The following is a 72089-nucleotide window of genomic DNA, read 5'->3' as shown; positions in this document are numbered from 1 at the left end:
AGAACTTAGCAACATGGTTAGTCATTAATTCTATTATTGGCATGTCATATGACTATTGGGACGGCTGAAAGTGAAACAGGTGGTGTCTTATGCAGCATTCTAATACTCCTAATAAGTGAAGAGGTGATCATGTAACTCACTGCAAATGTGGCCCCAGGCCCTGCGTTAAATACAGAGCTGCTGCGGGAAGATGCACTTCTCAGCAGAGAGTCCATCAAATCCATGCTCTTTACCTTCAATAGAAACATACAAAGAAAGATCCACTTACCGTAGCATTTAAGAGACAAAATCACGTTCAATATCACTGGCATATGTCGTGACATTTGTTGTTATATTATTTTATGTACATGCATATAGAAGTTAAGTTAATGAAATAAGTAGCGCAAAAATATGGTGAGATAGTGTTCATGGGTTTAATGTCCATTCATAAATGTGATGGGAGAGGGGAAGTAGATGTTTCTGAATCATTGAGTGTGTGCCTTCGGGTTCCTGTACCTCTTCCCTGATGGGAGGAATGAGAAGAGGGCATCTACTGGGTGATGGGGGTTCTTAATAATGGATGCTGAAACTCTAGAAGATGTCCTGAATGCTGAGAAGGCTAGTGGCCATGATGGAGCTAACAGAGTTTACAACTTTCTGTAGCTTATTTCTGCAGTGAACCACCATCCCTATACCAGATGGTAATGTAGGCTGTTAGAATGCTCTCCATTGTACAGCTGTAGAAATTTGTGAGTGTCAAATCTCTTCATACCAATCTCTTCAAATTACTAATGCAAGATAGCCGCTCGTGTGCCTTCCTTCTAACTGCATCAATATGTTGGCCCCAGGATAGATCTTCCGAGTTGTTGGCACCCAGGAACTTGAAATTGCTCACTCTTTCCACTTCTGATCCCTCTATATGAAATGCTGTATGTTCCCCTTTCTTACCCTTTTTGAAGTCCACAATCATTTCATTGGTCTTGAGTATAAGGTTGTTGCTAAGAACACCACTCAACCAGCTGATATATCTCACTCCTGTACGCCCTCTTGTCACCATCTAAAATTCGTCCCAACAATTATTTTCATTTGAGACACTTATTTTAGAAGGTTGCCACAAATGGGAGCATATTCCTTTGCTGCACATCCCCTCAACAAGATATCCAGATGATGAAAGAGGCAGTTATGCTTTTATTACCATTTGGAGGAGGTTAACATCTATCTTGTAAAGCAAAATAAAATTCTCCCCTTGGAAACCAAGCAGCATCCCCAGAAAGGCTACAGTTCATCCAAATTTTGCATCACACTTTTCACGCACAGGTGAATGGAGCAATTCAACTGGATCCTAAAATTTGGTGCGCTCTGCACATCTCCACAAACCCCAACTCACACCATTTTTTGCCCTACACTAGCAGTCAGAATTTGACACAGCTACCTTAAATGTTCATTGAATGCTTGATAACCAAGGCAAAAGAAAGTACATTTTATTTTGGATTACAAATATTATAAAAGGAAATCAAAAGAAATTAAAAGTGTGATGGAAAGAAATATTTTCTGCAGTATCTAAACAATATGTGTACAATTTCAGTTCATTTTAAGATTTTGATCTCCGAGATTTTTCGAACAGCCTATTTTTTTATTGCTGGAGTGAAAGGAAAGTCAACAATGAAACAAAATTTTCTGAAGCATCCTTGCTTGACCACATCAAATATTATTGAATGGGATATTTTTGACTGTACCTCTGAATTTTTACAATAGCAGCTCTTATTGTTAATATTTATTGCAGAACTCAGGGGCAAACATCTCAATGATCTGATTCTTGATCAAGGCCCTAAACAGGTGAGACAACACCCCTAAACAGTCTGTCCAGGTGAGTTGGCACTTCACCTGTGAGCCTTTTGGGGTCATTTACTGTGTTCGGTACTCCTGGTGTGGCCTCCTGTGTATCGGTGAGACCCTATGTAGATTGGGAGACCGCTCCGCCGAGCACCTACGCTTTGTCCGCCAGAAAAAGCAGGATCTCCTAGCGGCCACCCATTTTAATTCCACTTCCCATTCCGCTATGTCCATCCATGGCTTCCTCCACTGTCGTGATGAGGCCACACTTAAGTTGGAGGAACACCACCTTATATTCCATTTGGGTAGCCTCCGACTTGATGGCATGAACATCGATTTCTCAAACTGCTGGTAATGCCCCCTACCCCACCTCCTTTACCATTTCCCATCCCCCTTTCCCTCTCTCACCTTATCTCCTTGCCCAACCATCGCCTCCCTCTGGTGCTCCCCCCCCCCTTTTCCTTTCTTCCATGGTCTCTTTCACCAATCAACTTTCCAGCCCTTTCCTTCATCCCTCCCCCTCCAGGCTTCACCTGTCACCTTGGGTCTCTCTCCCCTCCCACCACCCTTTAAATCTACTCCTCAGCGTTTTTTCTCCATTCCTGCTGAGGGGTCTCAGCCCCAAACATCGACTGTACTCTTTTCCTAGATGCTGGCTGGCCAGCTGAGTTCATCCAGCATTTTGTGTGTGCTGCTCGGATTTCCAGCATCTGCAAATTGTCTCTTGTTTGTGATCCTTGATCAATATTTGGTTTCTAGCAACAATTCATTGCGTGATCTTTCTTTGGGTTGTCAGTATGCTTCCTGCAACAGGAAAACGGTTAGCTTAAATGAATAAAGGGTTGATCCATAAATCTGTACAAATAGACACTATTCCTATCAGCTGCTGGCTAAGGATTATGCGTGTTAGCTTATGGCTTACCTTCAGTTTCCAAAATATACTTAAGTCACTTTCGAAATGTGTATACATTGGTATACATACAATATTCACCCTCACTGGGAATATTTTATTGTGTAGAGTTCTGATGCAAAGGGAAAATTTTCCATTAATCTGTGAGCTGGTACTTGATTGTATGCTGTATATTTGAAATTTACACCAAAATAATGAAGTGAGAAGTCAGCATATACTGTGTTTTACACAACAGAGCAGTTAAGACACGGAATGCCAATTCAAAACAATGGTGGAAACAGGTCATATTTAGTTTTTAAAAGAGTAGTGAATGAATTGTTAAAAAGAAAAGGTTCAGCATTTTGACTACAATTCAAAAATTGGTAAATGATATAAAGTTTCAAAGCATGGAAAACACTAAGGAAGATAATGATTGATTTTCAGTTTCCCAGCACTTTGTGAAATGGGAAAAATATGGAAATTAAAATTTGTAAGTTTTGTGATAGAATTTTATGAAGAGAAATTCTGAACAGCATTTGTGTATAATCTTTTAAAAACAGCAGGAAATGCTGAAACATCGTAGGGAATGCTGGGTCTTGAAGACTGAGGAATAAAGGGAAATATAGTGGATCCGGTTAATTGGGGCATCAATTAATCAGGCAGCCACTTATTTGGGACAACTCAATTAACAAAAACTAATTGAGAAAACAACCAGAATTCCCTTTGTTTATTTGGGGCACTATGCACCTAATTGAGGCAGGATACTCTTGCTGAACAGTTTCTAACTAGTGTCGGTCACATGCACTTTGAGTGATCGTTAGATATTACAATATGCTTAGAGTGAACGGTTTTTAAATAGCATTAGTTGCATATGTTTGTGTTCCAAAAGCAGTGATTTTTGTCACTGATGGTGAGAAATAAGCAGTAAGACAATTCAGAATTGTTTTGCTCACTGTGGTTTCAACCATGGATTCTTGGAGATGCCAGAAAGAGTCAGAGGTGAAAACAAAAGAAGTTCAGAACTTCAACAATTTATGAACTATGAAGAATTTGAGGGTATCGACAACCATCTTGAGTGCTGCAATGAAAACGAAGACCTACAGGATGCGATCCTCAAAATCATCGTATGAAGGCAGTCCATTACCTGCATGAGGTGTCTGTGCTGATGTTACTCAGTTACAGTCAATCAAAAGAACACGGCAGCGTAAATTCTTCCGTCAATAATTATTAGGAACTAACATGCAGTTTTATAGTGCTATAGTAATATTGTTAATGTTCTAATTTGTTCTGTATTTCATTTAAATACATAACTTGTTACTCAGTTAAACGGCAGTTTGTTTTTTTTATATATGTCATTTTAACTGAAACCCCCATATGCTTGGTGTCTCTGGAAAACTGGCTGGTTAGCCCTTGGATTCTGCAGCAATAAACCCACCTTTCTCTGGCTTCGTATATCTAGGGTGTATACAACTTTGGTCGCACCAAATCCATGAAGCTGGGATGCCTCACCCACCCAAACCCTGGTTTGTGTGAATGCTGTGTGATTTACTGCCCCTGGCAAGAAATAACAGATCGTACACTGCATACCACTAAAAACAAGTATATTTAAGAATGTTAAGTTAAGCCAACAGTTATTAAATGAATGAAAGAAAAATAAACAAAGAGGTCCCATTACTCTTAAACAGTCAAATGTGCACTTCAGTTGGAGGTCATCTTAAACTTGTCTGCCACTCACGCGCTGGACCCTCAGCCTGTGTGAAAGCAACACCACCTTCCGAACATCGCTTGAAATCCATCTCGAACGAATCGTTCTCCACTGAGAGTATTGGTTCTTCCTTCTTGAAGCCACTCATTTGCACAAAGCACCTTGTGTAGCAGGGGCAGCATCCTCAACCATCTTTTCCCCCTCTTCTTCCAGCTCCTGCCGACAGAGACCTGGCCGCTCGTGTCCTCTAGAACCTCCCAAATCTACCATCCTGATTGGCTGACACCACATCCCTAAGTGGAATAACAAAGCTTCTTATTCTCAGCTCAGACCCAAACAAGAGGAGAGCAGTACAGAGTACTCTTACAGAACTACGAAAATTAAATACTTACAGCATAGCAGTAAAAATCTGAACCAGGGTGTTACACAACGATTTAGGCAGCCAGTTAATTGGGCAAAGATGTACTGGTCCCTTTGTGTCCCAATTAACCAGAATCCACTGTATATGGAAATGATATTGAAAGTAAAACACTGGCTTCATCACAATGGAGTACTGTGCCCAATTGCAACTTCACTAAACATGGCAAGAAAATGTATTAGAACAATCCCTGGAATGAGATACTTCAGCTATGGATGCACGGACTGTCTGGAGTTGTTCCCCTTAAAATGGAGAACGTTGTCAGATAACTTAAAGTAAATATTTACAGCATGAAGAGTCCAAACAGAGACACAAAGGTACAAATGCTGAAGAATTGAATCACACTGGGTTGAAGACAAACTATTTCCATCGGTGAAAGAATTGTGGGCTAAAACGTTCCTTACATTGCACAAGTATATGGCAATCAGGGAAGTAGAACCTAATTACTCAACCACTTACATCAAAAAAGAAGCTATTCAGGTTCTGTTCACTGATTTGTTTGTGTTTTGTATAATCTTTGTTAAGATCTACTTTTCAAATAAAATTGAAGGATTAAAATGACAATTAAATTTTAATTTCTGGCTCCCAAACATAAGACTCATTCTATCAAATGTTAGTGCCTATTTTACCAGTAGGTAGATAGATAGATACTTTATTGATCCCAGAGGAAACTAGTGTCACAGTGGCATTACAAGTGTGCAGATATAAATATTAGAAGAAAAGTAGAAAGAATAAGTTATGATACAGTCTAACAGGAGGGGGGCCATAATCACTTCCCCGGCTATGAGTTGACTCATTATAGAGCCTAATGGCCGAAGGTAAGAATGACCTCATATAACACACTTTGGAGCAGTGCAGTTGTCTTAGTGTATGACTAAAAGTGCTCCTCTGGTCAACCAAGGTGGCATGCAGAGGGTGAGAAACATTGTCCAGAACAACACTGAGCGTCATAGGAAGGCATTTCTGCCTGTGGCCATCAAACTTTACAACTTCTCCCTTAGAGAGTCAGACACCCTGAGCCAATAGGCTGGTCCTGGACTTATTTCCTGGAATAATCTACATATTACTATTTAACTATTTATGGTTTTATTATTACTATTTAATTATTTATGGTGCAACTGTAACGAAAACCAATTTCCCCCGGGATCAATAAAGTATGACTATGAATATGAATTGCCAGGATTTTCCGTTGGGTCCTTTGTTCCACCACAGCCTCCAGTGTGTCCAGTTTGACTCCTATAACAGAACCAGCCTTTCTAATCAGTTTATTGAGCCTGCTGGCATCACCCATGTTGATGCCATGTTGAGGTTCAAGAAATCAATGCTCATGCCATCAGGAATATAAGGCATTGCTCCACCAAACTGAGTATGGCCTCATTGCGACAGCAGAAGAAGTCATGGACTGGTATGTTGGGATGGGAATGGGAAGTGGAATTGAGATGGGTGGGTACAGGGGGATACTGCTTTTTCTGGTGAACAGAGCATAGATGCCTCGGCGAAGTGGTCTCCCAATCTGCGCCGGGTCTCACCAACATACAGGAGACCACAGCAGGAGCACCAGATGCAGCACATGACCCCAACAGGTGAAGTGCTGCCTCACCTGGAAGGACTGTTTGGGGCCCTGAACGGTAAAGAGGGAGAAGGTGTAGGGGCAGGTGTGGCACTTGCTCTGCTTGCAAGGATAAGTATCAGGGGGGGAAATAGTGTGGGAGGGGTGAATGGACAAGTGAGTCGCGAAGGGAGCGATCCCTGCAAAAGCAGAAAGTGGGGAGAGGGGAAGATGCCCTTGTTGTGGGATCCCACTGGAGATGGCGGAAGTTATACTTTATACTTTATACTTTGTTGTCGCCAAACAATGGGTACTAGAATGTACAATCATCACAGCGATATCTGACTCTGCGCTTCACACTCCCTGGATTACAAATATTAAATATTAAAAATAGTTTAAATTAGTAAATATTAAAAATTTAAATTATAAATCATAAATAGAAAATAGAAGAATGGGAAGTAAGGTAGTGCAAAAAAGACAAGAGGCAGGTCCGGATATTTGGAGGGTACGGCCCAGATCCGGGTCAGGATCCGTTCAGCAGTCTTATCACAGTTGGAAAGAAGCTGTTCCCATATCTGGCCGTTTGAGTCTTCAAGCTCCTGAACCTTCTCCCGGAGGGAAGAAGGATGAAAAGTTATGCAGAAAATCCGTAAATGAGCTGGATCTTGCCTTCTATCCATTTTACACCTGTGACCACACTAACTGCTGCGAGCTCTGTGGGTCTTGTTATACTGGGCACCTCACTGGGAAAGCGGACAGGGCTGCAAGTAGAGTCTGAGCAGACAGCCCCTGAGGAGCTTCTCCCACAATGCCCTGATGTCTTCTGACCATTCACTGCTTTGAAAAGCTTTCAAGTGTGATTTTAAAATGGTTTCAAATATTTTTTTAAATTGCAACAATTATTAAAAGCACTTAAATACAAGAAAATCAGTCAATTAACATAAAGGTACATTTTATTGAAATTAAAATAGAAAATGTCAGAAGTACTCAGCAGGTCTGGTAGCCTCTGGAAGGAGAGTAGTAGAAGAACTATTTCAGGTGACTTGTTTAAGATGGAAAAAGAGGTGGGATGCAGCTGTACAAGAACATAATTGTGCACAGGTAGTGTGTTTAATGATTACTGGGGACTCACTCTTCCCCTGTTGGCCCACACTGCACGGGTCTCTAGGAGCAGTCGTTTGGACATGTCCCTTTTGGATGAGACAATAATCCAAGATCCACTCATCTATCAAACATAGATGAAAAACACCCACAAAATTTTAAAGAATAGAAGGAACATTCTCTTGCTATCCTATACACTATATGTCCCACAACTAACATGAAAAAGAGGTCCCGATGAAGAGATTCGGCCCAAAACGTTGGCTCTTTATTCCTCTCTAGAGATGATGTCTCTCACTTCCAAGAGGACCACAAACTTGTCATTGTTTGGAGGCCTGCGTGCTTCAATGACCCGGAGAGCTACGTAGGCTGGAGTCAGGGCTTTGTGCTTTGGCTCTTGGTAGGGTCACCCATGCCAAACAGGTCAAAGGGTAGAGGTCAGACTGAGAGTACTCCACCGGTCCTCCGGATTCGGGGGTTCAGCTCAGGGTTAACAACTCTGACTGTAAAACAAAATTATTACAGAAACAGCAAGGCAGTATCCTTTTACATCTGAGTGCAACAATATTGCCGAATTGCATGACGAACAGTAATGAAAGCAAGAAGCTACTGAGATGATGAAGGAAGCCCTGAACCCCGCCAGAGATGAAGAACCTTCATTGTTGCCCCAAACATCAGTGATATAATGGGAAGTAAGTGAGAGATAATGCCTGACCTGCTGAATTCCTCCAGCATTTTGTGTCTGTTGCTCAAAAAGAGGTTATTTGCTAATTATTACATTAAAATTTTCAGGGCTGTTCTTCCTATGCCACAACGATGACGATGCTTAAATAATGCATTTAATTGGCTTTAAGCACTTTGGAATGACCTAAGGTCCAGAGAGGCACAACATAAATCCAATTCTCCCTTCCTTTCATTATCTTGCACAGTCGATTGACAATTAACCCAACCATGAAGTGGAAACATTAATCCAATAGAAGCAAGTGGATGTGAATTAAACTCATGACTGTCTGAGTGTGATTCAAAGATATTTTTGCTGAGCCTCCAAAGTATTATTGGACGACCAGTGGTTAACTAGCATTCACTTAACGGATGAGTAATTAAATAAGAACACATCCATGTACTTGCGCTGTAAGATAACACAAGACAAGGAAATATTGTGCAGGTATGCCAAGCAGCCCAAATATAGAAATGGAAATCAAAACTTGGACTTCAAGCCAGCCCCACCATTCAATATCTTCATGAGTTGTCTGATGATCACCTCAACTCTGCATTCTCATCTACTGCAGTAACTTTTCATCCCTCAGCCTCAAAGGGACTGATAAATTGGTAAGATGGCAATGATGAAGACATTGGAAACAAATGCTAGAAGTATGGCAATACGTTTCAGGACGAAAAGTGAGAAACACTATGAAATAAATGGGGGCAAAACATTTTAACTCCAGTTCCTATTCCCGTTCCAACGTGTCAATCCGTGGCCTCCTCTTGTGCCAAGGCGAGGCCACCCTCATGGTGGAGGAGCAACACTTTATATTCCATCTGGGTACCCGCCAGCATGATGGTATGAATATCGATTTGTCCAGCTGGTGAACAAAACTACCATCTCCCTTCTTTTCCCCACTCTGACTTTTTACTTCCTCTTATGTGCCTATTACTTCTCCCCTAGATCCACGCCTCCTCTATTGTTCACTCTCCTCTCCTATCAGACTTTTTCTTCTCCAGCCCTTGACCTTTCCCACCCACCTAGCTTGACCTATCACCTTCTAGCAAGCCTTTCGCTCCTCTCCATCTTTTAATTCAGGCATTTCTCTCCCCTTCCCTCTCAGTCCTGAAGAAGGATCTCAGCTTGAAACCTAAACTGTTTACTCTTTTCCATAGATGCTGCCTGACCTGCTGAGTTCCTCTAGCATTTTGTATGTGTTTCTTATTTTTAGATAATGGTCACTAGTTCAAGATTCTTTTCCACAACAATAAAACATTTTCCTCACATTCATCCTGCCTATATCCCTATGATCTTATGTTTTAGTCAAATGATATGTCACTCTTCCAATCGCAGGTGGGTACAAGCCTAATTATCCATCCTTTCGGCATTAGACAACCTGCCCGCTCAAGGAATTAGTCATGTCAAACTTTCTCTGAAAGGCTCACATACCTCCTTAAAGAATATGAATACCGTATATAGTACTCCAGCAGTGATTGCACCGAAGCCCAATACAGCTGAAACAATTAGCTATGTTAACTTCCATTAGCAGTAATAATTTGCATTATTCTAGACCTCCAACTCTATTATTTGTTTGGATTATTGGAAATGAAGAGCCCAGAGGAAATTCACTACAAGGCTGTGCTTCTCTTCAATTGCATTTTCTATCTCAGAGTATAGATTCCTACTGATCAGAGGATTGGAATTATAATTAGAAATAGCATAAGAAAAGGTCATTTGGCCTATTTCCCTTGTGCATGTCCTTTGTTAGTGCCAGACAAAGGATCTACCATTCTGCACTGCACACATGATCCAATCACTTTCTCTTTGCTTTCACTTATTAATCATTTTTAATGCTACTATAGAATTTGCTCCCACAACACATTTCAGATTACGCATCTCAGATCATAAAAGCTCACTATGTAAAGAAACGCTTCCCCATATCCCTTAAATCTATGTTCTCTGGTCACTGACTCTCTGGCGCCACTAGCAATCTTTCTCATTTTTCTTCTGAACATTTATGATTTTGTACATCTCCGTCAAGTCTATTTTTAATTGTATCTCTTCCAAGGATTATTCCATTCTCTCTGATTTTGCCATGCAATTTCAATTCCACTCCCTAGTCACATTGCACATAAATTTGAATTAGGGCCACCACTTGCTTCTTAAAAGGCAATATAGATCTCCAACTATGGTCTAATCAATGTCCATATTATTATTATTTGTAGCTTTTATATTCTGTTACTAAAGCCAGTCGTGCCAGCTCCTCTTCAAATTAACCTCCCACCTTCAAAATCTTGATTATCCCAATTACTTCTATTTCTGTACAATCTATAAAATGACACTATTTATTTCATACAAAATGCTGGAGGAACTCAGCAGGTCAGGCAGCATCTATTAAAATAAATAATTAGGTGACGTTTCGGGCCGAGACCCTGCATCAGGAGAGATAAGGGGTCTCGGCCTGAAATGTCAAAGTTCAAAAGTTCAGAGTAAATTTTATTATCAAAGTACATATATGTCACTCTATATAACTCTGAAATTCATTATCCTGCAGGCATACTCAGCAAATCTATAACATAGTATCTATAACAGGCTCAATGAAAGATCAACAAGAGTGCAGAAGACAACAAACTGTTCAAATGCAAATACAAACAGATAGCAATAAATAATGAGAACATGAGATAATGAGATAAAGTGTCTTTAAAGTGAGAACATTGGTTGTGGGAAAACATCTCAATGGGTGGACAAGTGACTGCAGTTATCCTTTTGTTCAAGAGCCTAATGGTTGTCGCGTAGTAACTGTTCTTGAAACTGCTGCTGTGAGTCCTGAGGTCTGGTACCTTCTATCTGACGGCAGCAGCAAGAAACGAGCATGGCCTGGGTGGTGGTAATCTCTGATGATGGATGCTGCTTTCCTATGACAGCATTTCATGTAGATGTGGTCTGGGGTTGAGAGAGCATTACCCGTGATGTACCTTTGGCAGGATTTTCTGTTCAAAGGCATCGGTATTTCCATACCAAACTGTGATGCAGCCAGTCAATACACCCTCTACACATCTATAGAATGCTGACTATTTATTCATCTTCATAGATGTTGTCTGACCTGCTGAGTTCTTCCAGCGTTTTGCGTGTTTTACTCTGGATTTCCAGCCCTCTACAGACTCTCTTGTGCTTATCATTTATTTCATATTGCCTCTCATGTTTCTTCCTGAAATCTATCACTTCACACTCTAGTGTTTGCTTTCAATGTCCTCATCATTGTCCATTTTACCAGTTTTGCAGTTCCTTCTGAGGCTGATTATCATCTGTCATATTATTGAAAACACTTCCGGGTTTTGTGTTGTCATCAAACGTTGAAATAATGTGATATTTAAATAGCTTCATCACCCATGCAGTTTTTTAAAACTGATTTTTTTAAATTTCAAAATATACTTTATTCAAAAATAAATATATACAATAAACCATTCAATAACTTTTCATCCTTTACATACGTTTCCATTATAGTCAGTACATATCCGTATTTATAGCTACCCACGTGGCACTCCAGTAGTTCAGCTTACCATATCATTGTTGAGGGGTATACTCCCCGCCCACTGACCCCTCTCACTCCCACGGGTGGAGAAACCTATACTGTGGTCCTTCCCCACCGGGCCCTTGCGGTGGCTGCACCGAGTTTCAATGCGTCCCTCAGCACGTACTCCTGCAGCCGAGAATGTGCCAGTCGGCAGCATTCTCCCACGGACATCTCCATGTGCTGGTAGATCATCAAGTTTCGGGCCGACCAAAGAGCGTCTTTCACCGAGTTGATGATCTGCCAGCAGCACTGGATGTTGGTCTCCGTGTGCGTCCCCGGGAACAGCCCGTAGATCAGAGAGTCCTCTGTTACGCAGCTGCTGGGGATAAAACGTGACACTAGCCCGTCCATCCTCCTCCACACTCTCTTTGCGAACTGGCAGTGTGCAAAGAGGTGGGTCACAGACTCCTCCTCACTGCAGTCCTCCCGTGGGCAGTGGGGTGCGGAGACGACGTTCCGGGCGTACAGGAGGGCTCTGACTGGGAGGGCCCCTCTCACCGCCAGCCAGGCGAGGTCTTGGTGCCTGTTGGTGAGATCTGGCAATGAGGCATTTTGCCAGATGAACTGGACAGTCTGCTCAGGGAACCACCCCACTGTGTCCATCATGTCCTTCAACAATGAAGGAAACTTCTCTGTAAACCTATTTGATCAGAAAAAGTCTCATTTACCACTGATTTCACTTTCAGTCACATACACACCTAATTTGGTATCAGTGCAATCTCTAATTTCATTAACAGTCTTGGGTCTTCTCAATTATGTTTTTAAAAGTCTGCCAAAACATTACCAATTGCAGAGTTCTCATTAATCTATACCCTTATCTGATCAAATCTCTTGATCAAGTAAACTAAACACTATTTGCTTTTCACAAATACATGATGAATTTCATTATCCTATATTTTACTCATTACTAAATAATTATGTTCTTTTTTTAATCTCTAAAGTATTCTCCACTTGCCATTGCAGTTACTGACAGCCCCACCCCACATCCCCTAATTTTAAAGAAAAGTTTACACCATTTACAAACTGCCTTCATAACCATTGAGGTTTAGAAAATATGAAAATTGTGCCTCACCCTTGCAATTACCACCTTTAATTCCATAATGTTTCCCATTCACATCTGGTGATATAACTAAATTGAGAATTACAAACACTTAATTAACTATTTGTAACCGACACAAATAAGATAATTGCCGCCTTTTGTTTCCAACATTACCAAGATTCCTCTTCAGCTGAACAAAGTTACCCCTATGCATAGAGTTCTTTTCCGTACCTATTCCAACCCGAAGGTTCTTGTAATCTCCACTCATCATCTTCATTGTTCAGGAACAGTTCTTACCCCTCAATCATCGGGCTTTGGAACCAAAAGCAATAACTTCACTCAATTTCACTTACTCCATCACTGAAATGTTCCCACAACCTATGGACTCAGGGACTCTTCATCTCATGTTCTCAATATTTATTGTTTATTTATGTATTATGATTATTATTATTATTTTTTGTATTTGCACAGTTGTTGTCTTTTATACACTGGCTGAGTGCCCAAGTTGGTGTGGCCATTTACTTAATTCTGTTATGGTTATTATTCTGTTATGAATTTATTGAGAATGCCTGCAAGAAAATGAATCTTGGCATTATATATGTACTTTAATAAATTTAATTTGAGCTTCAAACAAAAAATGTCCCACTAAAAAAAATGAAATCTTTATTCCTCAGACTTGAAACAATGCTTCTTTCTTCAACATAGGGATGGCAAATTGTTGATCAAGAAAATTCATTAGTACTCGTTCCAGGTTAAAGACCTGCCTTTCTTCAGCTTTATGTATATGCTGAATTAGAATCATTAATAACGATTATTATCAATCCTCTATAGTTTTTGCACTTTGTTGTCAAATGTGTGCTGTACACATTCTTTCATCCATAATCTCCCTCCCAATATTTGGTGACCTGTAGTTCAGTAGTCACTCATCTTGATTCTAACTAAAGGATCCCAAACCTGGAGTCACAGAGAGGCTCCAGATGCTGGAATCTGGAGCAACAAATAATCTACTGGAGAAACTCAACTGTTGAACAGCCTCTGTGGGAGGGGTTGAGAGGGGGTAAGGAATTGGTGATGGTTTGGGTAAAAGACCCTGCATCAGGACTAGGGGGACAAAAGGGAGATAGCCATTACAATGAGAGGGGCAGTAGGGAGACAGGAGCCTCAGGTGATTGGTTGACTTAGGTCCCATATTTGACCTCTCAAGTAGAATAATGGTTTCTTTAATTAACACTGTCTGATCCCTTACCTTTTGATCCTTCCTATTGTTTGTGGTTACATTGTAACCAAGATGTTCGGTTCCCAATGTCATCCAGGACTCTGTTATTAATAATACTCTGTTGATACATCTGAGGGCTGACAACCTTACTTATCGCATCTTGTGTAGTTCTGCACACGCAGTCCTATCACTTAATTTTGCAACTGTCAATGCCTGAGCTACACCTTAACTTTCCCAGTTCTCTGCGTACCAAATTGATTAGATCATGCTCAATCTGGGTTGCTACCTGTGCTGGATGTACTTTGTGAAGCCTTGTGGTGTCCTTGCTGTCATAACCATTCCATTAAGTGGGACATTGGTAATGTTTGAGCAGTGGCAAGAGATTCCACCCTACACGTGGCTTTCTGAAAGCTTGCTGCTGTCAAAAAGACCTTAGATTTACTTTAAAATGCCATTGATCATGACAATCTAAAGTCATAAAAATCATTTAAATGTAAAGAAAAAGTAAATTTACTTACTAACATCTTTCAGTCCTCTAAACATAATTAAATAATTCATTAAGTCTCATCAACCTAAACTTACCTTTTTAATCAAAGTAAGTGACATCAATAAAAAGATTAAGGTTGTGATACATACAGTAGCCTGCCCAGGCATAAAGCTGTGAGGTCAGAAGCAAGCTGCATCCAGCCTGGAGTATAACGCTCTGCACTATGTCAGCAGTGGACTGGGATGTCAAATCCAGTTTGTTCTTGACCTTTGTGTTGCAAAGTGCCGGTGCAGAAAGGAGGAACACGATAAACCGAGCCAACAGTTCTCCACAGAACTGCTGGCTGAAAGTCAGTATATTGCAGCCCATTGCTTCATTCTAATGCCCACTGCTCTCCTCATGGTCCAAATTCACAAAATATCATGACAACATTAGGCCTTACCATTGATTAGATGAAGCTCACATACCAGAAACAATTCGAAAACATTCTTTTTATGATAGAAAAGGGCATGGTTAGATGAAAGATCATTAAGTCCTGGCTGACATGCAAATCACTCAGCATCTCAATCAATAGACAACTATAATAAAGTCACTACATAATATAAGAAAACTCATATTTTACAATAAAGTCTAACCACTAAGTTGTAAAAAAATGTGCTATTAAAATGCTGGAAACATGTAATTTTTTCCACTTATGGCAAGATAAGCTGCTGAATTAACACACACAAGTACTTCCAAACGGCGCCTCCAAGGCCTTGGCAAGGATGTTGCTGGAAGGTAGTCCTGCAACTGCCCAAAGTCGCAGACAGGGGAAGATGAGGAGTTTACACTGCATAAGTAGCCAATGTAAATTATTTTTACAAGCTCCCTCACTGTGGAGAATAAACATAGATGGTTATGACTTGATTCCAACAGTGATACTGCACAGGTCTCAAATTTGCAGCGACATGGTTACAAAAATAATCTTCCAAAAATTATCCATGAATAAATATTTCTCATCTTACCTTATCTCTGCTTGAGCCTCTAATTTGCAAATCATTCTTGTAACTGCATTAGAATATATGAGTCATCCTTCTAGATTAGATTAGTTTTATTTGTCACATGTACATCAAAATATAGAGCATAATGCTTGATTTGCTTTAATGATCAACACAGTCTGAAGATTTGCTGGCAACAACGCAACATGCCCACATTTTACTAACCCATACGTCTTTGGAATGTGGGAGGAAACCGGAGAGCTTCGAGGAAACACTCGTGATCACAGGGAGAACATGCAAATTCTTACAGACAGCAACAGGATTTGAACCCCCGATCACCGGTGCTGTAAAATGATATGCTAACTGCCACGCTGCCATGTCACCCACAGAGCAAATACTTTATTACAACAGATAGTTTAATTGCTTTTATTCTTTGATTCCGGCCTTCTGCAAGACTAACCTACTTCCCTTCCATCTATCTTCTTCTGTTGCAGTTGTTGGGAGAGCTTGCACATGCTTTTATCCTGAACTATTCTGCTAAGTTTCTTTGGCACTTTCATTTCCACTCTTAAAACCCACTTCAACATCGATCTTTCAACTTTATTAACTCATCAAGCATTCATTCTTAATAGTTTTGCTTTAAAAAATACATAGGTTGGTATCCCACATTAAAGAAGTATATAAATAAACAATTATTATGTTGGACCAGGCACGGTTAGATATATTTTATGTTTTTAATGTCTTCACAAGCACAAGAAGTACAAAGCAATTTCCCTGTAAATTACTTCCTCTAGAATCACAGAATAAACTGCTCATTATGAAATGTATGCTCGGAAATTATTGTTGCAATGCCACCTTAATTTATTATTAGCATGTTGATGAAGCTGTTTAATATCACAAAATCTAACTTCTCCTGCAAGAAGCAAGAATTGGCCTGTTTGTAGGAAGAAAATGAAAGCCCGATCATCTTTCATGTAGTTTTCTCTCCCTGTTACACTGTAAAGATTTGCAAATATTTTTGTATAATTTGTAATTATGGTAGTTTGTGTGATCATGTGAATGAGGGGATAGGGAACAAAACTAATTAATTCACCCATAGATGTATATTTTTAATATAATCCAATTGCGCTTCTCCATTAAATCATTGCAGTTACTGGCCCAAATGTGAAATTCCTACCTGCTATTTATAAAGTTAAACTGGTATACTCAAGTTATGTATATACATATGACTTTGTAAATGATTTATGGTGCTTTGAATAGCGAGCGGACAAAAATAGCGCAATATAAGCAATGTATCTAAATTTCAGAAAAAAGTCTTCATAAACTAATGAAATTGAGAGTGTCATATCAGGGTTGGGTAACAGATATTGGTTTCAAGACTGAAAGCAGAGTAGGTGAAGGCTAACTCTTAACAGAACAGAAGGCAGGAAATGGATTATCAACATTCAGTGGGAGGACCACTGGCACTCACAAATACTAACGGTTTAAAATAAAAAGAAAAATCAGCAGGGATGTTAAAATTAGGAAACAGGATATGCTAACGGAAAACACTCTGCAGCTCTGTAACTAAGTACAAGTAACATAAATAAATTTATGGGTTAGGTTGTAATTTGAATTATAACCTAGGCCTGAGTCGACATAGTAGTAATAGTTATAATTTGAAATGAGTGGTAGCACAGGCAAGGATGAGGTACTATCTTTTTACTAGGAAAAATAAGAGGGCCAAATGATACTTAGAAAAGTAGTATTTAAATAAAGAGGAACAACAAAATCCTAAAGTTCAAATATAAAAATTATTAATAATAATGACATTGCCTGAAAAGACCATAAACTAGAAGAATTATGGTTCAAAAATGAGTATATTTATACTAATCGTGTATCTAGCCTATTTTAAACCACACCTGAAAGTCAATGTACAATTTTGCTTGCCATATTATGGATAAAATACGGAGTATGCAAAAACAATGGATGATATGAAAAATGTGGTTTAAAGCAATCAGGAATGGTCAGGTTTCTTCTTGAAAAGGAAGGTCAAATGGGGGACCCAGTAGTTTTCTTCAAAGTCATGATTTTTTTTTCAAAGGTAAACTTTCATGCGGGCAATAGCAAATCAAAAGGTTATTCACATAATGAAGTCACCAATAGTTTCTGCAGCTGCTTAGAAATAAAATAATTAATTGAGGACTGTGAATGAGAAGATTACACTCATCAATGGTTGAAAAGGCATACAGAGAAAAGAAGAAAAAAATGTGATCTCTATAATGTCATACGAGGGAAGATTGGAGAGGTTTAGAGCGGAGCATAAACTTGGCATGGCTTATGTTGGTTAGTTTTTTTGGTGTGCTGTGCATTTTAAGATGTATGATGGATCAAACATAAAAAAAAGAGAAGTTTTTCTTCATGTGTGAGGTATCTCCAGGCTCACCTTAAATAATAAACCTTGCCTTCAGCGTCCTTTGCCATGGGGTTAGTATGAGTGAAATGTAGTGATCTTTGTCGGGCTGCAGACCTATCACTGTTAGGGTGAGAAGAATGTTATGTTTTTCCCTGATTTTCAGTAACAGCTGTTTTGTTTATATAAAGGTTAAGTGCTGAAGTGGAAAAGTGAGGTATGCTATGAAATAGTGATAGACACATTAGAATACTGCAGCTGTGTAATGCAATGCACTGGGCCTGTAGAGGCTAAATAATCCCCTGCAGCAAATAATGTAGCCAAAAATCTCCATGGACTCTTCCCACAAGCACCATTTAATCAAAACCTGAAATAGCTTTGTGTACTATGGTTGGCTGAGATGCATGAAGTGTGTACACACCTTTAATATATAATATAATATGTGTGTTCAAAATTTTAAATTAAAATATTTGCAATAACTAAATTTATTTTAAAAAGGATGAAGTGGATCTTCTATCGACACTCCAAATATCTAAACATTATCAGCAGACTGACCCTATTCCTAAATGTTAGGTTCACTGCAAGGGAGTAAGTAATCTCTGAATCAATTCTGGAGCTGCTGGTCTTAGACCAGCAACACCTCAGTGTAAGATCATATGCAACGAATGTTTTCTCATCCGTCCAATGCATCCTTGCTTACTAATTATCTGCAAAAGATTATTAGATTAGATTAGATTATGAAGACACGCAGTCCTCTTTTATTGTCATTTAGTAATGCATGCATAAAAATAATTCAGAAAGGGCTTTAGTTTTTAAATAAGCAGGGCCTCGAAATTAATCTTTGTGAATATTAATGTGCAAACACTTCACTTGTTTACATCAAATTATTTATTTCTTAGATTACAGAGCAATATTCTATTTAGAGTTAGCACGTTAAATGTTTTTTTAAAAATCATTAATTATTTCCACATCATAAATTCAAGTGCTATGTAATGGACATTAGACCTAATCTTATGTGAATGGTTGCAGTATATTGAGCTGATTATACCTATATTTATCTCTTTGGAGCAGCACAGTAGTGTAGCGGTTAGCATAACGCTATTACAGTATCAATGATCCAGGTACAACTCCCGATGCTGTCAGTAAGGAGATTGTTCATTCTTCCCGTGAACGTGTGGGTTTCCTCTGGGTGCTCCGATTTCCTTCCACATTCCAAGGATGTATGGGCTAATTGTCACATGGGTGTAATTGGGCAGTACAGGCTCGTAGGGCAAGGAGGCCCTTTTACTGTGCTGGATCTCTAAATAAAAAGTTAAAATTAAATATTTCCCCATAAACCAAATGGATTTTCCTCATTGTTAGGTTAAAAAATATTTTGGTTTAATTAAAAGTAGTACCAAATAACTGCGATGTTAAAAACTTAATCAAATTTTATGATCATATGAATGATGAGATGGAAATGGTGGGGCTTATCTTAAATTTGCTATCCTAAACTGGAACTATTAAGCAGTATGCCGACTTTTCAATTCCACTGAGCTTGATAGAAATGAGGGGGAATCCATAGAGATAGCTGATTTATAGGAGCAGTTTTACCTTAGGTTCAAGTTGAAAATCTGCACAGAAGTCAAATTTTAAGTCTTTTTTAATAATTGGATAGCTAAAATATTTATATTATCATTATATTAAATACTGTTTTATCTAATAAACCTGCTGTGTGAAATAGAAGAATATGAACTACTTGTATAAGAATGGATTTAATGCTCACCCAGATAGCACTTGAAATTATGCTATTCAAATACGTAATGTTGAACAAACCACTTAACATCTTCACCTTAAACAGATTAGCATTTTATTAAAATAGCAAACAACTGCACGTCATACAGCATTGGTATATTAAATTTCTCACAGTGTAATTTAAGGCCATGGCTGTTTAAACATCTAAAGCATTCACTAACTTCCCTCTCTCTCTGGATGGTGCACGTTCCCCATTTTCAATGTTACCATACTTTTGTAAATATTCGAATTTCCGGTAAGTTATTACAAAATGCTTTCAGGGAAGTTTTATTTGCAGTACTTGTGCATTTTTCCCCAAACTTTATGAAAAAAAGAAATAATTCCCCAATTTCTTCATATATCATGTGTAAAAGGCTCTTAACTCCACTCATATTATCTGCTTTAGGCTTTCTTTGGGTGTGTGGGAAAGTGCTGTTTTATTGTTCTGATATTTAAACACCCAAAACAAACAGATTCCTGTATACATATAAGCATAAGATAATAAAATGTAATTAGAGCTTTTGTTGAATTGTTTTATCCAATTTTGTTTTTAAATGCCAAAGTAATTTGTTCTATGACAGTATTGAATGATATCAATTTCAGTGTAGCTAAAATGCTGCATTCTTTATTATACATCAGAAGCAGTGATCCATCTTCTTGACCACATGCCCACAAAAGTTATTGTTGCATTCATGTAATAAGCTACAGTTTTATTACTCCACACCATATTATCTCTAGTCAACTGATATTGCAAAATACAACTTCAGGAGACCTGGATGTAGCTTATTCTAGAGCAGGGTGATGATCATGTAGATACCAGGGATGAGAATAAAGTGGTGGGGTCAGCACTACACTCAATGAGGAGCTGAAGAGCACTGTTGCTCTTACTGACACACTTCCCTACTCCTTTCCACCCTTGGTTAAGAGTTTCTTGTCATGATCTGCTCTTTCACCTGTAAACCTAGTCAAGGAGGAGACGATAGCTGCTCCAATCCAGAGATGCCATTTGGGGTATGACACGTATGATTGGCCCTGACTTCTTAAAGGGACATGAGTCAGAGGCAGACAGTAGCCCTAGTCTGGCTGGCTCTTTGTATGTTTTCCATCCGTGCTGGGTCGAGTGTCAAGCTAGCAACTCGGTCTTACAAAACAGACAAATGCTAATGAAATTGTAAGGCTGTCGCCCAGTGTGCCAGTGAGGCACGGGGGGGGGGGGGGAATATAACTATATCATTGATGTAAATTTAGGCAAGGCAGAATTGGCTTAATCTCTTTTTGGAAGGTGCAAGAGTTATAACTCTTAATTCCTCCAGATCTCAACTTCTACCTCTTGTTTGGGCATCATTTAATTTCACTTCATCAGCAACGAAGAAATGACGGAGCAGACTCGATGGGCTAAATGGCCTAATTCTGCTCCTATATCCTATTGTCATATATTAATAGACTAACTAAAACTGGAAAGCCTTTTTTATGTCCAAATAGAGCTAGGACATTATATTCATGCTACTAAAATTCACAAATTCATAGGACATCAATACATTCCATCCGTGTGTACACAACTTCATGTTTCAGTTCTTTGGCTGCACTCCGTTGTAATCTAGCAACAGAACAACATAGTACAACACCATAAAACAACAGCTGAGCATACAGGCTCCAAAAACAATGACATCAATATCATTATTATTTTATTTTGCATTTATCTTAGATAAACAGCTGTGCTCACATTACCTGGTAGACCACCCCATATCCTGCACTGCAGAAGCTTATTTACTGTCACATCTGGGTCAGTAATACCTAACAGAGGGAGATAGCTGGCCTTGTTCTTGTAGGCATTGCTCACCGGAAGGAGATTCAAACTCTCTCTCTGGCCAATATTCACTATACTTAGGCTGAATAGCCTAATTCTGCTCCTATGTTTTATGGGTTTTATAGGCCACGCATTGGAAGCACACAGAAGCCTGGAATAAAGTCGGGAAGAAACCAACGAGAAACTACCCATCCTTTTGGCATCCAGCTGTCCTACTGGGGACCAAATCTCCAGTTCTTACATTAAATTCATCAGCCACCCCAGAACCCACGAAATCTGAGTGGGAATCAGTGATGAGGCGACTACTTAAAGAGAGGAAGAAACGGTGCCCATACTAAAAAACTGGGTTAAATTCACAACGCTTTGCATTAAATCTCTATGATTTTCGTAATTTAGTCGTGAAATATATTTCATTAAGACGTGGAATATTCAACTTACTCAGTTTTTCTTCTCGGTTTCTGTACCTTCTCAAGGCTGAAAACCCCCATTATTCTCCCTGGCTTTGTCCTCCCATAGGTCTCGATTCTCACCACTTTATAATGCCAGAGATCCGGAATAGCAACCTATTATTCTTGAGCTCCTACTGCCGGTACCCACTACTCACGCACCAAAAGCCTTTGTTTGATTAAGGTGAATTCCTTCCTTTTTCCTTTCCAGCCATCGCCCTCCCTCTCCTCAGCGGAAAATTTACTTTTTAAAACACATCCCACACTATCATTTACTAGGTGTTTCCATTGTCTAATTTTTTTTCTTATCTCTGGATTTTGTCGTATTTTCTGTAATAACGGTTTAATCAGTCATTCGCCTCAACAACCATGATTTGATTCTGTGAAGCTCCCCTTGCTTGCTAAAAACTTCTGTGGCTTATCTCGGGGCGTATCCCGGTGGTGAAAGAGCTGCAAGACTGGAAGTTGTTGTTGCACGTTAGCCAGGGCTGACGTTTGATCTGGGGCAGCCACGAGGAAACTCGTCTGCAATTTGGAGACAATTCCCAGTTGCTGGTCCAACATGTTGATGGTATCAGGTGCACAGAAAACTCCACCCTCTGCACGACAGCTGGTCAGTGATTTAGGCGCACGTATGCTATCTCAACCAAAACGTTACTGTATATTGTCCGTGTGTCAGATCTATGCAGCGATTTGCTCTATCAGAAAATGTCATTCACTTCTTTTGTATTTAGCCCTTCAATAAGTTGCTGTTATTCCCCGCAATCATGTTTATGTTAACATCCCACGGAAGAGAGTGGCATCAGATAATTGCTTCCAAAACTTGAGATCAACTTAAAATTTATCGAGCGATCTGTGCAACTCAACACAACTGTTTATACGAGATAAAACGCAAAATAAAAGATTCGTCTAGGGTAGGCGATGGTAAAAGATTTGTTACCGGACGCTTTGTGTTCAGCTGTCCTTTCATAATGTCCCCAACTGCGGGGTGTGAGAAGCGAGGCGTTTTAATTTTTTTTTAAGGCGGTTCCAACGCGACAGACCCGGTACAGGATCCCCCGTTCCTTTTCCGCAAAACAGCTATTGCTTTTGCCGATCAGCTATGGAAATCATCTAAGTACTGGAGCTCCACCGTGTGGAATGAATGCGCGAGTTCATTCCGCCAGTCTAATGCACTGACAACGCTCGGCCAGCCTCTTTGTTATGACCTCGACGCGAGCCAGAGCCAATTTGAAGACCGGTTTGTGCTCCGACTATCCTGAATGAAGCCGTGCCCCTGGGCAATGTTCAGTGGGTGAGCAGAGTCTGGAGCTGAGGGGACTTTCAAGCCTGGAAGCAATGCGGCCTTGGCCCCTTGCCATTGTTTCGAGGTGTGGAAAGGGTCAGTGCGGCTGGACACCCCGGCGTCAGGCTTCTGTTAAGCGAACCGGTTGCCAAAAGGAAAGGCTTGTCGCTCCGACTGAAACAAACTAATTGACACCTCCCTATAGATGGCGCCTCACGCTTCATCGGCTGCAGTAAATCTGCCGGCCGGCCGGCTCTGACCCGGCTGAGTAATAGAATGAGGCTGGGAAGAACACATCACATCGACATTTATTAACTACGCGTGGTCCTCAAAATTGATCATTATCGTCGTATGTACTCTATTAGTAGGCGCGACTCTCTACTTAGTAGTCTCCGGAACATCACATAGTATTATTTAAATTTGTTCTTCAGTAACGGTTTGATTATTTTGCTTTTTGGCACATTTCCATTCAATTCTTTTCCTTACAGGAAAATTAATTCAGACAATCTCGCACGCTGATTTTTTATTTTGCAAGGTAGTTTTTTATTTTTTAGGTTTTCTATATATTGGATTCTTCACCTGACACCGTGATCTGCAGAAGCCCACATGCAGATCAGAATGACTTAAATTAAATATTGAAACGGAAGGCATCTTGGTGGATAAAGAATAGTTTGGCGAATAATTAAAACTTTTTGTCAGCGTTTACTATTATATAAACACTAGTAAATGAAAAGCAACAGCGTAAGGATATACTTCGGCGGACGCACAATAATTAAATAAAAAAGGGCCCTACGGGAAATCAAATGGTTTCGATTCATAGCATACCTCCTCAGTAAAATGCAGGGGCTGCATATTGAGCTATCAGACCACACTACCGCATTAATTTGAGCTTCTCCAGACACGAAGATTTTCAAATGTAGGCGGTCTAAAGAATATTGAATCTTCCGGCATGTCTTAAATCAATTACATTGAAATACATTTTCATTCGCTTTTCTTCGTTTGAATTTTATATAGTTACTGGCGCTATGAAGAATACATATATATTACATTGAATTTTATGAATAATCTTCGTCAAAACATTTGGCCAAGTTTGAGATATTGGTACGGGAACAATGCAATGATTATGCTCCGCGTTATAGTCCAAGTCAAGCCCTCCCCTCCCCCTCCCCTCCCCAAGAAAATCATACCCTAAGTCCTAATGAAACAATTTTCAATTACATATCTAGACAGGCGAGTCTATATGTAGACTGACCATGAAGTGACCTTTACACTTTGCCCGGGTCACTGAGATTCTTCAGACTGCTAACCCCTAGGTGGCGCTCAGTGACCAGGGAAAAATCCCTACCTTCTGAAATCATACATTAAATCAGCGGAGGCGCCAGGTGAGTGATACACAATGATAAAACAAGCTTAGCGCAAATTGTTTACCCTGATACAGGAGCGCCGCTAGTTATTTATTAACATAATCATCAACAGGTCAGTGGACATTGTTCCCACGTCACCTTCCACTTAAGGAGCTCTTTTCTATTAAACATCAAACACGAGAAAATCTGCAGATGCTGGAAATTCAAGCAACACGCACAAAATGCAGGGGGGATCCTCAGCAGGCCAGGCAGCATCTATAGGAAGAGGTACAGTCGACGTTTGGAAGGATCTCGGCCCGAAACGTCGACTGTACTTCTTCCTATAGATGCTGCCCGGCCTGCTGCGTTGCACTAGCATTCTGTGTGTCTTTCTATTAAACATAGTGGTTTCTAACCATTGAATAAGTTTTCAAGAGATACGTCTTGAAAAGCATTTCCTAAATGGATTTTCGCTAACCTGGTTACATAAACAATCACAGGTTACTGTCCGTAACTGGATTTGCAATTAAACTATTCTGGCGAGAGTTGCACATTGTCATAACTAAGAAAATAATCATGGTAGTCCACAACCCGGCTGCTCTTTAGCTCTGGGGATTTCCCTTCTCTTAATGAAACTGACATATTTTGTAACTTTATGTGACCTCAGATTAAAAAAAAACACGCGTTTATTTCCAGAAACGTCGTACTGAGAATTTTTGAAGTGTCTTAGATCAAAAACCAAAATATAGATTTGGATATTTGACTTTATTATACGACATAAAATAAACCCTCGCGAACATGTATGTAGCATGTGGCCTACAAATTCTAACCTCAGATCTCGTCTCTAGAATTGTGATGTCATGGAGGGTGGGATTTTTAAAACCAAAGTTGCAATTTTAACTTGAAAAATACAGTACTCTGTCAAGTAAAAATAGCACTTTGTTTTGTCCACGAATGCGCAAGAATAATAATTGAATTGCCACCGCAAAAGAGAATGGAAATGCCACCAACTTGTTTCGCCGAGGATTTAAGGAATCATTGCGTCAAGAACTTCACGACTTTTACAGTGGTGGGGGGGGGCAGTTTTAACAATTGGGGAATGGTGTGTGTAATTCATTGAGAAAGCTTATCAAGGCAGCATCATGTGAGTAATACCATTGGAAGAATATTAAGTTTTCACGATACAATGGAAAGGTTACCTGGCACAGTGTGAATGGGGTGTACTTATCACAGAGAGAAGAATATCTTTTTTTTAAATTGTGAGAAACAAATTAGGCAATACAATGACGAAGATACACAAAGCAGTGGGGGATTGGGTTGGCAGTAGGAAGGGAGAATATTTAGGACGGATAATGAGTTTACGGAACAGAGACGTAACGACATTGCAGACAAAGCGCAATGTAACGAACTGAAGAGTTACTATACAGTGGGGCGATGAATACAGGGCGGCATGTAACACAGTGGAAAAAAAGATAATCGACAGCAGTGAGGTAAATAAAGAAATCCATCACAGTGTAGAAGGCAGGAAAACAATGTAGGAGGACCCATGACAATACCTTGCAAATTGATAGAACTGCTGGCGAGAAATTTCACACCTGACAGTAAGTGAACATTTTTGAAGCCAATTATCAAATAATACAATCACCCCACCAAACTCATCTTCTACAGATTACTCTGAGCAGTTGATTGGATTAACAAGTACAAGAGACTTGGATAAAAATTTATTGAAACATTTTATGAGAACTTCAAAGTGAAACCAATAGTACATGAAAACCAAGAAAATTCAATATTTTATAACACAAAATATACCTTCATTTAGTTTTTTTTTAAACTCTCGGCACTTTCAAGCTGTAAGCATAAAATTTATTTTCGTCTGGACACACCAAGAAGCCCACCCACCCCCCAACAGCGTCTTCATTACTTTTTAAGCAACATGTGAGCCCATTTTTTTTGTTACTCCAAACTGTAAAGACAGTAGCACTTTAACACTGAAACAATGGTAAAAGCTAAAAATGGCACGTCTTGTACTCTACAAAGGTTTTGTTTTAATGTAGGAAGGTACATTACTAGATAAAATAGTGGTAACAATGCCGGCACTCTGATTAATAAGGAGTTGAATTGAAATGGGTATGACTAGTGAATAAAGGCTTGGAGCCTTATATACAGATGTATGTACAACAACAATAAATTAAAGAATAATTTCGAGTATTCTAATTTCAGTATATTTACACGTTATCAAATAATTATTTAAATACTTTATAATAGTCTCCGTTTCCTTCTGTTATTGCATATATATGAAAAGCAGATTGACATCTACAACCCAACTACGGATGGTGTTTGGAAATCCCCACCGTCCACTTACTTTTCGGCTACTTTTTGTTGCTAATCTGGGAAACTCGATATGATCAAGGCTCTACACTAGCATTAAAAAAGAAACCAGATAATACGCGTATGACATGCAAAGCCTGGCTGGCTTTCGGCTCTCGCCCTCCTATCAGGGGGAACCGCTCCTGGATGACCGATCCTGTTTGGTTTCCAGTCCACTGACCAGACGCTGGATGTTTTGCAGCTCGCTGGACGTTTCTTTTTCTGAACACTGCTTCGGAGACAGGGAGACAGATCCCGAGGAGAGAGTCGAGGACCTGCTGTTGAGCTCTGAGCCCGAGTCGAGGCCCGCTGACACAGGACTGGTTGTCATGCTGTTGACTTTAGCCTCGCCTGGGGTGGACATTGATGGCACGGTGGTAGTCAGCAAACTGCTGCTGTCCATTCCGGGGACGGGGAACGTGTAAGGGCTATACCTCAAGCGAGGCCGGACTGCGCTTAGGAACGGGTGGCGATGTATGGACGACGCAACTGATGTAGGAGCTCCAGCGGGCATGGACGCAGCGGCCGCAGCCGCCATGTAGGTGTAGGGATAAGGAAAAAGACTACCAAAAGGAGACATCGCAAGACCCTGTCAATGTAACAAGAAAAGGTAGTTTTTAATTACCGGTAACACTGAATGCATCAAACAGTAGTCCGCGTTTACCGATAAACTGACCTTCCAGAGCGGAAAGACAATCATAGTTCATGCAGTGATCTGCGCCATTAATTGGCGAAAGCTGGCACAGCGTAAAAGCTAGCAGCCGAGGTGTAAAGACACACTTTGGGGAGGTTTACACCGCGCGTGGCTTTACCAAACAGAAAAATCTCCTCTCACAATCTGGGTATCATTTTTGTGTTGACGAATAAAAAATGCGATGTACCCGACTGCACAGAGCAAGCATTAGAGAGTTTGAAGCGAGCTGTTCTAACTCAATATTCCAAATACTGGTAGAAAAATCACAAGGTGAAACCACTCGGCGGATTGTAACCGTGCCAATGCGTTTTGTAAATGATCTTTAAAGATCATGCACTTGCATTGTTTTGTCGTTACGTGACCCCGTTATCTTTAAGTAGATTATAGGTTATTGTAACTGGCATGTGAGTTTACTTCTAGCAAGTAGTTCCTTATTTAAATGAATTTAAAATCCGTTTCATCATGCAGAGAGAGGATCGTCATAGTTAAGAGAATTAAAAGAGACAAGCAGGATATAGGCATACCTGAGAGGCCAGAACGTGCTGCTGGAGATGATAGGGTAGAGCGGCCGCTGATCCACCAGGTAATCCCTGCTGCGAAGAAGCTAGGGGGTCCAAGCTGCCGATCCCGCCCGCGGAGGCTGACATGGAGGCCAGAAGGTGGCCCATACCTGCTGCCATATTTGGGAAGGCCCCACCCATAGCAAAATGGCTAGGGTGCAAGAGAAGGGGGTGTCCTGCGCCCAGTGGGGTAAAGAAGTGCTGACCAGATAAGTTGTGAGAAAAGGCGAAGTTTTGTAAAGGTCCGTGGTTCAGGTGTGAGATGCTGTCCGTCTGCACGGTTAGGGGTGAAAAAGCCTCTTTACCCAACGCACTGGATTCATCTCCTTTCTGATGGTCTCTGACTGGACTTTTGATCTCCGATCCTTCGCCATTAACCACTATAGTGCTGGAGGAAGTGTTTGTCGGGCTAGGCTGCAAATCCGCCAAACTCTTATCAGTCCTAGCGCTTTCATGTTCTCTAATTCTGCTCATAGTGTCCGAGGGGCGTTGATGCGATTTGATAGCACTGCGCTCATCTTTTCGCTGTTCGGAGGTCGTGGACAGTTTCTCAGAATCTGTCTCCCCATGAATGGGATCATCTTTAGTATCTATATCGCTTTCTTCTCCATCACTTTGCAGAGCGCCTGGAAAACAGAGAAAAATAATAAATAATGTAGAGTAACCGATTTAACTATGGTCGTGGCACTTTTTCTTAACAAGTCCACCACAATCATCTTGCATACTTCAAGTTATCCATTTACTACGCTGGGGCAAACACCAATGCCATTTACAATAGCATTTCGGTGCAGAGAGATAGATCCAACTTTTTCTTGCTTATTTCTGCATGTTTGTTTAAATGAAACACAATTCCTGATTTTTTGTTTGTAATGTTAAATACTCATTTGATGTATACATAGATGAACTGTTGAAGGTTTCTTTAAAATTCCTACATTGATTCAAAAGGGAATATTGGTGTTTCACCCGAGTATCACTATTCAAGGGAAACATCAGAAGCCTGAACTGCATGGTGTCCGGATTTAGTTATGGCATGAGGTGATTAGGATCTTTAATCCAAACATGTCCCCAAATAATGGGCGAGAGAAAAAAAACACAAACTCTGTCGCGCCTTATAAAAAGAACAAACAAGCCCCTTGTGTAGCCAGCAAAATAATAACCTTTTAAGTTGGCAGTCCCCGGAGTGGAAACAGCGGGAGATGCGGACTGAGCGAAGCATTTGAAGGTGGACTGTTCGTTGGAGGAATCGTCCGACGTTCCGTTCTCTTTGGAGCCTTTCTGCTGCTCTTCGTAAACTCGCAGTGACTGGATTGCCAACTGTTTCCTTTTAAAAAACAAATAAACAATAACAACTATTTCGGTCGTCAAATAACTGCTGCTATTTCGCTCAAACACTTTAGAATTAAAAGAGTTATTTTGAAGTCTTGTGGCAATGTCGTATGATTAGATAACGCCTTCTCGTGGTCTAAAAAAAACTTCTGAAATAACAATAAAAGCCAACATCAAACGTCCTGACTGTTTCAGAATCTAACAAGCAAAGACGTAATCCTCTGTATCGCCAAAAAAAAGTAACGCCACCACATTAGACGTCAAGAATATAATAAGAAACAAATAGAGCCAAACTGAACCAAGCTCACCTTTTCTCTCTCCTCCCATTCCCCGTGTCACGAAAGCCTTTGGCAAATGGGTTGTTGTCGATTTTCAACTGGGTTATCTATATGTAAAAATAACATGTTTTATTCTTCCCTGTGCTGGGAAATGCGACACAGTACCAGCAATTTTTATTAAGCTTTGTCAGGCTCAAAGCATTATTCAGGGAAGTTACAAACGAAGAAGAGACCAGACACAGCATTAATGCCAAGATGTTAAACTTAAATATGTTGAATTTAGTTAAAACTATTGCCACATTCTATATGCCAATGGTAATGCTGTACCAATAATTTACTCATTTTTTTTGCCTTAATGCGGTACGTTGCTACATTTATCTGCATTTTAATTCTACGTTTGGACTTTGAGATAGGACCACTGAACACGAACGGACGGTAAAAAGTCACCGTAGAAGCAGAGATGGCCCTAATTGTCGATTCTTGTACAGTGATCCGAGCTTAGCTTCATGGTTTTTAGTGCGGAGTATTTGTTCTATTAAATGTGCAGATCCTCGGTACAAATCACATATCTGCCCTCAAATGAAAAATGCTCCTTTCATGATAATCCCGGGTGAGCTGGTACAAGATAAGCACGCTCTTTATCAGGGAGAGGGGTGAAGTTGGTCTGGCGTCACCATTACAACTTGCCCTCTCTGGACTACAAAGTCAACAGTAACTTTGTTGTCACATCGTTTTCATTTGAAAGGGGTAGAGAATTTAATGAGATTGAGATCACTGTCATTTTAGTAATGGGCTGGGTATTGAAACAAACTGAAAAAGTCAAGACATGAATTTTAAACTTTGCTCATGTCAAATTAATAACCTTTTCGTTATCTGTTTATGTACTAAGTGTCCGAAATGAAGTTCCCTTAATCAACGATGCGAAATTATCAGGTCACTGCAATATTCACTTATTTGAAACTTTTTATTAACAAAAAAAACATTGCATGATCAATTAAAAATGCAATGTTGACTTAGATACTAACACAAGAATTTGATGTTTCTTCAACACTATTAGTACGAAATGACCAGCAGTAATTAAAATTTATTGATCATCGTAATAGACTTGATGCCTGTGCGAGGGAACTCTTTGACCTACAGACGACGCGGTTCACCCCAATTCGCACACTTTCTAAACACGGCGCGAAATGTGCCACTTGTTTTTAAATTATTGCAATTTCACAACAGTTTAGAACTCTGTTGAATCCTACTCCTTTGCAGTGATGAACGACACATGCAAGCATACACATTCAGAAGGAGCGGTGTCTACTGTCATAGAATTTAACCCACACTGCAAAACATGAAACTAAGTGCGCCACAATAGGTGGAATATTCAACAAGCAATAGTTTAAATGTAATTGCAATACTTCGTCTGTTCGAAAACTCCTGACTGACCAGAACGTACCAAATAATTATACGGGCAAAAAAAAAGTAAAACTTGGCCTTCTATCTTTTTGTACTTGACGTCTTAAATTACTGTGCATATTCAATTCAATCTAATAAACTATATTTATAACAAGTTGCGAACTTTCATATATTTTGCTCACCTTATCATTTTGATATGCAGTTACGGCTATAAATTCTGTCTCAGGGAAAACGTATGTTCGAAAAGTACTGTAAGGAAGTTTCAAAATGTCGTTCGCACGAACAATGTGAAACCTAGGTTGGTACTTGTGCATGGAATTCAAAATAGTCTGAAGAGAATAAATCAAACAATTATAATTCTCTCAAAGCGAACACAGCTCTACACATTGTCCCAGTGTCCTGGGTACTGCCAGACTAACCCTTGGTTTGCAGCTACTAATTTTAGCATAATATCATTTTACTCTTTAAATGTACACCACTTATTAATGTTGTTCAGCAACAACATAAACTAATGGGCAGTCATTTCTTTTAAGGGATAGAGACAGATTTCAGCAGAAATGTAAATCTGGCCATCTGCGTAAACAGCTGACGGCGAGGTAACCTCCAGTATTGCCTTCCCCACCGCAGCAAGTGCTAACAAAAATTATCTGATTTGATTTATATATTTTTGAATAGACCTATAAATACAGTCACAAACGGTTACATCAATAATCTTTTTTTAAAAAATATGCATTGGTATATATAAACATAAACGTATAAATAATCCGCATCATAATTCACAAAGCCAAAAGATAATTTAATAATCAATGCTACAGATTTTTTTAATAGATAGCGATTTTTAAACAAGTCTAAGCAATTTGGACATGTCCACTACATTGCGTTGTGAATGTCACTTTAAATATGTTGATTACGAAGGTCCAACTATCGTCATTGTTATTACAGTGAGTGGTTTCTTGTTCCTCCTTTAGCAAGCACAAGGCATACAGTAATTCATGACAGATTTAGCAAAAAAAACATTTTAAAAATATGTTTCGATTGTAAGACACTGTCCATTACTTCCAGATTTATTTATAAGAGAATTTAAAGAGTTGACCTATGACGTGTTACTTTTCTGTTCTATACAACAAATTGTCAAATGTGTCCCTTAGTGATCAAATATTTTGAATCTCAGATACCCAAAATGGCCGATCGACACAATACCCCAGGTTATGAGAACAATCATAAAACGCCGAAAAATATCAAAAGCAAAACTAGGCATAGTCCTCACGCTGACAGGCTTTTTGTACGCTTTGTAAAAATTGAATATTTTTAGCTTAACTCTTCAACCTCAGGTTACTAAATAAATATATCACTCATGCGATTTTTTTAAACTACTCGATCCAATGAGATTAATTAATAATAAAATATGAAACTTACAAATCCATGTTTATCCGAAATGTTGTTTGTCAGTTTCAGCTTGTGAAAAGTGACGACTTTAGACATCCATTGCTCACCAGTAGCTGGGCTATCTGGGTGAATGTACATTCGCTTTGGCATTTCAGGGTCAGCTTTTCCAGCTACCATCCAGCGTGAGTTGTGGAATTTGTATCTACAGTCGTCTGCCGCCACAATATCCATTAACAAAATATACTTGGCTTTCTTATCCAGTCCTGTGCACCTAACTTTAAATGGCGGGAACATTCTCCTGTAAGAAATCGTTAAGTTGGCTTTCTTTAGTAATAAATTGTCAGTATTATATTCTGTACTTCACAAACAATGTATTTTATTGTTGGAATTTAGATTGCCAGACAATCCTTATGAAATATTTGGCTTCACAGATCTCAGTAGTGTTGCTTTACTATATAAAGTATAACAATACTGCCAAATAGATATTTGGATGTCTTGTGAAACATTTAGAAATACTTATATTTATATTTTTAAAAGTTGCATGCCAAACTGTCGAAGCAGTAAGATTTAACTGGAGATATTTCACTTTAATTTTCAATGTATAGTATATAATAAGAAATAAAAACGATTAACAACTCTGCCCAAAGTATATGCACGTCTGGTACCTGTATAAGGCCACAGTAACATTTATGGTTTTATAATCACCAATTGGTGTCATAAAAAAACTGCGTGAGTTAAAATGTTACTCTCACAGGTGTCGTGGAAACAATCTACCATACGCTTTCCCTAGAGATAAATTACAATTCCTCTTTTGGAACCTACGTATTAGTTTGGGATGTTGATCGTGCAACCGGTGCATGCCATTTAGGATGCAGCTGCTTATTCCTATGCTGCGTTTGCTCAGATCAAATGAATGGATAAATAAAACTCCTGCTAAGTCAAATTCCTCAATAGGCTCCCTTCAGACAACATGTGACCTTCCCATCACAAGGAAGAATCTATTTAAATTAAATTCGCTACTATTTACGAAAGTTAAATATTTGGCCGAGGTTATTTTCTTCTTAGCCGGACGATCTAAGATTGTCGCATCTCAGAAAAAACAAAGACGTATTGAAAAGGTATGGACACCCTTGCTACACTTCTCCAATGAATAAGTGACTCCAGCTCAGCGAGAAGCTAAAAGCCGAGTCAAACTGTGTCACCAAAGTGGATCATTATTCAGGAAGCGTTTTTTTCCCCCAACTGTGAGAAAACCTCTTGTCAGACTACACATTAAGGACACTGGCTATTTTTCTCAATTAAATCAATCTTGTGTGCTTAAAACCTACAACGGAGTAAGATACATGTATTATCATGTGCCACAATTAAACGCGACTTAACATAAGAAAAACATCGTATGATTTTCCAGTCAGAAAGGCTAGCATTCGTCTCCTGGATGGATAAAAAGCGCTCTACCTTCCCGATTTGGTGATAACCATTTCAGTGCCACGCTTGTGAAACTGATCCCACAAATCTTTAGCTTCGAGTATAACTTTTGGGTCGTCTTCCACTTCTTCCTCGGGCTCCAGAGTCTTAAGAGGCCTCAGATGCGAAGGCTGGTGGCCCATTGCCGATATAGCGATTCCAGCCTCGGCTGCGCCGACAAGCTGATCCACAATGGGCTTGTTCAGTGCGCCCGGGAGTGTTAGTGAGGCCGCGCCGCTCGGCGGCAGGGCGAGCGCGGGGAAGAACGGAGGCTGATGTCCCAAAGCAGCAGTCATGGAAAAGTCCGGTGCCCGGTGAGGCAAAAACGGATGATAAGCCATACTCGTCCCCGGAATGACTGGCTCTCTCATCGGTAAATTCATTCACTCCCCAGTTCGCAGTCGCACGGCCACTTTATAAGCATGGCATTATTACTGATAATATTATTGTTTCTTTTCTTCACATTAACAGAAAGTAAGACTGGTTGGCGGTGGCAGAGACGAGACGCATCTCCCCAAACAGTCAACTCTGATCTTTCTGTATGTGTGTGTGTGTATGTGTGCGTGTTGCGAATAGCTGAGCCCTGTTGATTGGCTATTTGACGCTTTCGGACCAATTGTATGGCTCCATAGGCGTGGTTTTGACAACTAAAGCCGGGGATAGATGAGTTATAAAAAGAAGGTGTCGGAAACTGTAACGTACAGCGAGCATCACTACTTCAGCCGTGTGAATATGTCAACATCATTACGGGGAGGGGGGGAGTAGAGTGGGCAACAGCCAATGGGAGCACTCAGGGCCGCCTCAGGTGGCTTCACCCACCATCAACTACCAGGAAATCGGCAAGAAATCATCTATCTGTCCACAAGCAAGCCGGGGTCTGCGCCAGACCGCCCTATTCTTGCCATTACGCGCTGTCTCTGAAACATCACTTCTCCCTTCACACTAATCTGCCGCCGACGCCGCCAACATCTTAACATGCCAGACCTGGCCGATTGCCTTTTATCTTTATTCATGGCGATTTCGTGTTCCTTCGTCCTCTTCCCCGGGCCGCGCCGCAAAGAGCGAGCGGTACATTTCATGCGCTGTAACAAAAGCGGGCAAGGCCGTGTTGTGTTCAGTGCTATAATTGTATTTATTTATTGGCCAAGCTTTCATCAACAACAACAAAAAGCCTCATTTAACGAGTTGATTTAATTATCAGGACATGGCGCCTGATGGGCTGCTGTAGCTTAAAGACTAAGGACACACTCTCTCTCTCTCTCTCTCTCTCTGAGAGCTGGCGCAAAAAGATTTGTAACTGCAAAGCAATCACATCGGCTAAATGCACGGAGATAGGAGCGGAACATCTAAAGTGATTAGCTCTTGTAACATTGCATTTTGGTCGCACATGTTTAAGGGCGCTTGGCGCCAGCCTGCTGACGTCGAGTTGTAACTACCGTCGCGTATCACTTTTCGTTTTTTTTAAAACCAAAATATCGCCTCCCTGATCTGTGAGTATATCGCAAGGAAAAGCTCGCTCTAGCCACCACCATCCTCCGCGGTTTTAACCAGCGATCTAACGACGTTTCATTTGCTTCCCGGTTTTAGTTTCTCTCTCTCTCTCTCGCTCTCTCTCTCTCTCTCTCTCTCTCTCTCTCTCTCTATCTCTCTCTCTCTCCCCCCTTCTCGCTCCTCTCTCTGTCTGTCGCTCTACTCTCTCTCTCTCCCCCTCTCCCCCTTCTCTCTCCTCTGTCTCTCTCTCTCTCTCTCTCTCTGTCTCTCTCTCTGTCTCTCTCTCTGCCTCTCCCTCTCCTCTCTCTCTCCCCCCTTCTCGCTCCTCTCTCTGTCTGTCGCTCTACTCTCTCTCTCTCCCCCTTCTCTCTCCTCTGTCTCTCTCTCTCTCACTCTCTCTGTCTCTCTCTCTCTCTCTGCCTCTCCCTCTCCCCTCTCGCTCTCTCTCTGCTCCTGTTGTGTTCCGAGCCCTTGGCTGTTTCCTTAAGACGCGGCTGCCTATAGCACAGCACTTGTCTGACCTGTGTGGAGATTTGGAACCCGTCAGATTCTCTTCAAGGCGAGTTCCCCAGAATCTATGTGTGTACATTTTTGTTTGACATCTTGACAAAGGAAGACCCTACTCGGATCTTAGTTTTCTTTAACTTATAATCACCATTATAGCATTCCTTATAACAGTATTTATAGGAGAGCTGGATTGTGTTCAGATATAGTCTTTACCAGAAATAACGATTTCTTTAATATTGCGTTGGAAATGAATTAGTTGGAGTTATAAATATTTATGAAATATGCGTTAAAATGTAGCGTTTTAAAATGTTTGCACTAACTTCCGCCAATTATGAGTGACCTCCCAGGCTAGGCACCCTAGAGACTCGTATTATGAAGCGTTAGGGTGGACTAATCTAGGATCAAAAGCAGGAAGGTGCGAACTCTCTTTGTCTCTCCTCGCCCGACTCATTCACCCTCCTGTGTGTGATAAATCTACACTGGCGCCAACTACGTATAGGATGATTAATTTGCAAGCAAACAAAAGGGAATTGATGGCTAGCCATTTTAGTTAAACATTCGCCAATACCGCAAGCTACTTGTTAGCCGTCAGAGTCTTAAACCTAGTAAATGCACTGATGTGAAAATTAAAATGGCTTTGAAAGCATTTACGCCAGCACCGAGTCGCTCTGAAGGGGCTGTGCAACCAGACACCTCACTTCATTAACTATATTATAAGCAGACAGAGCTTTAGCCCGAAATGATACAGAGGTTTGTTGATTATTGTTTATCTGAGAAAGCGGTCACGTTTACATTGGCAAGTTTCTTGTAAATATTCTGTTAGCATGTGTGAGGTCCAGCTAGTGCCGATTACATGCTTATTCCTTCCGAATTTTTTTCAGCCCATTTGCGAGATATTCCAATTTAACGAACGTGTTGCTAAATAAATTTGCACTGCGGGGTACGCTTGTTATGCTGATGACGAGCAGTTGTAATGAACCAACCGCTATTGTAATCCTATATCAATGCAGGTGTTAGAATTCTGTATAGTATGGAGGTGGTCCAAATGTTAAAATACGAGCGAATTCACACGAATGAAATTACTTATTGAGTAATTGAAAAGTTCATAATAAACGGATGTTCCACCTATTTGATAGATAGATGTAATCAATATGTGTTTGCGCTATGTACGGATATCAGGGCAGCAAAAAGATACACAGTGCACGTGTTTATACTACATTGGGGCAACTGTCAGTAACAATCTATTGTAGAAATTCACTCCTGGTTGTCCATTGAAAGGACAATATTTTAAGCATGCATGTTATAGTCTGTTTTTTTACTAAAGGCAGTGTTAGTAGCTCTTGCACAGCATATTGGGGCGGCATCTGCCATCTTGCATAACAAAAGGCAGTTTACTTGCAACTCGGAGTTGGCCTTCATCTTTGAACATCTTTATTGCTGCAGACCCACGGTGCAATTTTTTGTCTTCAGTCCATTCAACTAGTTCTCTTTTTAATACTCCGCCGCCCTTCTCACTACCTCTTGCCATTAACTTCCCCTTATCAAAAAGCTGCATTTATTGCGAGGGTGATCGCTTCTCTGCAACTGTATCGCTCTTTCTAATGGTCTAATTCGGGTCCTTTTCCAATGAATATACTGCAATTCTTCCCAGCGTTGTAAATATATGATAAAGTTCATGAACTTCTGACATGTAGATTTCAGCTCGGGTTCATCATTTTAAAAAAAGCACGAAACAGCCCAACAGAGCTTGACAGGCACTTCAATTATCGATCACCTAATTTAGTGGCAGAGCACGAATTTCGTACCTATCGTCAAAAGTTGTCTCGTTCTGGGCTGCATTATTTTTGGGCTTTAGACCGATGTTGGCGCCAGCTGCTTTAAGCCTTTCACAAACTACAGCACGTTACGTGTGATCATCCGTTTGTCAATTTTCATTTTGGAACATGTTTCTGGCAAAATAGCTAAGTAGCCTTTGGTTAATGACTAAAGTCCTTTTATCTAAACATAACAGTCCTAATTACATTTAAACCAAATAATGATTTGGACATTGCGATGAGATGTCAGTCGAAAATATTTTTTCTTGTGGAAATTAAACTAATTGGAGTTTCCGTGCGTAACTTATTCTGGGTAACTAACTACTGTATCAATGCTTTCTTTGTGTGCTTTTTGCTACAGAAACGCAGTGCAAAGAAAGGGCTGATATATTAAGAACTACCGGCAACATTATTGCTGATGCGTTTCTCGCAGATCCAGTATGACAAGACCTACCACATTAAACGGCAAGGTGACTTTATTTTATCTAATTTTACCATCATATTGTACTTCTAGTCGCACCAATCAGCTTGTGTTGAAATTCTTAGATTGGTTTTTGAAGGTAAGTGGTGACAGAACTCAAACAAGCACATATTAAGTAGTGAATTTATAACGTAATCCTTTGCAGTATTTTCGTGATGCGATGGGGAGGATTAAAAAGACCTTGTATGATAACGTGTTTCGGTATACAGTTACTTGCACGGGGGAGCTCAGAAGTAGACATGGCCTTGTAGACATTTGGTCGTTTAGACCTGACAACAATTATTGGTGATTGTTTTTAACTAAGCAAATTTTAAGCAGATGTTTTACAGGCTTTAAGAATCAATGGATTTTTTTTTTGACGGACATGTCTAGAGTCATCTTTAACAAGAGGGCGTAATAAGTGCTGGAAAAGTGACTGAGTTGCTGCAGTTTTTTTTACCTATAGTTTACACGCTTCTTAGAGTAGCTAACTCTTTCTTAATTTTATATCAGTAAAGAGCGAATACAAGGCTTCACGAAATGGTAGTTTTTTTTCGATAGGAACTCTTTTCACCTGCACATTACTCTGTTGACTTTGCCTCTGACTTCCATTCTGCCAAGCCGTTTAAAGTTTAGCTTGTTTCAGTGAATCACCATAAATGACGCTTGCAATGGTTTTCTGTAAGTTTTCTCAAAAGCGTCTGCAATGAAACACAACGAGTGCTGTATTGTTAATCTCCTTCTGTCTGCTGTATGTCTGGAAATGTAAGCAACCGATCTACTCGAGTTTAAGCAAAAGCAAGCAGCCTTACACCCTAAGTGTTTGCAGTTGGTCTTGAACTTGGCAACAAAAAATCCAAACTGTTTTATTTCAACCCTAAATAAGTTCAAGTAATCATATGGTCCCTTGACATATCTATCAATCAAGATTATGACATTTAAGCAAGAGGGGCTGAAGATAAGCAACTAGGTATGACATCTAAATTAAACCAGTCAACTGTGCTCTAACTGGTGAAGAATTAGTAACATATCTACTGTAAAAATATTATTTAGTCTAAACATAAGGAAATATATTTCAAGAAAAGTTGCTGAGGCATGCTCAACTTTTCAGTGTTTTGAATCTGTGCGTAACTTTTTATACAAAGATATGCATGCTTATTGCAGAATTAACCATTGCCCCCTCCAGTATTAATGCTATTCTTCAAGAAATGAGTTCTGTCTTACTTTTCAGTAAATAATTCAAATATCATATCATTTAGAAAAAAAAATCAACCCCAAGTTGAGCAATGATACTACAATGTTTCTGGGCATCCCTATAGAGTGATGAATATAAAGTGGTTTGATTATATGTACCACCTAAATGGTCACACAAGACTGTTGGTATTTTGACACCTGTCATAAAACTGTCATACCACTGGTAATCTTCTGAGAAAGGAGTTTCTGCATGTGGAGTGTCAATTATTTAAGAAGTGCATTGACTTGGCAATGACATTGAAATCATGTATTTACTTTGACCATGCTTAAGCCAGGTTTTGAATGAACTTTATTTGGTTGGATCATACTTTACAAGCAACCAAAAGTTTATCTTTCTGTCTTCTCTGTCTCTTCCTCTAAGTTTCTGTCTATTGGTAATGTTTTTATATGGGTAGGTCATCTCCATAGTACACTACAGCCATGAGTGTGATATCATTTGGCATTGTTGTAATTGATGCAATTCCCATTGGTGTAGCTGAGGTGGAGTTAAACTATGATTAATCAATGGCAAAAACAAGATACTAAGAAAAATCCCTTAAGATATGTTTTGTTTAAGAAGTGAATGTCTGGCACGTTCCCATTAAATCCTCTGCATGTATATGATCAACTAATAATAATTCCTGCATTTATGATATGGAGAATGGTTAAAAATATACAGCTTATATCACAAAATTATTTGAAGGTAAAAAATATGCTGAATAAATTATTTCAGAACAGCTGAGATAAGTGAAATTGGATAAATATAGATTTTCTCTTGTCTCTAATCATTTAAAAAGTCTACATAATTGAATTATGTCTAATACTACTGGCTGTGTTTTATTTGTTTGAATAAACATTACCCAGCCTTTGGTTTCTTGCCTCAGCAAATTTGAATGGTCAGATAAACCAGTGATTTTCCCTTGTGAATATTTTGATAATTCCTTTCATTAGAAATAAGCATTTAAATGTGAATCATGTGGGGCAATTATAGTAACTTTAAGTCATAGTAGGTACGGAAGTAACATACATTTTTAGAAATTCACAAAGTATTGTTCAACATTCATATAGGTTGTTTAATAAAGAATAGTTTGGTAATGTTTGGTCAATTCTGAAGTAAGTTAAACTATTTTGCACAGAGAGGTTTAAGAATATATCTTGAGACCTTAATGTGTGTTGCAAAGGGCTGTAACCAAAGGTGATAGCTGGCTGCTTGGTATAATTTTTCTCTGCACCTGATTTGTTTCGATTTGGACGATTTTGCCGAGCAACTTTAAGCATCTGTTGGCCAGCTTCAATAATGCCAGCTGATGGTAGTAAAGATGAAAAAGAAATCTAAGAAAATCAGTGAAACCAGTCAGAACCAGTACAATTCATTGCTGATTGTTTACCTTTTGACACGGCATATCTCTGTTCACGTCATAAGTACTGATGCTCGAAGTATAGCGCAGCTCTTGCACGGACCATGGGTAAAGTGCATCATAGCATTATCAGCTGCTGATGTAGATACTGTTTGTCAGTTACCACAAACTGAATTGAAATATACCATTAACATGATTTGAATCCTCACAATGCACGTCCGGCAGCCTTGAATTATAAGAAAGTCAGATCGTAAACAAGGTGGCAATTTACGTAGTATTGGAAACATTTACCTAAAAAAAGGGAATGTGATATATAGGAAACTTGAGATGAAGGAGGACCATGCTTTCGCAAAGCAAAAGTAAGGGAAAAGGTGCGTCGTGTAGACAGGTGAAGGAAACGGTGACGTACTTTTAGTGACCATCAGTCATTAATTCCTAGGACAAATTAGTTTTCGTGCTGAATATATTTAAAAGTGGTGCTAACTTTAGCAGAGACCTATTTAAGCATCTATATGAATGTAGAATTCATTGGAAGAAAGGTTGTGGTGTGCCGGCGGGGGGGGGGGGGCGGGGCGGAGGGACGAGTTTGCTGATGAAGTTACGACTGAACTAAACCCCATCAAAGATGGAAAACTTTGTGAGACCCGGAAGAATGGTCCTATTTCTGAGAGTTCTGCGGGATCGCCAATTCCGATAGTTACACCACAAAACAGATTCGGAATATGGGGTCGATTCCCACTTTGCTCCCCTTTGCAGCACAGGCAATAAAAGTCTTTCTTTGCGCAACTTGTCTAGAATAAGCAGATTGGTGCGTGCCGCAGGTTTTGCAGAAGGGCGTTTTGTTAGAATTTATTAAACACAGATGATCCTCGGTTTTTTTTAAGCATACGGAAAAGATTTACAGTTCACATAATTACAATGCACTTAGGCCCATCATCACTCCGCAGGTGTAAATATGGGTCGTTTAGATGTGTGACATATAGAACTGCAAGATTCTTAAGTGTACAAGGTCGAGATACATTGCTGAAAAGTACCTCGAATCAGGTATGCACCATCGAAATTGTTGCAGCCAGTGAGAACAAAACACGCCCTTAAAATATTAGGGAATTTTTTTTTTTGGGTTGAAAAGAATGTAACATTAACCGGGATATCCTAAAATGTCGTATTTCAAATATTTCTACCCATTTAGTTGTTTTAAATAATGTCAACAGTTTTTCGTGTAAACTCATGGGTAAAAAGTAGAAATTACGCTTGGATAAGTGGGGGGGGGGGGGGCTGCTGATTTAGGTCTCCTGCTGCAAATTACAGTGTTAAAAACGTGCCGTGGTTACTTTCTAGCCACTGTAGGCCAAATTGCTCCCCTGAGAAATAACAACCATCTATCGCTTGATGGCGCTGTCCTTGGGTTTCCTCTTTTTCCAACTCTGGATTTGACAGGCGAGAGGTAGATTTAATTCTTCTATTAAACAACCATACGTTTTATTTCTGTAAAAAAAAAATCCTCATCAGCGAAGAGGCGAACAACTTAATGATTTTTTTTAAAAAACGTCTTTAAAAGTTTTTAAGTTTCTTTATTTGTCAATCGTTAGAAAACTTAAATCAGCCCACTAGCTACTGTCCTATGTGCAGTATTCGTGTCAAGCAATGCTTTACGTACGTATTTCACCTTAAAGCGAGGACTCGTTTTATACAAAAAAGTTCACCCGAAGTTCACTTTCTCTGTTGTAGCTTCGCCTTTCGCCAGTGTGACAATAATTTCCATGGAGCTATTTAGTTGCGCTGAAGGCATATGAGCGTCAATCAAACTGATTAATTATGTTTTTAACCGTTTGAATTGAAATGTTTAAAGTAGAGGCTGGCGGCCACAACACCTCAAATTATAACATTATAATTAATCCTTCTATTGTTTTCAAGTTTGGAATTCTGTCCGGCAACAGCTTCAAAGTCAGGTCTTGCATGCGACTATTAGGCTCTGCCCGATGAATGATACGCTGCACTTCTTTACTGCTGACGTGCTTTGCTTTTTTTTTGTGTGGATCTGTTCTTAAGCATAACAAGCAAAACTGATGGAATCGTCCCCATGATGTCATTTTCATCAGGTTAGCCTCAATCAATTCAAAGGTCGTCCATATGTAGTCCGGAAAATTCATTTTATAACCTTACACTGACTTGATTGGTGAACGGGTTAAAAAAAACATATTTCCTCATTTTACCCAGCTGCGGATTTCTATAATTGTAGCAAGCGTGAAATTGCCTTCTGAAGCAAATTTCTGTAGTTTCATTCCTCCCAGATACAGTGCAGGCAGATTAGCTATCGGCCCCTTGTTAATTAGAAGAATATATGATATTCAAGAGGGAGCTGACTTAAAAGCGTGTGTTCGACTGTACCTTTATGCTAATTAAATGCATTAGTATCGTGGTTCAGAAGGCACATGTAACATCGGTTGTACTCTATACTTGCGTGATCATATCTAAATTATCTTAGTGTTAATTAGATTTACTTCAAATGTGAATTGCTTGCCTGGACCGGATATTATCCAAATGGCAAATTACTCTGCAGCGTTGTATTTTGACCTACCCAACAAATAACCACGACATTGCTTTAAACTTTGAGCCCAGACAAGAATCCTATTATCAACCCTTCAAGTTAAAGACGAAGCCAGTTAAAAAAAAAACTCTTTACAGCTTGTAGCGTGAAGAAGAAATGCCTTAATAAGATCAATATATAGAGAAAGACAAAATCTTCACAAAGGTTTACTGGAAGTCTAACGACCTCTGACATACATTGCAAATTAATTGGAGACTATATGAGGGAAGGTGGGATTCCAGTTAATTAGTAGAAAATGAATAAAATTGAACATTATATGATTTGTCTCCGAGTACCGCTTTGTTAGTGCGGATTTAGAGATCAGCTTTTGTACAGGACAAATTGGATGTGAGTAGCGTGGTGCACTGTTACACTGTCGTTTTGTACACTGGCGACAGCTTCAATCCTGGGAAAAGGTAAAGGATCTGGGCGATCACGGCGCTCATTATCTCATGTCTGAGCACATCTTTGAGAAGGATACATAATCAGCATCGGCACTCCACCGCGCTTGCACTCGTGGTTATGGCTTTCTTTCAGCGCGAATCAAACTTATTAAAGTGTTAATGCAGTTCCAGTGTAGTAGAGATGTTGCATTTCCCGTAATCTCCCTAGTATTAGCCAACTACCAATGTCTAGAGCTTCGGAAGATATTCTCAACGATTTGATGTGGTGGATTTTTAGCGAGGTTTTGCCCCCCAGAGATGTACAATGTTTCCGTCGGAGTTGTAATTAGACTTGGTGATAACGCACTGGAAGAGCTCTGAGGCAACGTTCCTTGCTTTATCACAACGTACGTTTATGGTATGAGAAGTTTCAGATAAATGCCCGTGGGAGGGCCAATTCCACCCGTGTATTTGTGACAAGGAGATGGGTGGGAGTGTTTGGAGAGGGTGGTAATGTGTAAGTACAGCAGGCACTGGGGGAAGGGTTGGGCATCGGGTGAATCGGGAAAGAGGGAACTATCCGGTCACCCATATGGACACATGATCCACGTGGCTTAAACGTTAAATTAATGAATATGTGATCTAAAAATTAGTAAGCTACAAGTAGTAATCCACAGGGAGTTATGTACATAATATCCAGCCTTTACATAAAATAATAACAATAGTCATCTAACAGAGAGTCTGTAATAACGAGAATTGTAAATAGTCAGGAAAATTCACCCTTAGATAAATAAACGGTGTCTTGGTAAAAAGAGCATTAAAATAGCTTAGTCGCTGGGATTTATTATGATAATCATTTCCTATACCTAACTGTGCCATAATATTGAACTATCTCAAATGTGGAAGAAGCAAAAGAAAGAAATGAAAACACCGTTTCTCTCGGAAAATTATGACGTTTGAAGCTACTTTCTTAGATTCCACTTCTATCATCAAATCGGAACTCAACTGTGTAAACAATCAAATGAAATGCAACAGAAATCAGTGAACACACTAATCCCTTTTGTTTGTAAAATGGATGCCCAGTTAAAAATAAGACATTATTGAGCTGTTGGATGGTAGCCCCGAAATACTATTATTCCTTAACACTTGCGACCCGGACAGCCGGAGCCCGAAGGGTAGTTTCTCTTTTATTTGGCTTAATAGATTCAGGGTTTATAAAAAAGTAGCAAAAAATGTAACCAACGTTACATTTGTAAGGAGGAATACAATGAGTTTTACTAGTGGTCATTAATATATCATTCCAGGTTTAAAGCGTGACTTGTTGGGCAATTTACGTTTGGGAGGGCAGTACTCTAAAATTTTGCCCTTAATACGTGGGAAACAGCTTCATTATCACTATTTGGGGTCTTTCACGTGATCAACGTGTTAAAAATGTAGTCGTTGTGCTACCAGTAATAAATGAGATTGGCTTCAGGTAGGGTGGAAATCAGGAATGTCAGCGAGATTTACACCTGTCCTATGGCTTAAATTGACAGAGCTATTGCTTTCAGAGATGACCACTGGTGCCAGTCTGTCTGGGACTCATCAGCCTTACTTTGTAAGTTTAAATGGACGAGATGATCAAAACGGCCTAACGACACGCGTATCGGTTTATCACCAGAAACTACGGCAGCGAAAGATAGACAAATATTTATGTTTAAATGCGTGTTATAATTGTTTTTGTGTTAGTTTGGCATGGATGAAGATTACTAAAGGGATGTAGCTAAACCATTATTACTAGTAAGAGAGAGTTTGTCTCGACAGCATCAGTAGTGATCTATGTTAAAGCTACCTCAAACAAATAACCCGTACAAAATCACCTAAAGATCAACTCATTGCACAGTTCAGTGACAGATATTAAGCAGACGCCAATGGAATCCTGTTCAACTACAGATCTAAGGAGTCGCATCTGTTGTGCGCGGTGTATACATTCCTATTTCGCAAGGGCTATTACCATCCCGCGAGGCTGTTGAAAACATTCATCATATTGGTCAAAGTGGAGACAGGCCATTTAGCCACCATATTCACACACAGGTAGCCTAATGGTTCTATTAGGCTAGATCAAACCGTTCCGGATCAGTAAGCGCACGAGGGGCTAGCAAAACTAATGTGCCATTGTCACCCGTCATTTAAGAAATTCAACTAAACACCACACGACATTGTACCATAAGTCTTTAACAAATATACTTTTGACCAGCCGTTGTAGCCGTAATCTCATAAAACGCCTTATATTTATCTAACTGCTTTATACCTTTGGAAACATTCCCTTCAAATATTTACCAAGGTGCTCATTCAAATTCGAAGACAGTTTGCTTTTCCATAAGAATGACTAAATGGTTGTTTTTCAATTAATGAGGTAACCTCATTCTATCTGATAAATATGTGAACGCTCCCCGAAACTCATTTCCAAGGATTTTCTACCGCCTTTCCCACTCGAATCAAACTAACGTGATCAGTAAAGAAAGCTGTTTTGGTGTTTTGCAGCGATAAAAATTTATGCCCTGCAGTACTTGGAAAGGCTACTTTTCTTGTAATGTCTCTTGTGCATCCACCTGTTCTTTCATTACTGATTTATATTTATGCTCAAACGATTTCATTGCTTTATTATTAAATTCAGTCCATCTTAAACATAACAGAATCTATTGGCTGGTGGTAACCCAGTAACAATGTTAATTAGTTTTTAAGGATAACTCGGTAAAAACAAACGCGTATTTTAACGGACGAAATTATTGGTTCAATTATGGTTTTCATTGTATATTTATTTGTTAATGATAATTTCAACTTAAACTATATTTTAGAAAGTATGCTCTTATAGACGTGAACAGTGATACGAATTCAGAATGCTTATTTATAATCTGTGATGCCAATTCTAAATTTCGCCTGTTGAATAATTTCCAAGTCCCCCCCCCCCTCTCTCTCTCTCTCTCTCTCTATATATATATATATATATATATTTCTATCTCTACCTCTCTCTATACAGAGCGAGGGGGGAAGAAAGGCTACTTCTATAAACTAGCCAGACAGATATATATTTTGTGACAAATACCCATGATACCAAACATGCCTATAAGAAGTACAGTAAAAGATTTAGGTAAACCACCAGAGGGAAGATGTTGTTCCATATAATTAATAGACATTTTGACCGGCAACTTAGAAGGTTTTATTTCTCATTTGTGTCTCTCCAATAGAAAGCATAAAAATCAGCGTTTAGTTTGGCTCTGGTTGAAATATGAATTTTGTTTCAAAAGAGAAAAAAGTATTTTCAGTATGTTACATATCGATTGTATAACTATCGATCTCACCATGACGGTAGCATGTGCTTCTAACTCAGCAACCATGGACGTCTGAAATAAATAATAGAGATCACTCTTCTGCCAAGATTGGATGTATTCGAAAGGGCAAAATATTGATAGGAGAGGTTTAGGTTGTTACTCAATCCTCGTTTGTTTACAAACCTTGGCAAATAAAAGCAGATATTCCCAGCTTTCAAACTTGTGGAATTTTAAGCAAAGTGTTACAAACGTATATGATAATAGAGTTCCGAAAAGAAGAGAAAAATATCCAATACTAATTTTCTACTGTTGTTAACTGATCCAAAGAAACTCATATCTTTCTGAGTGTTGCTTTGGTTTCAAAGGATTTTTTTTCAACTCGCTCTCAGCTGCAGCGGCAATTAATTGATATCAATACTTTAGCACCATTGCTGACTTCTAAACTTTCGGATATCTGGAATTCTTAATGAAATTGCCTTAAGGGGGGTCTTTAAAAGGAAAACCTTCCGCTGCATTCCGATAAACTCCTCTAAAAATGATGGATTCAATTGCTCCATCCTCACAATCAAGATCTGCGCGCGCGCGCGCGCACACACACACACACACACACACGCACGCACAGACACACACACACACACACACACACGGGAAGATGTCACATTCATGGCTTCTTCAAAGTTATGCAGTCTATTACTAATCTGCTACTTTATTCTTTGATAGCAGGAGTTATGTAACTGGTCAGCTGTTTCAATATTATTTGTCAGTCCAGCATTTTGCACAGTGCATTTAAAAAAAACAAAAATACAAGTACATGCCAAATTTCCTAAATGACTTTTTGATGCAGTTCCCTGTCTTACAGGGAAGATTACAGCTGTGACGAAAGTAACATTCAAATGTAATTCTTGGGCTAAATTATACCAGATATAAATATGCATATCTGTACAACAAATATGCAAAAGTTGCTCAGTTTGCCTGAAGCTGTTTCGGCTGGCTGCGCTCACAATTCGTGAATATACTTTCAATAAATTATTGTATTTCGCGTGTGCATAACCATCAAAAACGATTGATGAATTTTCTTCAAATAATTTAGAAATACTTCTCTCGTTTAGGTCCTTGCTGAAATTGCAAATCATAAGTTCCAATGGAATGAGTACTTCTGCAGCTCTATTTTCTAAATCATGTTTCTTTCATGTGAAGCTACCCAAGTCCCTTGCAGCGCTATCAGTTAATATTTTTACGTCAAGTTACGCATTTTGCTCAATTATTTGACTTCCAAATAACATTAAGACACCATCTTTATGCCGTAAATGTTTACTATAGTTTTCTATTTAGTATTGAAGGATTGTAAATGGGGTTTGAGAAGCGATAGCACTATAGTTTATTTAAGGCTACTCAGAATTTTATATCGACTATCTTTTTATACTGAATTGAACAACTGCATTGTGTTATTATACAAAAACACAACTTTTGAGCTACTACTTGTCGCAGCCGACCCCGCCCCAACAGAGTCCAATCAACGCACACCCGCAACTTGCTTCTATTACCCCCGCCTCCCAGCGCCAACCCCACATCTTCCCCCCTTCCCCACCGCGGGGAGTTGAAGAGAGACACTTGTCGCGAAGATAAGACAAGTGCACGTACAAGTTAACACACGCTTCACACTGTCCCACTAGATAAGTGACTCTAACATGTGGGAGGGATCAACCAAGACACTTCGACAACCAAGACACAAGCTTCGGCAGTTTGGAACATGATAAGGCAATTCCAACAGAACAAACTGAAGACCCACCGTTTAATCAGAGACTTATTACGTAGCATAATGATTTCAATCCTTTATTTGAAAACCAAGATCGAGTGCCGCAGTTCTATTTTTGTTCATAAATAAACTCAAATGTATAAAGAAACGCAATAATTGAATAATTGTGAGTGGAATTGTTGTAGTAAGCCTTTCAAATTTTATATTAAGTAGGGACAAACATTTTCAATATATTGGTATTATAAAACCTTTATACATCTGTTTCGTGGCTTTTTACCACGACAATACAACGGTTATCTAGTTTTCACTAAAGTTTAAACATTCACCGAAAACTGTAGGAGAGCATGTGAGAAAACTCATATTTTAATCAGTTTTTTTTGTGTTTAGGGCTTCCAGTTTTGAAAGTATTTAACAATTTAAGTGTAATAATCATTGTTTTGTACTCTAGCTTGGAGTTTACTGGCTAAATATTCATATTGGACACTGCTTAGGGAGAGCCCACGTGCGCGGTCACAACTATGGCTTTTCATCTATACAGATGACAACAATCAACGTCACGTAAACAAGAGGAATTCTGCAGATGCTGGACACATCAAAGTTGCTGGTGAACGCAGAAGGCCAGGCAGCATCTCTGGGAAGAGGTACAGTCGACGTTTCGGGCCGAGACCCTTCGTCAGGACTAACGTTAGTCCCGACGAAGGGTCTCGGCGCGAAACGTCGACTGTACCTCTTCCTAGAGATGCTGCCTGGCCTGCTGCGTTCAGAATCAACGTCACGACCAGCGTCGGTTGCAAATAAATATAGGTAAATTATGACAGGATCTGAACGCTTTCAAGAGTAAAAATACTTTACGAAATGCGACTGAATGAAAAAAAGAGGGCGTGAAGTGCTCTACTGAACGTGAGAGCTGTTTCATGTCCAGTAGAAAAGCGAAATCATCACGTTTGCTTTGAAGTGGATTTGGCTACCAATAAAACCGTATTAGATTATGCCTATTTGGAGACATGTCTCTCCAACGCACGTGATATTCCACAGTTTCGAGGAATCTTGAGGGAAGCCCCTGAATACGAAGGGGCCACTCTGAGATTTGCATTAAGTCCCCACTGCTTCCAACTAAAACTTAGCAAAATCACGGGTTGGATTCCACACTTAGCATCATATAGTGAATTGATATTAAATGCACAGCTTTGGCATGTACTGTGAGTAGCAGTTGGCTTTGGTCCCGGTGTGCCCCGCAGTGCATTGGTTGGCAGTGACCTGCACTGTAATTCACAGTTGGCTTTTGGGACACGTTGCTATCGCCTGTCTCGCCATGTTTACTTTAACATTTTGCAATTTCAGGCCTAATTTCTTGTATTCATGGCCACAGCCAGGAATCTCTCAGTAACAAGTTGCTGGAAAAAAAACATGAAAACCATAACTCTTAACTGGCATATTACACACTCAAACTAGATGGAACAGAAAATCAGAATCAGGTTTAATATCACCGGCGCTATGTCGTGAAACTTGTCTTTGCGGCAGCAGTACTATGCAATGCATAATAATAGACAAATAGTGAATTACAGTAAGCAAACATTAAATAGCTAAATTAAAAAAGTAGTGCAAAACAGAAATTAAAAAAAGTGGTGAGATAGTGTTCATAGGTTCAATGTCCATTCAGAAATCAGATGGCAGAGGGGAAGAAGCTACTCCAAAATCGTTGAGTGTGTGCCTTCAGGCTTCTGTACCTCCTTCCTGGTGGTAGGAATGAGAACAAGGCATGCCCTGGGCAATGGGGATCCTTAATGACGGACTCCGCCTTTCTGAGGCATCGTCGCTCCTTGAAGTTGTCCTGGATACTACGGAGGCTAGTGGCCATGTTGGAGCTGACTGATTTTACAAATCTCACTTCACGAATTTCTATCAAATTCATGGAAATAGTACTTCAACTTTAACGTGCAGTCAATTGGGAGGCGGGGATTTTTTGAGGGGAGGAGAAGAGGAAAAAAACACGCCAAGCTTGTAAAAGTTTCATGGAAAAAATAACTTTACGCAGCAAGGTGTCAAATATGTAAAGTAATATAAGTGTAAAATGCCCTCCTAGTGACCCTGATGCAAAGCTGTGGTATTTTAATACACTTCGTTCAAGTAATCGAATATTCGAACTGCCACTTAAGGGTTCGGCTAACGTTCAAATCATTTTTAAACCATACACAGATTTAATGGTCTCAGCGGAGAAAATATAATTTGACCGACCTTTGGGACTTCCCCGCCGTTGTCCCTCCCCCCTCCCACTTATAAGACACAGAGATAAAGGGAGAGGGCCAGACGGAGACAGGGTGTCAGACAGAGGGATAAACAGAGACACAGAGGAAGAAGTAGTTTTGATCAGTTTAAACGTAGTGAACATGTCGATATGCAGCAGTTCCTGGCTCCGAACTAATATACTGTCCAATCAATTATTAACTGGCAAACTGGCTCCATAGATTTTATTATCACTGGTCTTGGGGCCACAGTAACATTACATTCGAAGTCACAGAAGCAGTCATGTATTCCTCAGTCCTAATATAAAATACTATTCATTGAGAATACACGCTGTGTTTTATTAAGGGGTTACACATTCACCCCAGATTGGATAAACTTCGTGACACGACAGTTTTTGTTTAAGGTATTAGATGCCGTCCTTGGTGTAATTCAAGAACGGCCGAATTAGAAATTATTATTGCAATAAGCACGGTTGAAAGATGGAAACGTGCTTGCCATGGGTTTTGCGCTCAGGGATTTGACTTTGGCATTCGCTGTCTTTTCATGCAAGCATTCCGAGGGTAACCAGTGCAAGGCGGGATCACGTTACATCACCGATATCTTGACCAGTTGTTGATTACGTTGCCCGTCTAGCAAACCCGTTTAGGAAAGGCTGATACGCGTTCCTGCACATTGATCTCCGAGTCGCAATTTTATGATTTGTTTCTCCAACAACTGGCGATGTCGCATAAAAAAAGGAGACCCTCTGACTTGGATGAATGACCTTCTAGGTATCGCGGATGAGAAGCGCAAAACAGAAAGACGACCCGCCCCCCACCCCCCGCAACTCCTTCCCATCTATTCCTGTGCAGAAAGATGGCCTGATTGCGTTGAGTCACTGGCTTACATCTAATTTATTTCACTGAGCCAACTATTAAATTACTTATGCCATTCACTCAGTAAGACTGCATGGTTTAATAGGCGCGTATATTAGAGTACCGATACTCCAAAATCAATTTTGCATATTTTCGAGATCACACTTGTCTTTCACCTCTGAGATGTAATTTGTTTTGAATGGCGTTTCTGTGAACTATCATAGACACGCGCGGCTTTTTCGAATTTGTTTCGGCAACCTTGTTTCTATCACTCCGAGATCTATCATCCTTTTAACTTTTTAAGCCGGACGCAGCAGACTAAATCAGTAAGGCAGAAAGCTGGCTGCCGTGCGCCAAGAGCATCGGTCTGTTCCTATTAACCCAATCGCCCCAAGCAGTTTTGTGTTCAAGAGTAAGGGTAACATTGGAACAGTAGGGAAAACGTGGACTCGGGTCACATCAGGCTTGTTTGATCGTCCACGCTCGGGATGTGAAACGGAGGTCACACATTCGCATATCGAATGAGTTGTAGTGAACATAGCAACTGTTGGAGTTTCCGAGACATGTAATACCTTTCTTCTCTCCTCCCACGTTCTTCCCTGCCACGCCAGGTCCCCCTGTCTATGTCATGCTTTGGTAATATGACTGATTAATATTGCCGCGTAACACGATGCTGTCTACTCCCTAAACAAATCGCCTTGTTCACAGTCACTACACTAGGGAATCGCTTTGTGATATGGTACTGGATGGCTTTGTTACAAGAATCACCTCTGCGAATGGCTATATTTTAATACTGTAGTAAGTCGTGGCGTAAAAGATGGTAAGGCCCCCATAGCTTAGCATGTTATAGCACGAAGCGCAATCATTTCCCACTTGAATCTTCGTGCATGTGCTATTTCCCGTCAAAGATTGCATTACGGACTTCTGTAACCTAAAATCTCAACAATCAGTTTTAAAATATTAACACACCAAGAAAACCCTTCCTTGCAGATTGAACTTCGCATACAGTTCCAACAATTATTGCTTTCCTGTTTTCATACAAAGCTAATGACAGAATCTGTTTCCCATCACACAATGAATTATGTCTTAACATATCAGTTAAATTGTCTTGGACTATTGATTTACTGCTGTCGATTATATAAATTAATATAGAAATCTTGACTTGAAGTGTTAGCACGTGCTTATCTTGTCATGGAAGTAAAGGTTGACCAGTTAAAGGGACAGAGTTCCATTGCCATTTTGTGTAGCATATTAAAGCATGCATTGGCATAGTATTCGTTTTCCCGAAATTTTAATTGCTAATTGTGCTACGTTGCTTTTCCAGAAAGAGGAATATTTTCCGGGAAGGTTTTCCCGGGATCTACACACAAAGCAACTACAAAAGTAATTGTCTCACATGACCTCTAAACTCATACTTGGTGGGGGGAGGGGGGTGCGATTTACATTTTCCCGAAAAGCACTTCTGAAGCCAACCTTGTAGTAATGTTTACCCTAACGAGCAAGTAAAAGATCACTAAGCGCGAAAAATTAAATATTTTAGATGTATGTATGTGAAGTGGGGTCAAAAGTTCACTTTCCGGAGTAACATTAGCGTCTGAAGTTGAATTTGATACTTGGGAGAAGGGGGGAGGGTTATTAGCTTACCCGGGTATATGGGAGTCTTGCCTAAACACGCAAACGTTCCACGTTTTCTCTTCGGGATTGTTTAAATACGAAATAAAATGTCTTGCGAAGGGTACAAAAATACTTCGATAATGTTATTCTTTTCTCTCCGTGAAGCACTTCACTCACTGCAGCTGCTTGTTCAAACGAGCAAGGGGATAAAGCACGATTTTCTGTACTTACCTTTGAACTTGAAATTTTGCCTATATCTCAGATTTCGTCAGTCTGAATGTCCGATACAAAGCGGTGCCCGAGAATACGCAACGTGGAGTGAATTTTATAAACCTTTAGCAATGGCAAGAAACACAGGGGTGAAATAAGGGACTAGAAACGGCACCTGGAAAGCGCTGTGAGCAAGTTTGTCATGCGCCCCTGTTTCTGGATAAGCTCATCGTTTTCTATACATCCTGGGAGAAATTGTCAGCCTCAAAACACATCTGAAGTCGTTAGTCTGTGGTGTGATTGAACATATTAAACTAGCCTTTCTTAAACCTGAATCAAATTCACCAACATTTACTCAAGCATGCGGGCAGGAATTATCATATTTTTCTAGTATATTTTACGCAGTAAAGTAAAGAATGCTTGAATTCCGATTATTGCGCAATCGGCAGTCATGTTGACCGTTTGGTTGGTAAAGTTATTAACCCACACATTTATTTAGGAAGAGATAAATTTCCATCATAACTAATTAATCGTGTTATTATAAAATTCCTGACTGGTCTTTTTTTTAAAGAAAAAATTGTACGACAGGTGACTGATATTTGCAGTGTGTTGCAAATGAGTTTGCCGAGTGCGTGACATACAAAAGGAGCAGGATATATAACTCTGCATAGTATCATAGGAGGGGAATTTAGAATGAGAGATATATTCAAAAATACTGTAAGAGAATAAAGATGTTGTAAATAGATACAGTGAAAACGATATATAACTGGATGTACCCATTTCCCGGTGGTTACTAATATGTCATGTAATTTATTGTGACATTCCAACAAAACTAGCAAGAACTTCAATATTTACGTAAATTGCTATGTGGTCATATCGGTAAACAAGACTGAAATAGTTCCCTTTATCATAAATCGCCCCGTATTTTCACTTTTCTGTAGCAAGTAATGTCAATTGGATTTAGTTACAACAAAAAAGAGTTGATCATTGTATCGAATAGTAAGATTCGAAGCAGACCCTTCATCATTATGTAAGTTTTCATATCTCTCTTAAAGTTTCTAAATATAGATAGATTATTATTTGGCAAAATATGCATTGCTTTATAAAGCAAATAGTTTCTCGTGAGGCAATATACACATCCATAAATGGAAAATATAGAGTGAATTTTGTTTGTAAAACCTCTAAATATATTAAAGTTATTTTGTTTAGAATATGATAAAAATAAGACGATGAGTATTATACTTCCCTTGATATTTGTGTTTTACGACTTTTTATTGTGGGTAAATGTTACAGTTTCTCAGCTTCTTTCGCTCAAGGTCACTGTTCTTACCTACCACACCCCAAATGACTTTATTTTCCCGATCTTAGCAACACCACCTACTTCTAAATTCTAGACTTCTTTAGCTAAGTAATTCAAATAAGTCCTTGCGTTTTATGTTGTAACTATAATAATCTGATAATCCTTGTCAGATTTTTTCGGCCTGTTTGTATTTTTATTTTTTTCCCTGCATGCCATAAAATATTGCGTTATGCCTTAATTGCGCTCGGATTCTGCTTTCACGATTTTTATACCCGACAGTTCCGATATGGTTGAACTGTGAGTCATGTTGCCCTGTCCTGCCCTCATCAGCCAGGATCGAGGAGCAACATCTAGCGGGTGCAATTAAGAATTGCAATAGTTCATTTGTATTGCCCTACATCATCACTGGGGCTAAAATTTATTTAATTGGCCGCAGAAGCGGTTTGGACCGTTCTGAGGCGATTATAGTTGCGTTCTTACTTGCTTATAGTCGGGCCATGAGGTATGGCGTTGACCAAATTCAGTCGTGCTTCGAATAATGCCACATGGCGGAAGGTGGCTATAAGAAGGAGCGATAGTAAACGAGATAATTAGTAATATTTTCGGGCCCATTGTTAATATTTTAAAGTGGAATAATTAACAATATTGGTTTATACGGTAGATTGCCTCTGAGCTGCGCCTTTCACTGGTATACGTCGTCTCAAAGGGTTCTGTTGTCACATAAGCAGCGTTCAGCGTTGCAGGTATAAGAAACACATTAGCCATTTTGCACTCAGAAAGCTCCCACGTAACAAGGCAGGCTGTGCTCTTTGGAGGGATAAATATTGGCCAGCACATTCCCCTGGTCAGACTGGTGCCCTGGGGCCTTTTACCCTGGAACGCAGAGAGGTTTTATTTTTGAAACATCCCGCTAATATATATATATATACATATTATATAATAAAAGTTATTTGGAAATGCTGGAAATGACCGGTTGCATGCTAGCACACTAATGTTCTATTTCTCTCTCTCGAATTCGCAACTGCCTCCTCATTCTACCAACCCTGCCAAGTTTTTCAACGTAGGGAGGAAGAGCGTCAGCTGTCAATACAAGAGATACCGGGTCGAGGACAAGAGGGGACATTTGCCCCTGCGATATTGGCTTGATCTCACACACTTGCATTCAGCTCAGGTCTCTATCAAAGGGCGAATTCCTTGACTGCTACTCTCAGTCTGATTCTAACAACCCGTGCCTGCGAACGAGTGTGGGAAGGAATGACGTTCACACGTTCAGCGACGCATGGTTTATGCCACGCTACATGGTATAGCATTACTAAAGAAATGTCAAACGGCAGACACTCGGAACTCGAAATTTCTAGTTTGTTTGAAGTACACTTTATTTCAACTGTCCTAAATAATTTCAAGACACGGCCTCGCGGGAAAACTATAACACCAGGAAAATCTTAACCAATAAATATTTTAACTTTACGGAATGTCCATATATTGGAAAATTGACATAAAAATTTCTCCCGTTTTCACAATCTCCGCAATAACTGAGTGGTTGTAAAGGAAAGATATGGCGAAACTTATGCAAAATTATAGCGTGATCGCGTTCATTGGAAACCCAGAAAACGTATCGCAATCCTTCCAAGTTAGTTTAGAAACAGACTGAACCACTGAGGAGGAAGTGAATAACACTAGTGGTTAAATGGAAACAATGAATGGGATGGATACCAGCTCCAATTTTACAGTGGGCCGGTCGGTATCTGAAAGAGAAAGACTGCAGTTTTGTTTTGAGTCGGAGTTTACTCAATAGCGAAGGAAGGCCTCATTACCGGACTGTTAAATACATCATTCTTCCAACCTGTTACCTAATGGAGCTCTGCAACTTGTTAAGTCCAGCATTTGACTTGTGGAATTAATTTGTTTGATTTGAAATCATAAACTCCGGTATTCTGCTTCCGAGGTCAGCAAGCTGCTTGCTGTTTGACGGATACTGCTGTGTAAATTTTGCTTCACCTCATCTTCTTCGGTGAACCTGAAACGGAGAGGGAAAAAAAGGAGACATTTTTATTGGCAGAAAATATTAATGAATTCAGCGAAGGTGCAGGAATAAATTGCAGCTTTCCGCGACGGCGATTAGAATAGATTTTATTTTATGGTGATTTAGGAGTATTTTTGAGCCAATCTTGATACTGGGATTGCTAAAGTTAATAAAAACGGTTTTGTTATCTGATGGCTATCAACCTTATCAAGTATTGTGCTGCGGGTGCAAATGAATGGATGATTTGCACATTTAATTTATAACCGGTACCTTTGCAAATATTATTTTGCGGCATTGTCGCGCATTCATTATGCAGGGTCGTTCAGTGCACACTGCCACTCGTTGGCATAAGCCACTGGCTGCTTTAATATAACTTTTCATTGGCTCTTATCTGTGGTAAGGATTCACCTCCTGTGTTAAATAGAAATGCATTTCATCCGATTCGTGAAAGAGGCCTTTTTGTTCTGGTCCGGCAGAGTTTAGTTCGGGTTTGACACATTTCGTCGTTAGCAAAAGTGTTTTTGTCTTCCCACTTTTTTTGGGGGGGGAGTAATTCGATAAAAGAATATTCTTCAAGCAAGAAATAGTTTTCTGACGCCCCTTTTCTCCCTCCGACACACATTTCCTCGGGGATAATGTCGGGTATTGTTCTTCCCGACTGCTATAAATTTACACGACAGAGTTCAGCCTTTGATCGTGAGCATATCTGTACCCGGGTCTGACAGTTAAAAAAATGCAGACTTTTGGAGCTCATTTAAGTGTCATCAATAAACTCTCAATAAGGTCATTCAAACTGAAAATCCATTCTTTCTCCCCCTGGGCTGGAGATGGGCACCAGGCCGCACCGAAGGTAACGTGTCCGACTTCAGGTATTTGTTTAAAACGGGATAATCATCTGAAGCTCTCCCTACTTAATCGCGGTGCAACTCACTTTAATTTACACTGACCATCAGATATCGCGTTAAAAGGATTAATTTCCTGAACAGGTGTGGCTGTCCCGCTTAAAACTGAATTTTAGTACTAATCTACAAAGGATACAATTAAGAAATCACGGCTTTGTTGAATCAATGGAAAACAATATCAAAAGTAGTTTTAACGCGGCGGTGGTTATTTCGGGAACGAAGGCATTAATTGTAAAAAAAATACCTCATTAGGCTACCCACTCTATGAACTCTGCTCTGACCCACTCACTACGTCTTGTTGCTCAGACTACACTATCGTTGAATGATTAACATTCTTTTAGCCGCCTGATTCTCCTCAGTTAGAAACTCATCTCTAAACCCCGCTATATCTACCTTACTCCAATTCATTCTTTAGAATCCACCATTCGGCTACGCCTTCTGTATCTTATTTCTTCAGCACGGCTTTTATTTATTAAATTGAACTTCTGCAGAACGCCTAGTCCGCATCCTCGTACGATCAGCTTCACATCTTTGCCCAGTTTCAGGTACCGGTATTATTAATGCCGCAGGCAATACAAACTAGACTTTTGGTCTCTGACGCGAATCTATTAATGAAATACTACAACCTAATTTGGCCCGTACCCAGACTATGCGATCTCAGTCAAGGTTTAGAAATGTATGCTGATCACAAATTCTGGTTTTCCAAGTGCACTGACGAGATTACTTTTGTTGGATATTTGAACATTTCCTGAGGTAGCAACTCGTCGCACAACATAATGCTGTTCAAACCCGTTACCGGGTCTGTAAGAACCTGTCACTCCAAGCTCTTATTTTCATAGCGTTACCTGTTTTGGCAGACCATTTATGTCAGCCAACGATGTAGAATTTAAAGGCACCTACCGTTCCTGACAATTGGATATCAACTGTAAGATTTCATGCTCTTTCCAGACTGAGTCAGTTGCAACACATCACCAGACCTCCTAAGGCTGCATAATCAACTCGGACTCGTACATCTAAAAAAATTCCTATAATAAAGGAACAATGAGGACACATCCGAATCTATAATTATATACATACACTTCTCTCTGACTAGAGGCTTGTGTGGGCACTGTATATTCAAGAGACGATAACCTTTCAGGTCAGAACCAATTAACAGTTCACGAATCTCAAAAGGAATCACGAACAATAATCGTTTAATCAGAATTAATAGCACATGATACTACATGCCTGGTATGAGTTGGTTTAATCAAAGCCTTCTGATTAAGCAAATACACAAGCAAAACGTTTCCAAACCTAAAACATAAACACTACATTCTTCCTCTGGAATGTACTGCCTACATATAATTTGTGCTTTTTTTTTGTGTGTCACTGACCAGGGATTGGCCGTTACAAATTGCCTGTACTCAGCTCAAAATATCAAAATGACTTTTGAAATAATAAAATTTGTGTGGAAAAAAACTTTGTCCATGAAAATAATTACGATGTAATTAAAAAGATAAACGCAATTACAAAAAATATACATTGAAGTAAGTATACAAGTTTGCCAAATTAACATAAGCTATTTTCTTCAGAATATTAACACAAGATAAAAATAAATCAAACCCCTGAAACAAACAGCAATGGTATGAACATTTGAGCTTGTGTTAGATGGTGAATAAATATTGCTGAGGCGCAGGTAACATAATCCCCAAAACATGGTAAGTAAATAGTGTCCCAAGCAGTTACAACAGAATTTTAACAGTGCCTGATCATAGTTGAGGTATAACTGGTACTGAACATAAAATTGATTTCATTTATTTTCCTTGAGCAAATTTTGACAAATCTTATTTTCTAATGATGTTCGTTAAGTTAATTTAATCCAGCAGCACACCATTACTTTTTCAGTTTAGAAAAAAACAATTTCCTTCCTTCTTGATCCCCACATGTTTAGTGAAGTATATTTTTGAGAGACAATATCCCTTTTATGGTAGACTATCTTTTTTTTGCCATTGTGAAATCACAGTAACATTATATTTACACCGCTGTGCTACACACAGCAATAGAGGCAGCAGAATGCCTTGAATGGAAAGCAGCACTTAGTGCTCCTGGGAACTAATTTGAATATGTTGGTATGTCTTATAAATGGAAAACATAAACAAAAAAATAATAGTTTTGGTAGCAGCAAGCAGATAACATACCTACAGTCTGACAAATGGTGGAGAAATGCCAAGCATTGAAATATTGGTTGTAGTGATATATAGATGCATAGCACAGCCGCTGATGCTTCAGGGCATTTAGTTTCACACAGAAGAGCTTCAGGGATATTTCACTTGATGCCCCCCGGTCAATACTGTAGAAAACAACTAAGTAATGCACCACCTTAAGATTTATGTGAAGATTTCGTTACAAAAAGGACTTCACTGAACACGTCACCAGTGGCTTTGTGACTCTTAACTAGTTCGCAATTACATGATTTTATACTTGTTACAAAAGGGTTGTCTCCTTTGTTTTACAGAAACGAAAAAAAAAGGCGAAGGAAGTCAGAAACAGGAATGTGGAGATAACAGGCAGAAAATGTATGAGAACTGTATGGAGAAGCATGAACAAACATGAAAAGTAAGAGGAAAATAGAAAGTGGGATATAATAATTATGCATTGGCATGCCTGATGTCATTAAAGATAAATTAACAACATAAAATATCATTCTACCTGCTGAAGCTAGAAAGTGAAAATTTATATTTATGATAGAAGTAGAAATACTGTACATGTATACTGGTATAAAGTAAAGAATATTTTAAGGTTCCTACTTTTCACTATAAGTTAAACAAATCATCAGTGTAACAGCAAATTTTAATGCAGTCTTAAACAAATTGACACCTGCACTTCTAGGGTTTGTTGTATGGAACTGGCTGAACAAAATATAGGAACAGTGTGAAGCTTAAATATTTATTCCCAGTTTCAAGCAGGGGCAATCCAAAGAACTGTCATATTAAATAAGCTGAAAAAGTGACATAGCTATGAATTAGTATAAATGGCCTGCATGTGCTAAGATCAGGAGGTATTCACTAAGCTGCATGCAGTGCCTACCTAAATCCTTGCAGGGTAAACCTTATTTTATTAGGTCAGTTATTATGTCAGTTATTGGGAATGCAACATTGTATTTTGCAAAATCTGAGTTGTTTCAGTGCATAAGAATTTTTTTTTTCAAATCTGAAAAAATAATCTGATTAATATTGCACCAGTCCTATGCCAAGCAAAGCTGTGCATCTACTGCTCACAAAGCCAAGAGGAATATTTCAACGAATCAGTCCAAGAAGTAACTTTAAACGCTTGCCATGTTATGCATTACTACTGCAATAGAATGGATCATTAAATCTGTACTACTTCAGTAATTTCATGTGAATTATATGTATATCCAACTTCATGCATGTACAATCTAAACTGAACTATCATAGAGGTAGTAAGAGTACAGAGGCAAAACTAAAATTCACGCATTTAGTGAGTGGAATTTGCTTCTTAGTGATCACGGTTAATGTCCCAGCTTCTGAATGCAATTAAATCCTTATACTTTTCATTTTATGTGTTTATGAATCATTGCTTTCTTCCTTTTATGGTATGATATTTCATGAGTGTTTTCATGAAATGTTATGAGTTACTTTTGGCTTATGGTAGTTCTTGCTATGCTTCATATATAGAGAGTACAAGTTTTAAAAAAAGAGCAGAATTAATATCTCAGCTTGAATTACCTCTCCTTTATAAAGAACATATACACTGTATATGCCAACTTAAAGCAGTAGACCAAAGACATAATCAACTGTAGTCATGTATCAGGAAGTGACAAAATGGACTGACAAAAGTAGAGCTGTGGTGTATATGGATTATAAGGCATTTGACAAGGTTTCCCATGGTAGGCTGAAGGGTGATGTGGCATTGGTTCCAGGGAAACTTGTCTCTGTGGAATCAGAAGGCAGTGGGTGGTAGTAGATAGAGTCTACCAGGTCGTGACAAAGGGTTTTGACCCAAGACATTGACAGTTCCTCTCCTCTCAAAGATGCTGCTTGACCTGCAGAGTTCCTCCAGCAGGCTTTTTTTTGCAAGTTATTAACGTGTGTGCAATCTTCAGCTCAGAATTTTAAGCAAGTCAAAGTTCCAGTACCACAGCCTGTTAAGCAAATATTTTCAAGCTTGTATGTTAATTTCATTCTGCGATTGTTTAAAGGCATACCTCTTATATCTAGTAACTTGGTGCTAGACTTGTATAACACTATTCTCTAATATTTATGAAGGTGTCAACATCAAAATGTGTTGATTTCATCCCTTGAAGGAACTTAATGAACCAGATGGATTTGCAGAGTACTCTGTCACTTCTCCCCTTAGGTTCACTAAGATTATCTTCTTTTTATTTCCAGATTTGTTTAGTGACTTGAATTTAAATTCCCCGGTGTGCAGGTGGTGTTCAAACGCTTGTCCCTGGATCAATAGTCCCGGCGTCTGGATGCACGTCCTGTAACTTAACTATTATGCTATCACTAACTCATTCTCAAAGAAAAATCAAAATCACGATTTCCGGGTTGCGATCTATTTGGAAGGTCAACAGTTGGAGTGTCGAGAATTATTTTGCAATTTGCACTCTTCATATGTTTGACTTTTTAGGAACATTATGACTTAATGATTATAAAAATAGAACTTGAAGTACTGGCGTGAAAGATGTACCAGGAGCAATAAGAACATTGTAGTACAATGTAATATGACTAGTTATTAAATGTCAATGTATGTTATTAGGAGTTATTGCTATATATCATGAATCATTTGTAAAATGATTTTGTTTCAAATATAAATATTAAGTGTTAAATAATGTATCAAAGAGAACTTAACAAACATGATTGACTCTTTATATAACATGAACATGGTGAACTTTTGTTGAGGTTTGTGTTCCCAGCCGAACATACAATGCATTATTTAATACACTTGGAATAAGTATGGTTTTTGCCCTGACCTGAAATATCACAGACCACAGCAAAATTATAATACAAAAGCAAAGTTCTGTGAATGTTGCTTCAGAAACATAAACAGAAAACTTGAAATCTTCAACAGCTCTGTCTACTTGCATGGAGAGTAAAACAAAATTAAAGATGAATATTGTGATCTTTCATCAGAATGTTTTGATGAACTATCATTGATTTGAAATCTTATTACATCACAAATGTTGTCTGGACCTGTTAGAGTGATTTCTGGATTTAGCACATTTATATTGAGCAAATGACTTTGGCCACCTTATAAATTGTGGATTTAGTTTGGAGTGCAGCTCTGAACAATGTGTTTCTAAAAGCTGCAAATCCCAGACCAGACAATGCTGATTAAAATTCTTTTGGATATGTGTGGTATGGGTGTGAATTGGGAGATGTGAAGTTCATATGTAGTTTCAAAGAAAGCAATGTAGATACATTGTAAATATGGAATTGTCCTTTGATGTTTAGCACAAAAATTATTGAGTCTCACATTGGGCCAGCCAGATCTTTCAACTGAAAGCACCTCCATATGATGCCTGGTGTACCTTGTTTTGTTAAATAAAGAAGCTGCTTCATATCTACCAGTACCTTTCTCCAGTACTGACCAATAAAGCAACCTGACCAATTAAATATGGTCTATTTTTCCAGTCAATTTTTGCTTCTTGTTTGCTATGTAAAAGTGAAGCTTAAGAAATAAATATGTTTGAGCAACCACTAAATGTAATTATTCCTTGAGCTACAGAGAAGGAAGAAAAACAGTGCTGTTTAATTAGAATAAAGAATTTGTTAAATACTTAGAGGCTGGTTTACTATACAGTTTATTTCAGAGGTTAATCAGCTTGAAATTCAGAGTCACAGAGCCTGGAAAAAGGCCCTTTGGCCCAACAGGTCCATGAGGAAATTTGTTGTGTAGGTGTTCACAGCTTTGAAGGGGTTCTTATAGGTATAATATCTATTTATAAGTTTACAAATGTGCTATTAAACTGGAGTGATTGCAATTCACTGTTAAAAATATTGACAGATAGTGATTCCTTTTTAACCAAGTCTTCTTTCTAGCTATTGAATGACTGATACACTGTAAGTCTTCTGGGTTTCAAGTTTTGCAAAACCATTTGGTAGAGCAGGAGATGCTTTTCTTTTGTACTGGTTGGAAATAAAAAAACCTCTGTAGTGTATTTTTAAAAAATAATTGTTATTATAGAAGACCGTACCAAAGTCTGAAATGATGGAGACACTCAACATTAGACAAGAAAGAACCAATTAATATTTTGGGAGTAGATCCTTCTCTAGAAAATCAGTTCTAATTCTGATGATAGGACAACATCTGAATTATTTTTATTCCAGATTTGTAGCATCTATTTTTGGACTGATAATCTTGCGCATGTATACGTCCAGAATTCTGTCATCTCCATGTAATGGACTGAAAAGCAATGTAACAAAATGTTTCCTAATTACATAGAAATTTTCAGGCCAACATTGCTAACATATTGTCAGAATTACATATTCTATATGACATGATGTGAAAAAGAACATCAATGGGGTTTGATGAAAATGCTCCTGATGGAACTCAGAATCAAGTATCAATGATCAGATGTTGATGGGTAAACATCAGTCTGTTCTTAATCCTTCAGCGGAATGATGGAGTGTGCCATTGACAGCTGCATTAAGGGAATACTTACTCATCAATAAACTGCTCACTGATGTACAGTTTGGGATTTACTAAGCATAATCAGCCCCAGACATCATTACAGTTCTGGTCCAAACATGAATAGAAGAACTGAACTCCAGAGCTGAGGTAAGTGTGTATGTATAGCATCATGGAACTCTAGTAAAATTAAGGTAAATGGAAAACAAGAGGAAAACTCTTCACTGTCTGGAATAATAATTAGCAGAAGGAAGTGGTTCTGATTGTTGGAGGCAATTTATCTCAAACCTGCAGGAATATTTTAGTGCAGGGTCCTGTTAGCAGACTTATTTCCATCATAAAATCAGAAGCAGGATTTGTCTTCAGGATTGTGCCCTGCTTACATCTCACTGGATCTGCACAAACAATGAAGCAGTTCATGCCTGTATGGACCAGTTTTTGGTTAATATTCGTGTGATGCACTTGTCACAAAATGACTGCCAGCATTGGGGAAGAACAGCCTACTCCCGTTGATAATTAATGGGAGATAGCCAGACTTCACACAACGAAATTTCTCATTGTCAGTATTTGAGACGTCTTAGTATAGCTAACCAGAAACTGAAACCCACCGAATCTTGAAAGGACTAGATAGAGTGGATATTGAGAGGGTGTTTCCTATGGTGGGGTATCCAGAACTAGAAAATACAGCCTCAAAACTGAGGGGTGACTCTTCAGAACAGAGGTAAGAAGGAATTTTGTTGGCCATGGAGTAGTAAGTCTGTGGAATGTTCTGCTACAAACTGTGGTGGTGGCCAGGTCAGTGCATATATTTAAGGCGGAAACTTATCTTTTCCTGATCAGTCAGAGCATCAAAGGATATGGTGAGTGGGCAGGTGTATGGGGTTGAATGGGATCCGGGAACAGGCATGATGGAATGGTGGAGCAGAGGTGATGGGCTGAATGGCCTAATTCTGCTCCTATGTCTTATGGTCTTATGGTCAGAATAATTCTTCGGCCATAAGATTTCAAAGTTCAAAGTATAACCTTAAAGTTAGTTATTCTGTGGTAAGGTATTTGCTTCATGACCGCCAAATTCTTTCCACTTAGAGCAGAAGAACAATGTGTTAAGGGATAACCTTGATGATTGCTACAGTTTGTTACCATATCAAGGACATATGTACTGAAAGGTGCCGGAAAAGGGCCAGTAACATCCTGATTAACTGTTTCTCCCACTCCCATCAGGGAGGAGGCTACGTAGCATCCAAGCCAGGACCACCAGACTCAAAAACAGTTACTTTTCCCATGCAGTAAGACTGATCAACATCTCCACTCCTTAACTCCACCACTACTTTATTATTCCTATCAGACTTACGTACAGCCTAGCATCAGTTTATGGCCATACAATCAATTTATGTATATAAACTATCTCATGTATTTATATTTATTGTGTTTTTTTTTAGTAATACTATTGTGTTCTTTATCTCTAGTGCTTTTTTAGCGCTGCATCAGATCTGGAGTAACAATTATTTTGTTCTCCTTCCACTTGTGTACAGGAAAAGACGTTAAACTCTTGATTCTATTACTTAACCTATTTAGTACAAAATGATCCTTTTATTTGATACCTGCTTACCTCCTTAACTATTTGTGCCCCACCCCAATGGCTGTCATGTGCAACAATGCGACTCAATGCAGCAATTTGTCCAATGTTTGGCAACCTCTCTAGCTCTTGGAATGAGAAAAATGGTAGGTGCATGGGTCCCCCAACATTTCCAAGCCTGAGTGCAAGTTAAACATTATCCACTTTAAAAAATACATTGCTATTCAATCAACACTGAATCAATTTCCTAGAAATCTCTACCCAACGCCATTACAGTAGCACCATTACTGCATGGATTCTACCAGTTAAAGAAGGCTACGTGACGATTGGCAAGTAATGTTAGCTTTACAAGTGACGTCCATATTCCACAAATGCATTTCTTTTAAGATGATATTCTTAGTACCAAATATATAAACTTTGTTAAAAACAAACAAGCAAACAAAAAAAACCCAGATGCTGTAAATCTGAAATGAAAACCAGGTATGCTGGAAATCCTGAACAGGTTTGCATTAGAGTGAGGGTTAGGGTTAGGGTCTGTGGAGAATGTAACAGAGTTAATGTTCCATATCGGCAATTAGTTCATCAGAATAGAAGCTTTCTACGATGTTTTAATTTGCAGTGATGCATAAATCAGATTATACCCAGAGCCATGCCACAATAACTCCACCGTTCCATCGACTGAGTGGTATATGAAAACTATGCAGGAAGTAAATTAAGAAATTTGACTCTGTTCCACATTAACATGTGGGCCATTAAGTTTTTTGTCTTGTGCATCATTAGAATTGATAACTCAATTCATCTTTTAGCCTTTTGTGTTTAATACAGCATGTGGCTATTGTATTAAATGCTAAATCTATAATTTATCTTGAAATTTCTACTAGTTGTAGTAATTATAATTTAATTTCTCTTTTTCTAAAATTTAAGTATTTTTGAAACTGCAGCATGACAAACTTCAGCTTTAGAAATTGATTTTTAGAAGGAGCAAAATTCATAAATATTTTCTAATAAAAATTACAAAAGTTAATGTTACACTTAACACAATCGTGAAAATTCCTAAACCAGAATTAATTTTGTGTAGTCTTCTGGGAGAAAGTAAAATTGAAATACATGCTTCAGCAGTTAAATGCAACAAAATACTTAAGCGTAAATGTCAATATTAATTAGATTGCCAAGACTCTCAACTGACTTGACATTCTGATATTTTCTCTAAAGCCTTTAGCTGAAGTGTTCAGTTTTATGAATACAAAATAATGTTTGGCAGTAGGACTGAAAACAGATCACAATAATGTTACAAAAGTCTCTGTGGGACTAAGGATATAAATATAAGGAGCAGATGGGGTTTTCTCTAGTCTTATTTTTCATGGATCGCTTGTTCATTCCCTGGTTCTGGCTGACATCAATTTGGCATGTTTCAAGAAACTCTTTCTGGTGAAAGATGAGACGTAATCAGCACTCGCTCCAATGATATAAATTTCAAATATTCAAGTTCCAATCAATCAATGCAAAAATACTGAAGAAACAAAGTATCTTTATCTTTGCCTATTTAAGATGATGAATTTAAGACATAATGCATGTGTTTGTTTTCAAATTTTTCAGTGTGTTTCAATCATTTTCACACAGATTATGATCTGGAGTTTCTGCTAGATTTTCCCTCTTGAAGATAGATGTTACATTCAACAATGTGTAAATACTTTTGAGTGAAAACATGGGACACAACACTTTACCAAGTAGGTGCAAATCGTAGGAGAGTTTGGGCTAGAATTATTGATTGGAACACTACAGGAGAATCTGCTCTATTGCTCATGAAGAAAAGTTATCAGCAGAATCAGTGCAGAAACTGGTTTATTATCATTGTTGTATGCCATGAAATTTGTTGTTTTGTGGCAGCAGTACAGGACAAAACATAAAAATTACTATAAATTACAGTAAGAGTATGTAAAAGTAATAGTAAAAAGAGAGCAAAATTTATGCACTGTTCAGTAATCTGATGGCAGAGGACAAAAACTGTTCCTGAAACATTGACTGTGCATCATCAGGCTCCTGTATCTCTTCATCGATGGTGGTAGTGAGTAGAGGGCATGTCCTGGATCAAAGATCAAGGATCATGGATCAATGTCATTTGCCATATACATTTACATGTGGTATTAGGAATTTGCTGTGGTATGTTTGTCAGGGCATGACATGCAACAAAAAGCAACAGCATTCAGCAATTATAAAGAATAAAGAATTATATAAAAATGAAGTTAAAGATTAATGTACAGTTATGGAAAAAGTGCGTATAAATGCTTAAATATTTATAATGTAAACAGCATTATATAAAAAAGTGGTTTCTAGTGCAGAGCAGTGATGAGAGTAATAGATAGATGAGGGGAGCTACTGAGAAGGGTTGATCAGATTACCTGCTTGGTGGCAAAGAAAACTTTTAAGATAGCATGAAGTTTTTGCTTTAATAGACCTATAGTGGTTTCCAGAGGAGAGCTTTGTGAAAAGCCAGCTTGCACGGTGGATAGTGTCTACAATAACATTTCCTGCTCGCTTCTTTGTCCTGGACACATACAAGTCCTGAAGTGATGTCAGATCGCAGGCTATTCTCTTTCCTGCTGACCAGACATTTCACTGTGGTCTTAGTATAGTGTGAAAAGATGCTGCGCCAAGCCACACAGTAATGGCTGATATGTGAGGATGCTGTCTGTGATGGCAGTGTAGAAATGCACCAGATGCTGTGGAGAAGATGAATTTTACCAACTGCTACAAGAAGTTCATCCTCTAATGAGTTTTTTTTGTTAATGAGGGAGATATGTTTCTCCCACATGAGGTCCTGTGGAATAATTATGCCCAGGAACCTGAATGTTGAAATGGTGCTGACTGTAGAGTTGTTGGTGATGAGTGGATGGAGAAGAGACATATTTCTCCTGAAGTTGATATGCATCTCCAAGGTTTTCAAAGGATTGAGCTCCAAGTTGTTATGATTGCAAACTAGCTTGCTTACTTTCTGGTGGGTCTTGGATTCGGTGCTTCTGATGAGAAGTGGCAGTGGTGTTGTCTGCAAACTTTATTGGTTGAACTGATGGATCCCTGAGGTGCAGTCATTGGTGTGTAGAAAAAATTAGGAGAGAGGAGAGAACATGCCCCTGTGGTGCACCAATGCTGACCAAGCAGGGTGGGAGATGTCCTTGCCTTGTCTCTCACACTGCCCCCTGTCAGAAAGAATCCAACCTGCCCATGGGACCTGGTACATTAAGTTTGTAGACTAGGATGAATTTGTATTAAGGTCACCAATCTTCTGTAACAATATTTGTAAATAAAAGTAAAAGAGTTGGTGACTTTAGAATTCAATATCTCAGTGTGCAGTTTTAGTGGGTAATTAGGTTTTCAAAGTTCAAAGTACATTTAATATTGAAGTATGTATACTAGATAAAACCTTGAGATTTGTCTCCTTACAGGCAGCCACAAAACAAATAAAATTAAAAAAAAACACAGGATAAGATGTTAATATCCCTCATACCAATGGGTCGTGAGCACTCGCTTGAGGCTGGCTTGATGTTGGGAGTGGCACAGGGTTGACACACAGGAGTTTTCAAGTGGGCACCCTCCTTCCTCGCTGTTTCAGCTTAGCCCACTACATCTCCAGAGGGCTTGACGATGACTTCTGGCATCCCAGAGTCATCCCCCATTGTGTCCTCCCACTCTCTTGATGCTATCTTGAAGCCCAGCAGAGGTCTTTTTGCTTGATCCAAAGCCAGCGACTGCTTCTTTCCACCACCTCTGATGAGTCTCTGATTGTCTGCTGTGGAGTCTGACCAAGGATCTCCAGCTCCTTCACCAATCTGATAGTGGATGTGGCTATAAATCTCCTACCACCCATTAAAAAAGACTACCCAATATACAATGTGCAAAAAAAAACAAACAAGGCATGCAGACAATAAAAAGAAAGCAAATGATAATCAGAACTAATCTTCATAAAAGTGAGTTCACAGTCATGAAGCCAGAACTCATTTTGGTAAACTTTAGTTTTGAATGTTATTTAGGTCTTCAGAGAACGTAAGAAAATTGAACCAGAAAGGAAAAAAAAACAAAAGGGAAAGGGATGGATGGATTGAAAGTTGGATTGGGCACAATTCAACTCAAAGATTTAGTAGCTGTTGAAAAATTCCACCACCAGCCCTTCACCTCATTTACATCATGCAATATATAATTTCCATTTAAAACTTTAGAAGTGCAGGTTTATATGCAGAAAGAAGTTTTTGGAATGAAGCAACTTAAGGCAACGGGGGACTGCTAAGTTATCTAGATCACTGTTACATTTTGTACAAATGTCAGATTCATCATCATCATCAATAATGATTAATAAAGATACAACCATACGGATTTGTTACATCCAGAAAAATGTCTGCATAAGCCTCTGCTATTTTTGTCTTTCATATTAAATATATGTCGTTTGATTACTTACCCTTTTTACAGTGAAAATAATTACTTCTGAGATTATTAAAATCTCTGAAGATTTTGAACACCTCTTTCAAATTTTCCCTGATAATTTCTGTTCTAAAAAGAAAGATGACACTTTCTTTGGGATCTTGAGGTGAAGAACGTTTGCTAAATTCCAGATGCATTCAGTAGTGTGGTATGGCAATTGTCCCGTATCGGACCGCAAAGCACTCCAGCGTGTGGTGAAAACTGCCCAGCAGATTATCGGCACCCAATTGCCCACCATTGAGAACATCTACCATAAACACTGCCTGGGCAGGGCGAATAGCATTATCGGGGATGCATCTCACCCTAACCATGGACTTTTTAACTCTCCTCCCATCCGGTAAGCGCTACAGGAGCCTCCGCCCCCGCACCAGCAGGCACAGGAAGAGCTTCTTCCCTGAGGCTGTGACACTGCTGAACCTCTCATCACAGCGCTAAGCAGTATTGCATCCGTATTGTACTGTCTCAGTACTTTTATATTTGTGTGCTGTAGCACTTATGTTATTCGCAGTTATTTTGTAAATAACACTATTCTTTGCATTTCTGGTCAGATGCTAAATGCATTTCATTGGCTTTGTATCTGTACTCAGCACAATGACAATAAAATCTAATCTAATCTAATCTAATCTAAATCTCCTTTGCTCCAATTGTAAACCCTTAACTACTTCATAAATTGCTCTGGTACCAAGGTTCGGGCCTAATCATCATTTTGTGAATGTTGAGAGCTTTATTTCTTGTCATGAGCCCTGTGACTCGCCATAGAGCGTTGAACTTATAAGGTTCTTGAGCAGCTGTATTTAGAAATAAATAACTAGAGTTGTTAGGCTCTTATGCTTTCAGTTTGATCTTGTTAAGTTAATTGTGGCTGGCACATGTTTGCCACATTCTATGATTATTTAAAGAGGACTCTGGTTCATTGCCTGAGTGGGGTCATTGTCTCGTGGTATCTCTGAGGCTCTGTTGATATCTAACCTCTTGCTTCCGTCTCTTCCTGGGGATCCTGCTGTTCTTCTGCTCCTGGTTCAAGTTGTGAACTTGCCGTCTGCAGCTCCTGGGTTGACTCAGTGGCAGTGACCTCCATTGCAGAGAAAGCCCACCATTCCTTCTCTGCAGCACTTAATGAGTGCACCATGACATATTGTGCTTCTGTTTATGAAACCAAGGTACACGTATGTCATTTGAAGAGACTTCTTATTTGTCCTGCAACCTCAAAATATTGTGCCCATATAGCTCAGATGTGTCTGTTTTTGTCCTCCATTTAAAATTGTTCCATTTAGTTTATGAAATTATCTTGTTGACCAAATTATCAAATTGAAAACCTTGTATTATCTTTTGAGTGTAATAATGCATGAATTTGCATAAATGAATTAA

At 39.2% G+C, this 72089-nt stretch overlaps 1 protein-coding gene and 1 long non-coding RNA gene across 3 annotated transcripts; one reads left to right on the top strand and one right to left on the bottom strand.

Annotated features, from left to right (window-relative positions):
• Positions 1-26205: 26205 nt before the first annotated feature.
• tbx3a (T-box transcription factor 3a) lies at positions 26206-34557 on the bottom strand. The gene is made up of 7 exons (XM_063034255.1): positions 33984-34557; positions 32559-32826; positions 31325-31471; positions 29769-29845; positions 29292-29455; positions 28099-28760; positions 26206-27469 (listed from the first exon to the last, which is right to left on the bottom strand). The coding sequence occupies exons 1-7, from the start codon at positions 34373-34375 to the stop codon at positions 27008-27010; spliced, it is 2172 nt and encodes a 723-aa protein (XP_062890325.1). The 5' UTR covers positions 34376-34557; the 3' UTR covers positions 26206-27007.
• Positions 34558-35259: 702 nt separating this feature from the next.
• LOC134338351 (uncharacterized) lies at positions 35260-63864 on the top strand. 2 transcript variants are annotated; one of them, XR_010016214.1, is made up of 4 exons: positions 35260-35482; positions 38166-38274; positions 60534-60634; positions 62428-63862. It is a non-coding gene; the product is annotated as an uncharacterized LOC134338351 (long non-coding RNA). The 2 variants fall into 2 exon arrangements; XR_010016215.1 differs by lacking the exon at positions 35260-35482 and adding an exon at positions 35523-36062 and having other exon boundaries at positions 62428-63864.
• The last annotated feature ends 8225 nt before the right edge of the window (positions 63865-72089 follow it).

The sequence above is a fragment of the Mobula hypostoma genome, chromosome 27 (assembly GCF_963921235.1).
Source record: "Mobula hypostoma chromosome 27, sMobHyp1.1, whole genome shotgun sequence".
Lineage (NCBI taxonomy): Eukaryota > Metazoa > Chordata > Chondrichthyes > Myliobatiformes > Myliobatidae > Mobula > Mobula hypostoma.
Note: the sequence above shows the minus strand (reverse complement) of the source record. Positions and strands in the feature narration are given on the sequence as shown.

What these genes read in the sequence shown, in the direction of transcription:
- tbx3a (XM_063034255.1), bottom strand. Translation starts at nt 34,375, where the DNA reads ATGAATTTACCGATGAGAGAGCCAGTCATTCCGGGGACGAGTATGGCT. An exon ending in TTTCGGATAAACATGGATTT is followed by an intron (nt 31,472 to 32,558) that starts GTAAGTTTCATA and finishes TATTCTCTTCAG; the next exon opens with ACTATTTTGAATTCCATGCA. An exon ending in CTGCATATCAAAATGATAAG is followed by an intron (nt 29,846 to 31,324) that starts GTGAGCAAAATA and finishes TTTTACATATAG; the next exon opens with ATAACCCAGTTGAAAATCGA.